Raw genomic sequence first — 66,705 nt, forward strand, 5'->3', positions numbered from 1 at the left:
TGACAGGCAGCACCAACAGCATAGCTGCAAGCATGCTAAAAGCAAAATACCAGTGTAACATCTCTATCCAGGTCACATGCCTCTCACGTGATCCTTACATGATCTCATTTGAGTTCCTATTTGAACAATATGTTGACATTATTTAACCTATCACTTGAAAACCTAGAAATCCAGAGCTATACAAGTGCAACCGCCATAGATCTGTTGATTCTTTCAAGAACAAAGCTAAGACAAATTCAAGGGCCAGGTCTCAACAACTAAAGATGTTTTGAGTCCTAGAGTTGTCTAGTCTTTGTCTTTGTGATCTCTACATTGTAAACCTACACTTCGTCAAGAAGGGCTTTGTAGGTGTTTTGTTTTTATTAAGCTTTTGTTGTAAACATTTGTCTAGAGTTAATCATAGTGGGTTAAGGTTCAGCTAGAGTTAGTTGAATCAGTTTGGTGCTTGATTAGAGTTAGTCAAGAGTGTGCTTGCAATAGAGTTATTGTAAGGGGAGGGAGAGAGTCACGACCAAACCGGAGGGATAGAGTGAGAGAAGGCAGTCAATAAGTCCAACAAGTGATCGTGTGTAAAGGCTGGAGTGAGAGAGTGCAGGCAACAGTGGTTGGTACATGCTGACTGCTTTGAGCGTACGCTTGAAAGAATGGACAACTCTATCTCACTCAAATCCTTAAAATGTGGGAGTATGTCAAGTAGTAACATGAAGAGATGATATACTCTTTGTGTGAGCAAAATTTTCAAAACACTCTCCCATGAATTTAAATGTGTGTACCAAGTTGAAGATTTGAACTACAAGTGCACTAAGTGGTATCTACTGCTATGTGCTAAGTGCTAAGTGCTAAGTGGATACTTGATCTCTTTCAGTGATGTGAATAAGAATGTTACCGGTACTGGAATCAATGTCACTAGAACTGAGATATGCAAGTCTTCCTTTGATGAAAGACCCGGTCTGTATGAAACTAAGAGCAAATGACACCATATTGTGTGCTGAAGATGAGATGAGACAAACCTGTTCTTCCGCTCTTAGAACACCTCATATTGTGTTTGGGAAAATAAAGACAGGACTCCTGAAGATATGGTTAAGTTAATGCTGATGAAAGATGGCATTTCCATTATGCTATGTGTCAAATGAGTGCTTGATCTGACTCTTGGTTTAGAAGACCTTCTGTGAGCTGCTTAATGGAAAAGAAGCCCAAGCTTATTTGACTAAAGATATTTGGGTGCAAATGCTTCAGTCTAATGATCGTGAGAAGGATTTGAAAACGGCTCGATACTAAGAGTATGAAGAATTCCTCTTTGGATTTTATTCTTATAACAAGGTCTTCCGCAATGGAAATATGATCAAAAAAATAGAGGGGCACAGAGTATGAAGATGAAATAATAACGCAAGTTGAGGCTAGCAAATAAAGAAGGTTCGACAAAGTGTCCAAAGAACTTGGTTCCTGTATTACTTCACCTAAGGCTAAAGATGGAGTTTCTGACGCTGTGTCAAACACAGCTGATGGTGAGCAAAGAAATTGTTATCAAGGCTTGTAGATGTTAATGATGGATCAAATGTAGAGGTACATAGTACCTCAAATGCTGAATTTCAGTATCCAACTAAAAGCTCAACAAATCTCATCCTCTTGATGCTGAAATCACTCCTCTAGACTCTGGGATCTAAACCAGGTCTAAGGAAGAGCTTCATCTCTTTACTAAGTACAAAGTGTGGAACTTGGTCCTGAAGTACTCAGACAACTGTTGTTAGGACTATGTTGGTGTTTTGCAATAAGCCTTGATGACTTGAAAAACCATAAGAGACAAAAAAGGACTTGTGACTCAAGGAGACAAACAAGAAGGGGGAAGTAACTATAATGAGATTGTTGTGCCAGTGGAAAAGTCAAAAGCAATCAGGGTCTAAATTGCCTCTGTATCCCATATGAAATCAAATGGTTCCAGATGGATGTCAAAGTGTTTCTCTTAAATGCATACTTGAAGAGTGAGGGTTGTGTCAAAGCAACCTTATAGTTGCTAAAGGTCTCGAGGCTTCTGAGTTATCACTCTAGCTTGATAAGGTTCCTCAGTTCTCAAAGCAATCACCTTGGGAATGTAATGGAAGATTCGTCAAAGTTTTCTCCTAAAATTGGCTTGACAGGAGGAAAAAGAGTGTGCCAAGCTCATGGACAATAACTATGAAGTGAGAATGGCAAATGAGGCCAATCTTTTCTTGGGATTGCAAATAGCAGCCATCAAAAGGTACTTTGATCAGTCAACTGAAGTGTGTCAAGGAATTGCTCAAAGGTTTTGGATGGGGGATGTTGAGACCACTGAGGTGTCAAGTGGATCTCTGTTGCACATAATTGCTTGAAAACACTACTTTGTGTTAAGTGTTGGGTCGTATGCTAAAATTCAACCAAGTTCAAAAGAGTCTATTTTGAAGATAGCAAAGAGGATACAAAAGTATCTTGTGAGGTGGAAGGACCTGGTCCTTACTCTTTCTCTGGCGATAAGTTCAGCTTGGTTGGATATGTTGAAGATACTTGAATTGGATTCGTTGTGAATATGAAGAGTACATATGGAATGGGATAATTTGAAGAAAGTGTCCTTTTACATGAAGGCTTGTAAGATATACCAATTTGCATGCATCTTCATCAAGGCATTAAGGATAGAGCATCTCGAGAGAAATCAGCTGGAGTTGGGTTGGTTCAAAATCATCCAATGGCTCCTCAATGACTGGCTATGTTAAGAGAAAAGGTAAAATGCGTGAAGTGTTTTTTTGGAGATCTCTAACTCACTCTTATATTGTTACAAGTATGCTCACATGGCAATCTCAAGACAACATAAACATTAGAGACATTGCACTCTTTAGAGTTTCTGCCTAAGCTTTTATCAAAATTTTCAAAGGACCTGGTCCCTCGACTCAGGTTAGTAGGCTTTTCAAGCACTTATATGCACTTACATACTTTTTAATTTTGCCTGAGTGCCATGTCATTATTAGTTCTCGCTTTTTCTTTTTAAAAAAAAGGTGCCCAATCGTTATAATTCCTCTGAACCGGCCCGTCTGAAAGTAAACGTTTTCTTACCCCCATTTAAACTAAAATTCATTCTTCTCTCTCTTCTTCACGTTACTCTTAAATATTTCCAAATCCATCAAGCCTTACTCCCTTCTTAATCTCCTTACCCAAAATCAGCCATGTCTAATAGTGAATCCTCATCCCCTGTTGCTACAGAAACAAACCCCACTCTTTCACCTTAAAAAATCCATACTTTAACAAACCCACAGTCACCCTCTTCTTCCCTAAAAGTTCACATCTCTACTACCTAAAATCCCACCATATTGTCACCTAAACCAACCGTTCCTAGTCCTTGTAGAACTCGAAAGGGACAAACACCACAAGTTCATCTCCGTATCTACAAAGACCACTTTATCTAAAAACCCTAACCCTAACACTAGTGCCAAGACCATAACGACCTCCCAACTTCACGATCATACAGAGGAAATAGTTGAAAATGATGATGGGATATAGGTGTCAAGTTAAGGTAGGGGTGCTGAAGTCTCAAGGATAGCAGAGGTGGTACATGCGACTGAAACAAGGGTTTCAAAAGAAAAGCACCAAAATTCAAGTAACTCTAACCCTTTAGTTAGTGTAAAAGAAGTAAATGGTACTTTAGTCGATGATACTGTGGTTTATAGTCATGAAAAACAACTGAGCTTGTCTGAAAATGTTATACATATAAATATTAGTGATGAAATGGGAAAGATTGTGTCATGTGGCGGTGATTGTGTAAGTGATAAAGTAGAAAGCTTAAGTGAAAACTTAAAAGATATTGTTAACAATGTGGTCAGTGAAGTTGCTAAATTGGGAAGTGAAAATGTGAAAGTTGGTTTGGACAATGCTGATAAGAACCTTGATGACATTGTAGGGAAGGTTGTAAATAATATTACTGAGAGAGAGTCTGAGGAAGATATAATTTTTGAAGGGGAGATTAATAAAGATACTATAGAAACACAGGAAAAGCAAGGAGAGACTGAGAGGGAGAACGTAGAGACTCAAGGGGAACAGGGGAGTCTCGGAGAAACTGAAGCTCTGAATAAAAGACCTGGTATCGAAGAAGAATGTTTGGTTGTTGGACGCCTATCCACTATTGTTGTCCTAGGGGAAGGATCCTCAGAAGGGGGACCTGGTTCCTCAAAACCATCTGAAAAGGGAAACACGGCCGAGGTCAAACATGTTGGTAAGAAGAAAATCTCTTCACAACAAAGTAAGAAACCATCCACTGATAGACCCAGAACCCGAGCTCAGCTTGACTCTACTCTTCAGTCAAGTAAAGAGAAGAGTACAGGAAGGAAGAGAAAATTGGTAAAAACTGACGATTTAAGCCGATTAAGAGATGGGGAAGAAGTGGCGATTGTGCTTGAGACATAGGAGGAAGAAGAGGAGCAAACTCCCTTGGAAAGGAAAATTTGTAAATGAAAAGGAAAATCTATAGTTGAAATGGAGAAAACTACAGTGAGTGAGGTGGAATTGAGATAGATGCTGCTGAAGTGAACAAGAGGAAGAGAGCTTCTAAGTCCCCAAAGAAAAGAAAGAGCAATGAGTCCGAAGAAGAAGGTTCACCCAAAAGGAGAAAGGTGAATGTAAGCAATGGACCTGGATCATCCAAACAAAGAAAACTGAGGAAGTGTAAAGAAAAATTGTGACAAGAAAATCTAAGAGGGCAAAAGGTGTTGCTTGGAAAAGTGTTTGATCCTGAGGTGGTTGGGCACCAAGGATTAGGCGATGGAGATTTTGAGAGCTCAACAATAGGACCATCTACTTGAAGGTCCTACGTTGGCCTATGAGAAGGAGGTAGCTGATTTTTTTGTGAATCTGCATTATACTGATGACCATACCTTGGTGTGTAAGGTGTTGGAAAGGTTGATTTTACAATGGATGAAACTCAGTTGGGAGAAATTCTGAATGTCCAACTGAGGGAGTGAAAAATATGGGGAATGACAAGGATATCAAGGCATCTGATGACTTCAAAAGCCTTATAGTCAGGATAGGAAAGCTAGTGACCACTGAGACACTCTAACAGAAGCAGATGAAGCATCAATATCAGCTTCTATTTGAGTTTGTCAACAAAGTGGTATTGCATAGGATTGAGAAGATGTGTATTGCATCCAATAAAAACCTGTTCCTGATAGAGATATTGGACGGTGGACATATGGTCAGCCTACCCTCCATTATGATCGAGCACATGATAAAGGTTGTGGACACAAGAGATGGCAAGCACGGTCTCCCCTATGGGTTTTTGCTGACAAAGGTGTTTGGGAACTTCAAGGTTGTCACGGGAAAAGTCACCAAGGGTGTTATATCCCGTATTTTACACGTTTGGATATTTCAAGGAAGTCGTGGTAATTGAAGGGCAAGACCATTGTCCAAAATTATTTTAATGTACAAGTTGGTTATGAATATTAATTATGAATATTAGTAGTATGGAAATATCGGGAAAGGTTAAGGGTAAAGAGAGAAATTCACAAAATGGCCCATGGTAATATTGCGGAAGTCTAGGGGCAAAATGGGAATTTCACAAAATTCAAGAAGGTTCTTGAAAAGGCCATGTTGGCCGTATGACATATGGGTATATGCATATATTCATATTTTATGGGGACTAAAGTGTATATAAGAAGACAACTAGTCTTCTTTGTCCATTTTAGAAAATTCAAGAAATTTCTTGAAGAGGGCATGTGCCCCTCACATGCTCATAAGAATTATATATATATGAGAGGGCTTACCATGCAAGACATAATTGTCATGAAAATTCAAGAAAAACTCCAAGCAACAAATAGGGGCCATTCGGCCATGGAGAACCAAACAAGGACCTTGGAGAGAAGTTGATCAAAATTATGTTCTCCTAACATTTCTACTAAGTGGAAGGCCCTCTTTATTGTGGAGTGGTTTTTGGAGCAATAAAAACATATATTCATACAAGTCGCAAATTCTAGCCAAGTGAAGAATCAAGGAAAAAGGTAAGAATTCATCCCCTTTTATATGTTATGGGTGGTTTATGCATGTTATAGTATTGAGAAATGGGTGAAGTTCATGAAATGTACGCATGTTGGTTGTAGCCGTGGATGGTTGTCTTGTGTAGAATGAATGGATTAACTTTATGTGGTATATTGGTTGTTGTTGTAATGTATAGAAATGGATGAGGAATTCATGAAAATATGCATGTAGTTGTGTTGGCCGAATATAGTTGCATTTGTGGAGAAATGATGAATTAATTTTACTAAGTATTTTAATTGTTGCGTTATGAATTCCATGATGTTAAATGGGGATTTAATGGTTAGAAATGAAGTTGTGATTGTTTGTGGATCATGGAAGGAGTTAGTGTGACATTAGTATGATTCTTGTATTTGTAGGAATAATGTTGCTAATGTGTAGGTTGCAAATGTAATTCATGAAATTGGAAGATTGTAAGTTGGGTTGTTGTGATTAAATTTGGGAGAAGGAAATGGGTTGTCATTGGTTTTGTTAAATTTGGAAGGTGTTGGATGGAGTAGTATGTTGATTAAATTGTTTTGAAAGTTATGTGAATTGAATTGAATTGAATATAAAAAGAATGTTGTTGAATTGTATGACAAAGGTTGTCATTGTTAGAATGTGTCTTGAATGGGTTGTTGACGTATTGGCAAGATTGTTGGTATTGTTGATTGATGATTTGAGCCCAGTTAGATTCTCGGGGGTGGTATGTTTACAGGGGAGATGCTGCCGAAATTTTGGCAGGTCATAAGTGAATTTAATTAAAGGACTAAGACAAGTGTATGTGACAATGATCTAATGATTGCGTCAACTTCCTTGAATGTAGACTAACAAGTGGGACGAATAAGCGTAGCTAGTAAGGCGCGACACAGGTATGTTAAGGCTCGTCCCTTTCTTTCAAGGCATGATCCCGATGTTATGAGTTCATAATTGTTTCCATATCTTACTTGTTTTTCAAAAGTTACATGTTTATGGTTCCAAGGCATAATTCTCTTTTCCGATAACCCGTCAATGTTTTTTTTTTAAATGTTCGAATTTCTCCAAAACAAAGGTTTGTGGTATTGTAAGCTTTTATGACAAAAACAATGGATATGTTTTACGACGATATTGATGATATTAAGGATGAGAATATTTTTAAGAAGACCATGACAAGAATGATTTTCCAAAAATGGCTTCTGAAATGATCGTAGAAAGTTCTGTACTTTAAACGCTCATAACTTTCTTATACTAAATCGGATTAACCCGAAACTTGTTTTTGAGTCTTCAGAGTCGGTTTACGTATGTTGTTATTCATTGCTCGTCTCATCTTATAAAAATTGTTCTTTCAAGGTGAGACAAAACGACCATGGTTATTCCATAATGTAATCGGAGGTTACCGACCTTACGTCACTCCGATAGAGTTGTAGCTTTCACTTGAGCTCTCATGCATGCTTTATAATTATGTATGTATTTTTAATAACACCGTGCCTACATGGCCGGGCAGTATAACAACGTGTCGTCCAATGGGCGGCCGGGCAGACACACCACTATAGTGGGCAGCTTATACCCCGGACGCGGGAGGCCCGGACGTGGGCTTACACACCGATCCTATATGGACGGGCAGTTTACACACCGTTCCTACTTGGACGGGCAGCATTACACCGTACCTATATGGTCGGGCAGTTTACTTACAGATATTTATATGTTTTTTTAAAAGAAAGCTAGCATGCATGGCATCCGCCCTAAGGGGCACTCAGATGTACAGATTACTCTTTTATCTCATAAATGCTCAGGCAGCGTCACACCGTACCTATATAGTCGGGCAGTTTACTTGTAAATACCTACATGTTGTTTCAAAAAGTAAAGTTAGCTTGTAAGATATCCGCCTAAGAGGCAAACAGAGGTACAGATTATTTCCTTACTCTATGTTGTACTTTACCTTTTTTACTATGATCTTATGTTATTATTCATGCCTTACATACTCAGTACATTGCTCGTACTGACCCCTTTTCTTCGAGGGCTGCGTTTCATGCCGCGCAGGTACACCTAGATGAGTTGAAGCTATTATAGAAGATGTTCCAGCGAAGTTGGCGAGCTCCAATTGGCTCTGGAGTGTAGCCGAGTTGGCGTACTATGCAATGATGTCTTGTTTGAAGTTAGAGACTTTGCAGACAGAGTCGTGGGTGTAGTATGTTAGTCTTAAAAGCGGCTTCACCAGCCTATGTGTCTTTATATATTATGTGTTATATCCCGTGCTTTCGCACAATTGGAAAATTGGAAAGTTGTTTCAATTTGTAAGAAATAAGTTCATATGTTGATTTGAATTTATATATGTGTGATTTTCATGAAAAATATTGGTGTGGAAATACGGAATGAGGCCAAGGGCAAAAATGGGAATTTTGGAAATTAGTTTCGGGAATTACAAAATAAGAATTTTGACCAATTGGGCTTGGAATTTTTTTTTTAACTAAATTGAGGCCCAATTGTAGAGGGGTGGCCGGCCCCTTAATGGTCCAAGGCCCATGTGTGGGTTTTAATTTGTGGACTTAAAAGATGACTAAGTCATCTTTAAGTCATAGAAGAATCAAGAAACCTTGGGCAAAAATAAGACCACTCCATTTTCGGCCATGGCCATGGAAAAATAGCTACTCTAAATCTTCCTCCAAAAATATTTTTCTTGTGGTATTCCTACTATATTAAGGGTCCTCTACAACATGGTGCAATTGTTTGGGAAGAAAGAGCCCTTGTTTCTTCAATATGACAACATGTTTGAGTGAAGGAGATTGGAGAAAAAGGTAAGAGTTCATCTCTTTTTATTGTGTTATGAAGTTTTGTTTGTGTTGTAGTAAGTGGGAATGAGTTGATTGTATGGAAAAATGGAAGATTTCAAAGTGGGTATGGAATAGAGTGTATGGTCGTGTGTATGCATGCATTGTATGCCAATGATGAATTGAGATTATGTTGTATTCTAGTTGTGAGTATGATGGAATTCATATTGAGAATGAAAGTTGAATAAATTTGGTTGAATTGATAAAAAGAGCATTTGGCCGTGTGGTATATTGGAGTTGGAATGGGAGTGAATTAATTTTGTTTAATGTGTTAGTTGTGTTGTTGTGATGCTTGCAATGTAAATGAAGATAAAATGATATAAGTTTGCATTGAAATGGAATGTAGAAGCTTATGTCGTTTTAGTACGATTTTATGACATTATGAAAATGAAGTTGTTAGGTTGCAAATTATGATGATCATTGATAGATTTGGAAGATGGAAACATGTTATGAATACGTATGCCAAAGATTAGGAGTTTTGGATGAATTATGACTTTGGCGGAAAGTTTGTATATTATGTATATCGTGTGTATAATTTGAGGAAACGATATGAAATGCTTCTAAATTATGTTGTGATGCTCTAGATTGATGATGAATGTGAAACCATTGAGATTAGTTTGGAATTTAAGGTTGAAGTGAAGGTTATGACATTGTGTTGGAAAGATAGCTAGTTGTGTTATATTGTGTTTAGTGTGATTGTTGTTGTTGTTGATGTTGTTGTTGGGTTGTTGTTGATTGTTTTGGCCGAGTTAAATTCTCGGGGGTGCTATATGTATAGGGGAGGTGCTGCCGAAATTTCGGTAGACAAATATGAGTTAAGTTGAATTCGTAGAATCTATAACTCACAATTGGTAAATATGACCATTTGCAGATTTTTGACGAAACGGGAAGTGAGCTTGGAAAGGCGTAAGGAGCTTGAAAGGTATGTAAAGCTACCCCGATTCTTCTTTTGGCATGTCCTAGGTGTACTAGGATTGGATTTGCACCTCGGAAGACATTCTGCCCATCTGAATCCGCATTTGAAAATACTCCTTTTTCGTTCAATAGAATTGAACCCCTTAAGCATGCTTTATTGAAAAATTAAGCAAGCCTCTCCAAACTGCCTAGAAAGCTAGGGAATACCCCTAAGTCCTCTGTAGGTGACCCCATAAGCTTAATATACGTAATTTGAGCCCGCCGCTTTGTTTGTCCCGAGGTGGGCCCACTATTTTTTATTTTACCCTTATGGTAATTTGTGACTTGATTTCAAGCGATTTTCAAGGAAACGTCCCGACTACTTTTCCAACTACTAATGATACTTATCTTAAATACTTTATTGAGTCTATGTAAAGGTACGATATGTTGGGTTGCATTTAGTCTCCCACTATTCCCGCTTTGCTCACTTATTGTACTATTGCCCTACTTTCGAATAATATAAAATGAAATGTTTTGATTATCCTTTCAACTACTAAGGAAAATCATTTGGTGACTCCCTCGAGTTTGGTAGGCTATTTTGAAATATGAAAACGATTTCAGGAGGATTACTCTTCTGTAACTCATTATGACATATGACATACACTTGCTAAGATTCCGTCCGACTTCATTGATTTGATTTGTCATTCGATATGCCTCATTGAGTCTCTGGAAATCCTTGATATTTTTATTGCATTTAGTCTCTCACTACTCCATTCGTGGATGCCTCAATGTTTCCCACACTGAGCTCGGGCCAGGATATGTTGTCAAGCGTATTCCACTGCATTGTTCGCCGTGCCTCGATGTGAGGGGGCAGGTATACATGTACATGGGTTTTGGAGTATGCTGTGCCATGTACACACATTCTGATATGGTATGATCTGATATGTCCATCTGATATGATATGTTATGTGACGGGGTTATCCCCTATTCTATTCCTTATGTATGGTGGCACCAGCGTCGAGGGGTGGCCACGTTCTGTTTGCTGAGCCCCTTGGCAGGGGCCGGATATGATGTGATATATGTTTCTGTACACACTCCTCATGTTTTGAAAATATGCATTTGATACTTCGGATGTCACATTCACTTCTTTGTAAGTTCTGTTTCGGTTAAAATCTTGTTCCGCAATGGGACCAGGTACGACATATGTTTTCAACAAATACTATTTATGCTTTATGATCAGTATTTTGCTAATCTGGATATTCTGTCCATTTTCTGTACCTTTTGCTTTGATGATGACTTTGTTTACTACGTTCTGTGCTTTACATACTCAGTACATATTTCGTACTGACCCCCTTTCTTCGGGGGCTGCGTTTCATGCCACGCAGGTACAGAAGACAGATTTGCTGACCGCCTACCTAGGACATCTATTCTGCTATATTGGGAGCGCTCTCTTGTTCAGAGCCGGTATATTGGTACAGTCTGCCGCTATTATATATATGTATACTATTCAGGGGTATGACGGGGCCCTGTCCCGTCTCATGAGTCTGTCATGTTCTGTAGAGGTCTGTAGACATACTTGTGTGGGTTCTGTATATGTTTGGGTATGATATGATTTGTGACAGCCTCACCGGCTTCCATGTACTGCGTCGGTTCATTTATGATCATTACTAACGCCAAGTGACTTTTATATTTGAAAATATTCTATCGTTTGCTAATTTAGGTTATTGGGTACGTTTGGGTGTCCAGCACGAACACTAGTCGCGGCCTACGGAGTTGGGTCGTGACATTATGTTACAGATTCCACATGACCACAGATTTTGTTTGATTTGAGAACAACGAAAGAAAGATTTTGAAAACTTAACTATGTTTTTCATTTCTTATTAATGTAAGAGTCTAAGGAAATTAAGTACGTAATAAGAGTCAGCGGGTTCGCTCGGCTCCGAGTATGGGGTCGGGTGCCCATCACACCCTAGTAAAGTCGGGGTGTGACAAAGGGAATTAAGAAACAAATGTTTTCTTTGAGCACACTAGAAGAGTCTGATATTGTGAAAAAAAAGGGAGATGGATCTACTTCTACTATCTTAAGTCTCATTGAGGAAAATGAGAAGACCTTGGCTGAGGTGGAGAGACTGCAGGTTGAAAATGGCTTGTTGAAAGTAGAAATTACTAAGTTGAAGATAGAGGGACTTGGTCCCAGTGGGGTGCAAACAACAGAGATTGCTGAGCTGAGAGAAGAAAATGCCAAGCTGAAGAAGAAGGTTGAAAAACTTCAGGAGGAGCTTTTGGCCACGCATAAAGCTACAGATGACAGGCTAGATAGGATGTTCAGTGCTTTCAACCCCACCAAACCTACAAATCCATGATTCCTTTCCTCAACCCTGTCTCTATTTTTGTTGATCATTTGTTTTGGTCTGTAATGATGATATTGGCACTTTGGTAACTTTATTTTGTATGTTTGTGCTAGAATTGACTACTAAGTTTTTTTCATTAACAACCATTTTCAATGGCAATCTTTGTGATTTGTGCATATGTTTCTCCTTAAGTATTGCTTTAGCTGCTTCTGTTATTGTTCATACTGAGTTGCCCATATGGCCTAAGCTAATATCTTTGAACTTCTTTAGGCTTTATCTTTGAACTTATTTTCAATGATGCCAAAAAGGGGAAGAATTAATGTTAATTGATGATCAATATGGTTAATTGATTGATTCTTGATCAATATGACTAACTGTTCTAAGAAAGTTGTTAGTTAATCATATGTTGTACAGTGGATACAAATGAAAAGTGAAAATGTCAACACGATGTTGAGGGCCACATCCACAATGGGAACCTGGTCCCAAATGAGCTTGATATAGTTGGTTGAATGTTGCACATGTATAAAAGGTGAAAATGTCAACATGTAGTTGAGGGCCTAATCCGTAGGAGGAACCTGGTCCTACAGGTACAAATGAAAAATTGCATACTCTTATGCTACTAAGGTTTACTATACAGAGGAAACCTGGTTCTCAGGGGGAATATCAATTACAAGTCTGTCATCATCAAAAAGAGGAAAATTGATGAGTCATGACATTTCATAGTTTTGATGATTTGACAACCATGCGAAGGATCAAGTCCTTGATCAGGTACCCTGGGCACTGTACGTTACATGACAGCTATAAAGCTGTGACACTGTTCCGACAGGCAGCACCACAACAGTACAGCTGCAAGCATATTAAAAGCAAAATACAGTGTAACGTCTCTATCCAGGTCACATGCCTCTCACATGATCCTCACATGCTCTCATTTGAGCTCTTATTTGAATAACATGTTGACATTTTTTAACCTATCACTTGAAAACCTAGAAATCCAGATCTATACAAGTGCAGCCGCCATAGTTCTCTTGGTGCTTTCAAGAACAAAGCTAAGACAAGTTCAAGGACCAGATCTCAACAACAGAAGATGTTTTGAGTCCTCGAATTGTCTAGTCTTTGTCTTTGTAATCTCTACATTGTAAACCTACACTTCGTCAAGAAGGGCTTTGTAGGCGTTTTGTTTTATGAAGCTTTTGTTGTAAACACTTAGCTAGAGTTAGTCATAGTGGTGTTAAGGTTCAGCTACAATTAGTTGAATCAGTTTGGTGCTTGACTAGAGTTAATCGAGAGTGTGCTAACAATAGAGTTATTGTAAGGGGAGGGATTAATGGTCTAATTCCTAGGTTGCAAAAGCTTGTAATCTGAAACATTGCTAAGTTTAGAGAAGTTAGAAATCCTATTGAGGTAGGTCGTGGTTTTTAATCCCTTGAGCAAAGAGTTTTTTACGTAAATATCATACCTTGTTTACTTTCTATCTTTATCTATGAAAACAGTTCAGGGACCAGGTCCCTTAGACTGTTTTGGTGTACTCATAGGTTCTATCAGAAAATTATGTAATCTAAAAATAAGTTAGCATCTTATGCGTTAATTTTTTATTTTTTTTTTATGACAAGGGAACCTGCAGTCGCTCACAACTCGATCCAAAAGGCAAAATCCCCTGCTGTCGTAGGCAGGGGGTTTCGAACCTGAGACCTCCATTATGAAGTTAAATTATATCCCCTGCATAAGTAATGATGACAAAAACAAAGTAAAAATAAAAATTGAAAAAGAAACAACTAAGACAAAATAAGGGTTAAATCCATTATATTGTATCCTGGAGCCGCCTCTTGATGCTAATATTCTTGCTGAGAGCGACAAAGTCATAATGTAATCTGGTTTAACTAGCCCTACGTAAGTAATGATGACAAAAACAAAGTAAAAATAAAACTAAAAAAGAAACAACCAAGACAAAGTAAGGGTTAAATCCATCAAATTGTATCCTGGAGCCGCCTCTTGATGCTAATATTCTTGCCAAGAGCGACAAAGTTATAATGTAATCTGGTTTAACTAACCCTAAAGTTAGCTCATCTCTATACAATCTCTTGTAGATCCCTATTCAATCTCTCTTCAATTGTCCCTGCAATGGTTTCGTGAAATGGAGTTCTAGGTTCTGTTGTAGAGAACCCTTCAGCAGCAGGGGATGCTCCTAGGTCATGGGAAATTCTGATTTCTTAGCATTGCAAAGGAAGGTCAAGCATTATTTCAAGGGAAGCTTCACTTGCTGCGAACAGTGTAACCATTTAGACTTCACTACCTTCAGATGGCTTTTCTGACTTAGCATTAGAGTCATCTTTCTCTTCATCAAAGACTTTTGCCATTGTAGAAAGCTTTTTCCCTATCGAATCATCAGTGGCTAAGATTTCTCTATTCTGATAAAGGAAGATAAGAAAGAATAGGAGAAGAGCGGAGCCTGCTGATACACCAGCTATGAGGAAAAGGCCCTTAAAACTATCTAGCGTGAGACTATCAGATGTTATAGCCATTCCATCTTTCTGTGGACAATCTGTTTCATTCCCGAAGTATTTCTGTATTACAATATTCATAAACTCTCCCTCCATCACCCTCAAGACTGCTCTTGAGATGTCAGGTACCAAAGGTGACCCTTTTGGAAATACCTGCAAGAAATTGTGGAGAAAAAATGAATTAGAATGAGTAAAATAGATTCAGATATGGAACCTTTCCAATTAAAAGATGCAGAAAATCTTACGAATCCAAAGCCACCAGTCTTGTAAGTCTGATCGACCATAATATATTTCCTGCAGTACTTGTTGAGAAAGAGTCTGAGATAAGGTAGTTCATCAATAATTGCACCAATACCTCCATTTTTGCTTCCTCTTGAGAGCGCATCATTATACTCTTCCAATGTGCTATAGCTTCTTAACTTAGAGCTATCAAATTTCATGCGCTTCAAGACGTCTTTGACAAAGGAACCTTCTTGATACCCAACATATTCTCCATTCTTAATGAGATCATTGAGGTCTGTTATAGTAGGTCGGAGCTGTCGCACCGCTAACATAGATGTTAAGCTGGCTGTATAACTTGATGTCAACACCAGAACCACAAAAACCCATACAATCATCACAAATCTTGTGAAGTTACTTCTTATCTTCTCTGCTGCAACAACCAGCCATATATATGATTTGAGAAACAAGGAGAAATCCTAAAGCTTTAAACCTAAGATATATTTCTATAGCTACCGCGTCTTTTAAATCTTTTCTTGTATTTAACAAGTGAAGACTATCCTGTTGTGGCTGATATACTATTGCAAAACTAATTTTTCCTTATAAAAAAGAAATCCTAAAGCTTTCATATATAATTTGCTTTTGAGTTAGAGACTTACTATGAGCAAAAACGAGAGTTGAGAAGGAAAACCAGAAAATTATCCCAACTTGCTTGTGTTTGGGTCCTCGAAACTCTTTGTTTACGCGATGTTCGAGTACCCAAACCACAAAACCAATGAAGACGAATAATGCTCCAGTTGTTATCCAAAGCTCGCTTTTTAGAGGTTTCAAGAAAATCCAAGTATTCTTCCTGTCATCATGCTTTACTGGCACAACTGCTGAAATACCCGACTCCGTAAAAGGTAATGTGAAATCCACATACTCGGATCGGTTAGCTAAAATGGTCACATCACCTACAACTGCATCATATTCCTGTTTCAAGCAAACATTGATTATTGCAGTATTTATGGTTGGTCTTCCTCAGCCAAAACAAAAAACATAAAGTAAATAAGAAAGTCCTAAAAGGAGCATGTAAGGTATTCAGTCAGAGAGGTCAATTTACACAAGGATTTGGTATTACCTTAGAAGAGACCTTGTGAACAAGATGATCATAATCCGGAGAAGTGGGGCTCTTTGGTATTTGAAATGGAATAAATTCGTAAGGGAGAGCATACGGCAAAGACAGGATGACTTCTTTGAAGACATCTGCACTTAAACCAGTTGCAGTGACTGCTTGTGTTTTCGAATTTATTTCCACTTTAATGAATTCATCCAGCCCTCTATCGACGGCAACTCCAACCCTTAACTTCTTCCCACTTGTGGGTATATCCCAGCCTCTCGGAACAATAGTAGATTCACCGGGCCAAATTATGGCTCCTAGTTGCTTATTATTACACTTAGCAGCTGTTTTACCAATCATCTTCAGTTTACATGAAATTCCATCTTTCTCTGTCCAGAATCCAATTGTTCTCTCTGCTTTCCCAATTATATTCACAATCTGATATGGGGAAGGTTGCAATTCGCCATCAACGATGCGGAAATCACCACTTAGACCTTTTTTTAGCATTATGTTTTGCATAGAGTGAATGAGCAGGGATCCCAACTCTGAGGTTCCGAGTGCATCCAAGTCCGTTAAGTTCTTTCTAGTGTCTGCTTTCTTGAATTTTGGGATGGAAGTGCCACCCACCTTTTCTACTGCTTTTGTTAATGCTTTGATTCCATCATATGCCCACAGCCCGAAAACATTGAGTTCTACTGTGTCCATGTCCGGATACTCTTGACGAAATCTCCTTCTCCACCTCTTGGTGAAATTAATAAGCTCATTGGTCCTTGGAACATAAGGCTTTATACCAAGAACACCTTGCATTGATGACTCAATCACTGAATGATCTATCGAGTCCAGAAGATTCGTTAGCAGATCTGTGATGATCCATGCATATCCATCGCTCATCATCCCGGCTTTTTTCGCCTCGAGAAAAAGGCGTCTGGCAAGTAATGGTCGCAAGTGCACAACGAAGACCCTGGTCTGCATTGTATTCAACTTGTATAGCTCGCTGAGGATTTGATCATCATTGGCTGAAGGAGAAATAACACTTTTATAGGAGACTAAAGTGTTGATTTCTAGTAAGGCATCAGTCAAATGTGGAACCCTCCCGGTTCCATAGGGGCTATCCTCGTAAATGACTACAACCTTCCTCCAATCAAAGTTCTTAACAATTGCTGCAATGGCCTTAGTCTGACTGGAAGAAGGAAGTGCTCCTCTGATGAAGTAGGGGTTTTCCTTGACTGTAATTGAAGGAATTGTTGCTGGAGAAATGATAGGGACTCTTACTCTTCTCCCTATGTCAATAACAAAATCAGTTTGTGTAGACATTTGTGGTCCAAAGATAGCTTGTACTTGGACATCCTTTAGCAAGGATATGGCTGACAATCAGAGTATAAGAAATTTTCTGAACATTCATTCCAAAATTGGAAATTTTCTGAACATTCGTTCCAAAATAGGAGAGGGAAAATTACAACCAAATACCATACGGCTATTTAGTTTACAAAATATGTACACAGTATATAGGTAGTGTATCATTTATACTTAATATAAATATACTATACATACCTATATTTATAATATACACACCTATACAAACCTATGCATACCTATACGAAGTGTATAGGTAGTGTATACTTTGGGCTTTTTGGTAAATTATATGGCCGAGGATATATTTATGCAAGTACCCCAATTGGAAACCAAAGGGAAACAAAAGAAAATTTTGGAAAAAGAGGACATCTTGTGCAAATAAGGCATGAATAACTAGCTACCAGAGTATATCTGTTACACTCCATAATAATCCGTGCTACTATATTAAAATAAGAAAGAATGAGTTAAGAAGGTTCAAGGAAAGTTAATCGAGTTAGTAAGAATATCGTTATATATATGGTTTTCTTAAGTATCCCAAGGTGACACGGTTACCTAAAGGATTTGAAATCACGCTATGAGTATGTATATGAGGTAATGCGAGTGACCTTTTAAAAGTATTTGATATTATTAGTAACGATATAGAGGATGGACAAAAGATATGAATATACTTTTGCGATTGGAGTTTCGTCGAAGCTTTGTGAGTTCTCTAGTTATGTTTAAGGTTATTGTGATTCTCCGGACCCTTCGAGATGCGTATATGGATTTTTATGGATGTATATAAGTGTGTATACATATGTATAAGAGGTTACATGAGGTTGGGAGAGGACTAGAAGTTAAACGAAATGAATCGGAACAACCTCAGAAAAATCTCGGACCCGATTTTAGCCTATATTGTAGGAGGCATATCTTCTAGTATATAATGAGTTTTAAGGTGTTTCAAAAGGCTAAAATTAAGTTCATCGAGTCTAGTTTACAACGCAACAAACCGCTCGTCCAAATAATATCGGGATAAGGAGATATGGACGATGCAAGTTGGATTATTAAGTGGGGATTAAGACTTAAATGTATACAAATTTTGCACTAGTGGCCGTGTGGGCCCCACTACCACATGACAAAATCAGATTTTTGCCATACTTTAATGGGGGAAACGTTCAAGACAATATTGGGCAGAAAAATGGTCTATTTTGTTTACCAAAGTTGCATGCCACAACTCACTTCCCAATCCCACAAAGTGAACAAAAATCTGCCCATTATTTTAAAGCCATGTTTGGCCGTGTAGAATAATGAAATGGTCAAAGATTCTTGACCCAAGTTAGTGTGGTACACATGGCCAAAACATGGGGGGAATACATAATGTGAAAAATCTGATTCACAATCAACTCACAAGTTCATTTCAACACTTACAAACTAAGAACACTTAGAGAGAGAAGGGAGCTCTCGGCCAAGAACTAGCCGAGAGTGAGGTCCAAAAATTTGCTCCAAAATTTCAGTCTTCTCCATCTAATTTACTCCTCATCTAGTGTATAAGAAGGTGTGTTAGTTGTTTAAGAGAAACAAGAAAGTGAAGCACCCAAATAGAGTTGAAAATTCGTTCAAGGGAAGCACAAGATTGAAAGGTAAGAATGTTTGTTGTTTCTTGTGTTGCATGATGATGTATAGTTCATACATGTTGTTGTTGGATGGTGGTTATAGTTGAAGTAGAGAGTGAGCCGTGTGAGAGGTGAGTTTATGACTGATTTAATTGTGCATGTATTGTTAGTGAATTGAATATGTATCAACATATGTAAATGAACAAAGATTGTGGGAGTTTGGTTGTGATGTTGCATGTTGGCTATTGGACTGTTTTTGCTCGAAATTAAAATGAATCATGTGTTGAAGATTCTGATGAAGTCATGCTTAATCTTGTTGAACATGTATTGGAAATGAATTGAATGCATTGTAGTTGGATAAACGAATGAAAATCATGAAGTTGGAGTAGTTGTGATGAAACCGGGTAGGGGGCTGTTTTGGACGAATTCATGGACTGTTTTGGGCTATAATTTGATTGTTGTTGTTGTGGACATTGTAGTGTATTGTATGCATGTTTAATATGTAAATTAAGGTGTTCAAGAAACGAATTATGTTGAGGGGTAAGGGCAGTCCAAAAACCGTGGACAGTTTTAGGGATTAGAAGTGAAATTGTGTGTGTTGAATGTTGGTTTTTGTTGCAAACGTGTAGTGAATGTAAAATGCCATGATTCAAGTTAAAACTGAACTGATTGTGGGCTGTTGTAAGAGTGAAGATGATGCTAAAACAGTTCCAAGATTTCATGAAGGTAAAGTCATGAAAAGTGTTGTGTTGTTGCAAGTTAAAAATTGGAAAATTGCTAAGTAAGAATGGAAATGATGTGTGTGTTGGGTTGCCCTGTGTATGAGACTGTTTTGGGTGGTGTAGGGACTGCCCAAGTTCCCTAAGTCATGCTTAAACAAGTTTTGATCAATATATGAAAGAACGACTAGCCATGTTAGCTTGTAACGCTAGTTGGGTTAAATGCGAACGAAACGTCGTTTAATTGTTAGAAAGGAGTTGTGAATGTCACAATACGTGTTGAATGCCCTTGTAGACTAATTGTAGTTCTTCACATCTTGATATAGGATAAGTGTTTTTGGGCAGCAAGTACAAGTTAGAATACAACTAAACGCAAAAGGTATGTAAAGCCTATTCCTTCTTTCTTTTGGCATGTCCTAGACGTAAGTATGAAACGATATGAACCTTGGGGTAAATTCTATTCTCTAGTTCCATGCATGACTTATGATTCTATATTTCCTTAATGCTATTGTCACAAGCCTACTATATGATTGACTAATGAATGATGTATAGAAGTTCCTACTCTTAAAGAATTGCACAACTAGAGACATACTTGACTTTCACAAGCTATACCATGTTGAAGCGATATACGTACATGAAATCTGAAACGTTTCTTGTAATAGTTTGTATGAGACTTAAGATGAACTGAATATGAATATTATTTTTACACTTTAGAGCTGGTTAGTTGCTTATCCACTGAGTCTCAAAAAGATGAATTGCATATATGTGGTTGCTATTTATTCTGCTCGTGCTTACCGCTATATCCTTCACTGAGTCCCGGGCCAGGACACGTTCTCGTGCGCATATTTACTATATTAATCACCGAGTCCCTCACTAAAGGGCCGGGACACGTTATATATCTATGTATATGATGATATGATGACATGATGATATGGAGATGGTGGCCAGGAGGGCATATTCCCTATTACCGAGTCCCTTATTAAAGGGCCGGGACACGTCTATGTTTATGTTTATGATGCTATGATTTTAATTACCGAGTCCCTCATTAAAGGGCCGGGACACGTTATATATGTTATATACAGAATGATTTTGCAACTTTGATTACAAAACTCTATAACGATATTGATATGAGAATGATACAGATGAAATATGTCCAAAGGCAAGTTTTATGAATTTCTGATTGCTGCATTGGGTCCTACATACTTTGTCTCCTTATGAGTCTATTACTACATTTCATGCTTTACATGCTCAGTACATATTCCGTACTGACCCCCTTTCTTCGGGGGGCTGCGTTCATGCCCGCAGGTACAGACGCTCGTTTCGGAGATCCGCCAGCTTAGGACACTATTTCGGCTATTTTGGACTGCTCCTTTGTTCCGGAGCTAGCTTGTGGTATAACTCCCTTATGTTGTATTCGTAGGTGTTTATTTGGGTATGGCGGGGCCCTGTCCCGCCACATAATACGGTCATTACTCTTAGAGGTCTGTGGACATCGGTGTGGGTCTGTTTGTAGTTGTTGATGCGTTTTATGTCTATGACTTATGTTTGGGGCGTACCCATTCGTAATGGCAGCCTTGTCGGCTCGCACATGTATATGTTGTTCTGTTGGCCCTGTGTGGCCTTTGTTGGAATTTGCTGTGTACAGGGTTATTTTGGATAGTCCGAAAAACAAAGGAAACTCTGCCGAAATTTTCTTTGAAAATCTTATAAATTTGAAACACCGCCTTGTCGGCTTCTGTTATATACCTGGATGTGTTTGATATAATCTAAGGCAGCGTTTGATATTTGTGTCAGTATAAGTCATCTGTTTGCCGCCCGGATTTGTGATTGTGTTCGGGTGCCCAATTCGGGCACTTGTCACGGCCCACGGGGTTGGGTCGTGACAGAAGTGGTATCAGAGCCAGGTTAAATCCTCGGAGTGTCCACAGACTGTGTCTAGTAGAATCTTGTTTATCGATGTGTTGTGCACCACGTTTATAAACAGGAAGCTACAGGACATTTAGGGTGTTTCCTTTCTTGAAATCTTAGATCGTGCGATAGAGCTGTGCTATTAGGATGACTCTGTTCTGATCAGTTGTTGTGTTTTTCTTTCAGTGATGCCTCCGAAAAAGGCAACGGCTGCCCAGAAGAAAAAGGCGGTGGTAGGAGAGACTAGCCGGGCTCGAAAGGGTACTCGGACCCTTGCTCAGATAATGCGTGATATTGCGCCCCGGCCAACAGACTCTGCTACGTCATCATCATCAGAGGAGTCTGGAGCACCAGCCGCTGCCATTAGGGATCAAGGGACGGCTTCACCATTGACTCCAGAAGCTCCAGCGCCCGAGCCTCCAGCTCCTCAGCCAGGGGCGGAGGATAGGACATTGAGGGAGGCTGTACAGTTATTGACTACTTTGGTAGCGGGACAGGTTCGCAGACGCGGGCAGAGAGATTATGATGATGATGACAGGCGTGATAGCCTGAGGGTTCGTGATTTTCTGACATGCCGTCCCCCAGAGTTTTTCGGGTCTAAGCCCGAGGAGGACCCCCACGACTTCATTCGGGGAGTGCGGCGCTCATTGGATTTGGTCAGGGCTTCAGAGACCGAGTCCGTTGAGTTAGCCTCGCACAGATTACGAGATGTTGCTGCCAATTGGTATGAGTCTTGGGAGCTGTCCAGAGGTGAGAGGGCTTCCCCAGCTACTTGGGATGAGTTTGTGACTGCTTTTCTCCGCCACTTTCTGCCCCCGGAGTTACGGCGGGCACGGGTTGATAAATTTTTACAGTTGCGGCAGAACGGCCGGAGTGTTCGCGAGTATAACCTGGAGTTTGATTCTTTGGCTCGATATGCCCCTGCTATAGTAGCGGATATGGCTGACCGTATGCACCGGTATGTGATAGGATTGGACCGCTACTTGATTGACGGTTGCATGGCGATGGCGTCACAGACAGATATGGATATCGCCCGGTTACAGGCCCATGCCCAGGGTATGGAGGACCGATACAGGGCCGATTATGCTGGTAGGGATCAGTCGGGCAGAGATCGTGATAGGAGACCGCCCAAGCGGGCCAGGTCAGCTGGGTATTTTGGTGAGTTTCGGGGCGGGCAACCCCAACAGCAGCATAATAGCTACCCTTCTCAGCCGGCACAGAGTGAACCTCCACGATTCACTGGTAGGAGGTTTGATAGCACAGGGTATTCGGAAGCTGGTCAAAGCTCCATGACTTCAGGTTTCCAGATGCACAGGGATTCAGGCCAGGCGAGGCCATCTATACCACAGTGCCCTCGATGTGGCAGGCGCCATCTGGGGGAATGCCGCCGCATTACTGGTGCTTGTTTCTCTTGCGGACGTCAAGGCCATACTATGAGGGAGTGTCGATTTGGGGGTGGTGCAGGTGGTGCAGCTCAGCCTACGGGATCAGTTGCTGGTTCTTCTTCTTCAGTTGCCATGCGTCCTATGGGACAAGGTATTCCGATACCAGCAGGCCGTGGCAGAGGCCGTGGAGGGGCTTCCAGTTCTGGCGGTCCTTCAAACCGCTTATATGCTTTAGCTAGCAGACAGGATCAGGAGGCGTCGCCAAATGTGGTCACAGGTATACTATCGATTTTCTCCCGAGATGTATATGCATTGATAGACCCAGGATCCACACTGTCATATATTCACCCTTTGTTGTAAAAAAAAAAAAAAAAAAAAAAAATATATATATATATATAGGGATAAATTATGACGAGCTTATAGTAAAAGGAGTAGTAGTATGATTAAGATGAGAGTACGGAGGAAAATGAATTGTGACGGATGTGAATGTATTGGTAAGACAGGCTGTGAGGTAGTGAAGGATAAGATTTACTAGGAAGGGTAAAAGGTTAAGTATGCTTATACAACACTAATGTAACATTCGAGGACGAATGTTCCTAAGGGGGGAAGAATGTTACACTCCATAATAATCCGTGCTACTATATTAAAATAAGAAAGAATGAGTTAAGAAGGTTCAAGGAAAGTTAATCGAGTTAGTAAGAATATCGTTATATATATGGTTTTCTTAAGTATCCCAAGGTGACACGGTTACCTAAAGGATTTGAAATCACGCTATGAGTATGTATATGAGGTAATGCGAGTGACCTTTTAAAAGTATTTGATATTATTAGTAACGATATAGAGGATGGACAAAAGATATGAATATACTTTTGCGATTGGAGTTTCGTCGAAGCTTTGTGAGTTCTCTAGTTATGTTTAAGGTTATTGTGATTCTCCGGACCCTTCGAGATGCGTATATGGATTTTTATGGATGTATATAAGTGTGTATACATATGTATAAGAGGTTACATGAGGTTGGGAGAGGACTAGAAGTTAAACGAAATGAATCGGAACAACCTCAGAAAAATCTCGGACCCGATTTTAGCCTATATTGTAGGAGGCATATCTTCTAGTATATAATGAGTTTTAAGGTGTTTCAAAAGGCTAAAATTAAGTTCATCGAGTCTAGTTTACAACGCAACAAACCGCTCGTCCAAATAATATCGGGATAAGGAGATATGGACGATGCAAGTTGGATTATTAAGTGGGGATTAAGACTTAAATGTATACAAATTTTGCACTAGTGGCCGTGTGGGCCCCACTACCACATGACAAAATCAGATTTTTGCCATACTTTAATGGGGGAAACGTTCAAGACAATATTGGGCAGAAAAATGGTCTATTTTGTTTACCAAAGTTGCATGCCACAACTCACTTCCCAATCCCACAAAGTGAACAAAAATCTGCCCATTATTTTAAAGCCATGTTTGGCCGTGTAGAATAATGAAATGGTCAAAGATTCTTGACCCAAGTTAGTGTGGTACACATGGCCAAAACATGGGGGGAATACATAATGTGAAAAATCTGATTCACAATCAACTCACAAGTTCATTTCAACACTTACAAACTAAGAACACTTAGAGAGAGAAGGGAGCTCTCGGCCAAGAACTAGCCGAGAGTGAGGTCCAAAAATTTGCTCCAAAATTTCAGTCTTCTCCATCTAATTTACTCCTCATCTAGTGTATAAGAAGGTGTGTTAGTTGTTTAAGAGAAACAAGAAAGTGAAGCACCCAAATAGAGTTGAAAATTCGTTCAAGGGAAGCACAAGATTGAAAGGTAAGAATGTTTGTTGTTTCTTGTGTTGCATGATGATGTATAGTTCATACATGTTGTTGTTGGATGGTGGTTATAGTTGAAGTAGAGAGTGAGCCGTGTGAGAGGTGAGTTTATGACTGATTTAATTGTGCATGTATTGTTAGTGAATTGAATATGTATCAACATATGTAAATGAACAAAGATTGTGGGAGTTTGGTTGTGATGTTGCATGTTGGCTATTGGACTGTTTTTGCTCGAAATTAAAATGAATCATGTGTTGAAGATTCTGATGAAGTCATGCTTAATCTTGTTGAACATGTATTGGAAATGAATTGAATGCATTGTAGTTGGATAAACGAATGAAAATCATGAAGTTGGAGTAGTTGTGATGAAACCGGGTAGGGGGCTGTTTTGGACGAATTCATGGACTGTTTTGGGCTATAATTTGATTGTTGTTGTTGTGGACATTGTAGTGTATTGTATGCATGTTTAATATGTAAATTAAGGTGTTCAAGAAACGAATTATGTTGAGGGGTAAGGGCAGTCCAAAAACCGTGGACAGTTTTAGGGATTAGAAGTGAAATTGTGTGTGTTGAATGTTGGTTTTTGTTGCAAACGTGTAGTGAATGTAAAATGCCATGATTCAAGTTAAAACTGAACTGATTGTGGGCTGTTGTAAGAGTGAAGATGATGCTAAAACAGTTCCAAGATTTCATGAAGGTAAAGTCATGAAAAGTGTTGTGTTGTTGCAAGTTAAAAATTGGAAAATTGCTAAGTAAGAATGGAAATGATGTGTGTGTTGGGTTGCCCTGTGTATGAGACTGTTTTGGGTGGTGTAGGGACTGCCCAAGTTCCCTAAGTCATGCTTAAACAAGTTTTGATCAATATATGAAAGAACGACTAGCCATGTTAGCTTGTAACGCTAGTTGGGTTAAATGCGAACGAAACGTCGTTTAATTGTTAGAAAGGAGTTGTGAATGTCACAATACGTGTTGAATGCCCTTGTAGACTAATTGTAGTTCTTCACATCTTGATATAGGATAAGTGTTTTTGGGCAGCAAGTACAAGTTAGAATACAACTAAACGCAAAAGGTATGTAAAGCCTATTCCTTCTTTCTTTTGGCATGTCCTAGACGTAAGTATGAAACGATATGAACCTTGGGGTAAATTCTATTCTCTAGTTCCATGCATGACTTATGATTCTATATTTCCTTAATGCTATTGTCACAAGCCTACTATATGATTGACTAATGAATGATGTATAGAAGTTCCTACTCTTAAAGAATTGCACAACTAGAGACATACTTGACTTTCACAAGCTATACCATGTTGAAGCGATATACGTACATGAAATCTGAAACGTTTCTTGTAATAGTTTGTATGAGACTTAAGATGAACTGAATATGAATATTATTTTTACACTTTAGAGCTGGTTAGTTGCTTATCCACTGAGTCTCAAAAAGATGAATTGCATATATGTGGTTGCTATTTATTCTGCTCGTGCTTACCGCTATATCCTTCACTGAGTCCCGGGCCAGGACACGTTCTCGTGCGCATATTTACTATATTAATCACCGAGTCCCTCACTAAAGGGCCGGGACACGTTATATATCTATGTATATGATGATATGATGACATGATGATATGGAGATGGTGGCCAGGAGGGCATATTCCCTATTACCGAGTCCCTTATTAAAGGGCCGGGACACGTCTATGTTTATGTTTATGATGCTATGATTTTAATTACCGAGTCCCTCATTAAAGGGCCGGGACACGTTATATATGTTATATACAGAATGATTTTGCAACTTTGATTACAAAACTCTATAACGATATTGATATGAGAATGATACAGATGAAATATGTCCAAAGGCAAGTTTTATGAATTTCTGATTGCTGCATTGGGTCCTACATACTTTGTCTCCTTATGAGTCTATTACTACATTTCATGCTTTACATGCTCAGTACATATTCCGTACTGACCCCCTTTCTTCGGGGGGCTGCGTTCATGCCCGCAGGTACAGACGCTCGTTTCGGAGATCCGCCAGCTTAGGACACTATTTCGGCTATTTTGGACTGCTCCTTTGTTCCGGAGCTAGCTTGTGGTATAACTCCCTTATGTTGTATTCGTAGGTGTTTATTTGGGTATGGCGGGGCCCTGTCCCGCCACATAATACGGTCATTACTCTTAGAGGTCTGTGGACATCGGTGTGGGTCTGTTTGTAGTTGTTGATGCGTTTTATGTCTATGACTTATGTTTGGGGCGTACCCATTCGTAATGGCAGCCTTGTCGGCTCGCACATGTATATGTTGTTCTGTTGGCCCTGTGTGGCCTTTGTTGGAATTTGCTGTGTACAGGGTTATTTTGGATAGTCCGAAAAACAAAGGAAACTCTGCCGAAATTTTCTTTGAAAATCTTATAAATTTGAAACACCGCCTTGTCGGCTTCTGTTATATACCTGGATGTGTTTGATATAATCTAAGGCAGCGTTTGATATTTGTGTCAGTATAAGTCATCTGTTTGCCGCCCGGATTTGTGATTGTGTTCGGGTGCCCAATTCGGGCACTTGTCACGGCCCACGGGGTTGGGTCGTGACAATATCTGACTCGTGAAGCAAAGAGAGTAAGATATTCTATTTTAGCAGAAGTAAATCAATAAGCTAATATATATGCAGTTGAATTTACCAGCGGATGCTGCTTCAACATCATCTTTCTTGGAATCCCTCAAATGGTGGACTATCCTAACGGCACTGCGACTAGCGGCTTCATGGTAATCTTCAAGTGCTAGTAAGATACATGTGTGCATTACTTTTCCCACATCTGTTTCCATATCAAGAATTATGCCCACATCCATTTTTACTACACCAGTTTCATCTTCACCTCTTATTGGTATTATGTAGTGGTAAAAGCTAATGATGGAGACTAATTGAATCAAGAATATAAGCAAGTGACATTTTGGAGACTGCATTTGAAAAACTCTGGGCAAGTAGTTTTAGAGTTGGGCAATGAGTTGTGCTTGTGCAAGTAATCACCTTGCAAAGATATTCTCTACAGCTCTCTCAAAAGGGTGGGATATATAGCCTCCAAATGAGGGAATTCTATAGACTTCGATCAATAAAGACCTTGACTAATATAAGTCCAAACCATAATTAATATATAAAGAAAGGAAAAGTTGAAGTTTTCAAAGAAAGTCGAAGTTAAGTTTCTGTTCTCCAGTTGCTAAACGTTTGGTTGGGTGTTAGAACAATGTATTGGGAAAGTCTTTAGAGATATTTTTTAGGAATAGTTCATGCAAAATAATGTGTTTTACTAGTTGTAAAAAAAGAATCAATTTTTTTGTGAATGTGCAACTTTTTTGGCAAGGAACTCCTAAAAGATATTAACTCGACAAGTTTTACATAAGAAGTCGATAACTTTCCCGAACAAATTTTGGTGGAGGAGTGATATTGCAAGGCAGTACAGGAAAAGGCATCCATGGTCTCATGTTTTCATATCAATGGGCAAGTCTAGCTTGCTGGGCAAAGCAATTATTTGGTTATATTCGAATATAACACACACGCATCCCATGATCAATTTACGTGCATTCTTACTTCATTGAATTACTTAACTATAGTTAGTTTATATGATTTGGTGTTTAAAACGTGGTGCGGGTAAATATTTACGGAGTAGTAGAAGCCATTGTCTCTCACTTATCTTCTAATTGCACCATATATATGTTTTTGGGTGTGTTTGGTTTTGAAGGAAAATGTTCTTGTTTTCTTGTTTATTTTCTGGTGTTTGATAAGTATACAAAATATATTATTTCAAAAGCATTTTTATATGTAATCCAGAAAAACACTATGGAGTACTGGAGTGGGGAGCGGGAGTGGCGAGGGTGGGGTGGTAAAGAGGTCAGAGTTGGGGGTGGAAGGAGATAATGAGATGGAGTGTCATTTGTGAAACTTATTTTCTCTATTTCTACGAGGAAAATCGTTTCCCTTATTTTAAGGAACTCATTCTCTTTAAAAAATATTCTCTAGAATATTTTAGCCAACCTGATATAAAACAATTGGAAAATATTTTCGCACGTACCAAACTGAGTCTTATCATACCCGTTTTAGTAAAATTGTATGCAAATCAAAGAGAGGAAAAGACCCAGCAACCGTCTCTTAGTTATGCATGGAATGATTAATGCAATTAGCTCTTTTTTTAATGCAATTAGCAGTCGAAGTCAAGAAGTAAACGGTAAGCATTGTGTCAGCTGGGTCTTGGAGATGGTTAAAGCTCATTGGCTCATTTGTACTAATTGGAAGCTGCTTAGGAAGTTACCTATATATATTGACTGATGACCTTTCATTATTTATGTTTCATAAATGTATATGGTGGAGTCAGGAGTGGTTATGATCTGCTCTTGTTCTTTTCTTCCTAGCACCTCCATTATAAATTCAGTAAAACATTAAATAGATTAAGTATTAATTAAGTTAGCAACGGATGCATGCATTGAATTCTTTCATGCCGCATAGCTTCTTCAATTATATTTTCCCCACAAAAATAGCGATCACAAAAACAAAAACAATATTAAATTGAAAAGAAAAAACAAATAGTAAGAAAATTAATTCTACTATCTTTTGAACTTGTCTTTCTTTATTATCAGTTTGCAATATTTTTAGTTCACAAACAAATTTTGCAGAAAGGGCTGTACGTGTGATCCAATAAAATATGATAATATAGTTTTGCAATAATAGCATAATAATAGTATTAACGCAAACGTAGGACATAATCTGAAAATAAAGTTATAAAAAATTACAAAATCAGTGACAAATTATAACGTCGAACAGAAATGATTTGTTGAGATCTTCACCTTGACATTCACGATTTTTTTTTAATGGTAGCCATGAATCTCCTTAAAATTATTTGGTGAAAAAAATATAATTACATTTGAAAAATAAGAAATAACAATATTTTGAGGCTGAGGTGCAGTATCCCACTCTCTTTAAAGCAATTCAAGCGCATTATTTGTAATAGGATCTTAACGAGAAAAGGACAAGAACATAAATGATCCTTTAACTATGAGAGTTTGTTCAAGATAGTCCCTTAACTATGCACTTAACAGTTTTGTTCCTTTAAGTTTGCCACAAGTTAATAAAAATGGTCCCTTAAATGTGAGGGTTGGTTAAAAATAGACCCTTAAGTATGCACTTAACAGTTTTGGTCTTTTAAGTTCGCCAAAAGTTCACACTTTTAGTGTCCGACAAAATATTCATCGAACTCTGCTTGTTAGATTTGATGAGAACTATGAAAAAAAAGGAAAGACATTGGCTTGAATTCACATTTAGAGGTACACATTACTAAAGAAAAGGTCAAATACATCAGGACAAAACCGACGTAAGTAAATTAGAAATAATAGAAACTAAAAAAATTGTCACTACTAAAAACAAGCGAAAAAACCATGGACGGAAACCGATGGATAAAATCGAGGGACACTATTTTTTAAATTTTTATTGTTTTTTACGAAAGTCAACGGACGTCCGTCGGTTATTTTCGAGGAAAAATGCGGGGAAACTATTTTTTAAAAAAAAAAGAATCACTACAATGGAAGTATTTATTTTTATACCGAATTTTCAGTAAAAAAGAGTCTAGTGTATTTTACTTAGCGGATGGACTCCCTCGGTTTTAATCGACAGAGTCCGTCGGTATTTGTGTTTCAAGACACTGTTTTCTGACATTATTCAAGTCTGTAGGTTTTTCCTCGGTTTTCCCTATATTCGACTAACGTCCGTCAGTTTGTCCCAAGATATTTGGTATTTTCTTTAGTAATGTTTACATGTAAATGTGTGTTCTCGCTAATTTTTTTTTTCATAGTTCTCGTCAAATCTAACAAATAAAATTCAATGAATATTTTGTTGGAGACTAAAAGTGTTAATTTTTGGCGAACTTGAAGGACAAAACTGTTAAGTGCATACTTAAAGGACTATTTTTAACCAACCCTCTTAGTTAAGAGATCATTTTTGTTAACTTATGGTAAACCTAAAGGACCAAAACTGTTAAGGGCATAGTTAAAGGACTATTTTGAACCACCTCTCATAGTTAAGGGACCATTTATGTCCTTTTGATCCAACACTAATACTCTTAATTGGGAGAATGAATTAAAAGGGACAAACAAGTTTACAACTGAGTGAGAGGCCTTCAAGTTTTAAATATTAGGTAGGAGTGACAAATAAGTGCTTAGTGTTAATGAGGTCAAACCTCATTAAAAAGACTTTTCCCAGCAGCCCCAAACTTTACTTGTTTACACTTTAACCCCATAAAAATAAAAAATTACCCAAAAAAGATTTTCTTCCATTGTTGAGTTGTGAAGCTTTTGGCTTATAAATTTGTGATTGAAATTTGAAAATTATTGGTGAGTTGTTGTAACAAGTTGATACAATTCGAATGGCATCAAGACCTTTTACAAGGAGCCAAGCGAGGGAACTTCAAGCTATGCAAGCATTATTCATGAGGAGGGACATACTTGAATACAATCTAACACCTTTCCGGGGATTTTAAGTGTTCATGATAGCATGGGAGGATGGTTTGGAGAAGAGGGTTGAAGATGGTCATACTTGCAATGTGGCTATTACTTGAAGATTTGCAAATTCAAGCTTTATTCCCAAAAGAAGACACCCAAACAAGGCCCTTACTTCATTAAGGGTAAAAGTGTAATAGTGTAGTTGTCTTCTTTTGAGCCTTAGTATAAGTAGTAGTTTCTTTCATTTTAGAAGACTTAGATTATTTTGATTATTATTACTTGATATTTGGATATTGTAACTCTTGAGAGTTGAGTGATTGTTAGCCTTGGATTGGGTGTTTGTTGAGAGGATATGTTATTAGGGATTTTAATCCCTCTTGGTCATCCTAAGAATTTGGTTGCTTCTTGTTCTTCAATTTAGAGGTCTTAGCTTTCTATAACTTGGGTTGCTAAATTAAGTCTAAGTTGTGTCAAATTATCTATCTCTTTTATTTCTTGCATTTTCCTTGTTGTTTCGTTTCCAATATTGTATCAATTGGTATCAGAGCTTAGTTTAGGTTTGTTCCGCCAAATCTAATCTTGAGTTTTGATTCAACAAAAAAAAATCAAATTTTCTTGTTGATTTTGTTGAATCTAGTGTTAGATTAGAGTTTCCTAGTGTTTCTAGAGTCTAAATCTTCAATTTCGAGTCAATTTGGAGTTACGGTTTGTGTTCCACTATTGTTGAGCTTCAAAGCTTCAAGAACTTAAAAGTGGGTCTTGTGGAAGAAGGTGAAATTGAAGGTTGGAACCTATTGGGCTTTGTTCTCTACATTAAAGAGAACTTAAATCCGAAATTTGAGCCAATTTGGAGTTGATTTGAGGGTAGTTGAATTTTTAAATTGTGCTTGTGTTCTTGAAGCCTTCAAATCTTCATGAGGAAGAAGACTCTCCAAAGGGTCATTTGATCCAAAAGTTGTCAAATAAAATTGTGAAAAAGTGTTTGTGGGCCCAACAAAAACAAAAAAAAAACAGAAATACTTAGTCTAAATTTCTGATTTTGCAAAAAAAAAAAAAAAAAAAGCATCGAATTGGCCCATATGCGACACTACATGCAACACATGCGAGGTCGCAGGTAGAACCTGCTAGTCGCGGGTGGTGTCGCACCTTGTGACAGAGAGTTGAACACTTTGGGAGCATCATCCGCGAGACGCAGATCACCATCGCAGGTAGAACCTGCTAGTCGCGGGTGGTGTCGCACCTTGTGACAGAGAGTTGAACATTTTGGGGTGCATCATCTGCGAGACGCAGATCACCATCACAGGCAGAACCTGCTAGTCGCAGGTGGTGTCGCACCCTGTGACAGAGAGTTGACATTTTGGCTGCATCATCCGCGATCCGCGGATCACCTTCGCAGGTTGCACCCGCGAGTAGCATGTGCTGCACAGGCATAGCATGTTGCGCAGTTCAGGTTTTTCAACTCTACTTCTCTTTGATTCCATTCCTAATTCTTTTCTTTGATTCTTACAACTAATTAACAACTAGTAATCAACCTTATTAGTTGATAATTAGTTCTTGTGTCTGCATTTCTTTCGTGCCAATTCTTTCGTGCTTTTCGTCGTTTTGCTTCGTTGTTAATTTCTTGGTTCAAGTCCGTTAGATTGAATTGAGTCGTCCGTCTTTCTTAGTCTAACAAGAATATATTCCGACCAAGAGTAGAATTTGAACCCTTGTGACTAGTCGACATTAACAAGTACACAATCTTTGGCGGAAGCAATTTGTGAGGCAATCAAAGGTGCGCATACTTGAGCGATTGTGAGTTGATTTTACTAATCTAACGTGTTTGCTTGTTTTGTTGAGTATCTTAATAGGTACCATGGCTACGGAGGATGAAACTCGAGTTCCCACCGGGGAACTCACACTAGCTAATGTAATGAGGGCCTTACAAGCCTTGAACGATAAGGTGGATAGTATGGGTGGTCGAATGGAAAACATGGATGGTCGAATGGAAAACATGGGTGGTCGAATGGAAAACTTGGGAAGTAGGGTGGAAGCAATTGAGGGAGGTAGTAGGGAGGTCTCATATTCGCCCCGAGTGCAATACCAAGGTGGCACAAGTGGAGCTACTCGAAGCACTTCACTTACATTTTCACCCGGCACCTTCCATCATCTATATAACCCCACTCCCCAAAACACTCCTCAAAACACGACTCTCACCCCACCAAACAACATTCCCATAGGCCAACGGAACAACCCACCCCCGCAAGATCAAACTCCAAATGACCCACATCCAAATGACCCACCCCTAAATGCACCAATGCCACCCCAAAACCGTCCAAACATTCAACAACCAAATGAGGATGAGATAGAGGAAGCTATACTTGAGCACGAACATTATGGTGACCAAGGTTGGAGGCCACGAGGGCAAGCACAAGGAGGTTATCGAGGGAGGGGTGGAAGGCATGGTCCTAACCCTCACATGGGTAGGCAAAGAGGGTACCAAGCTCGTGAAGGGTACCAAGGTCGTGACCATCAAGGTTATGATGACGATGGAGATTTCAATGGGAATCACGGTTATGGAGGAGGGCGAGACACGAGTCTCAATTCCATCAAGGTTACTCTCCCAACCTTCAAAGGAAGTAGTGATCCCGATACATTTCGTGATTGGGTGATGCATTGTGATAGAATCTTCTTGACGAATGACATGTCCGAGGTGAAAAAAATGTCTTACGCCATTGCTCAATTCGAAGGATATGCCTCCACATGGTGGGAAACTCAAGTGAAAGCAAGATTAATTATTGGACTCCTGCCCACACCTACTTGGGATGAATTGAAGGAGGCCATGCGGCGAAAGTATGTCACCGAACGCTACAAACAAGAACAACTCAAGAAGGTGTATACCCTAAGGCAAAACAAAAAGAGTGTGGAAGAATACTATGATGAGTTCCAAATTGTCAAGATGAGAATCGACTTTGACGAGGATGAGTTAAATGCTATGACTCGGTTCCGAGTCGGGTTAAGTGGTGACATTGTCTCCCAAATGAGACTCCACAACTATGAGAGCATTGAAGAAACCCTTCAAGCGGCTATTGAAATAGAGGAGGGTCTCAAGGAAGACAAAATCAATAAGTCAAGGGGCTATGTGAGTTCATGGAACAATAACAAAGAACGAGGAGCCTTCTCCTCCAATTGGCAAAATAATAAGGGCCCCATGCAAGAAGCCAAGAAACCATTTGTGAAGAATGCTCAAGTTGAGAAGCAAGTTGACAAACAACCTCCGAAATTTGCTCCAAAAGAAGGAGGTACGAAAACTCCTATTCAATGTTTTAAATGTCATGGATTCGGTCATAGAGCAAGCGAGTGCCCTAATCGTAGAGCGTTTATTTTGAGAGACACTTATAGTGAGGATGAGGAAGAATGTGAGGAAGGGGGTGATGAGGGCAATCATGAGAATGAACTTCATGATAGTGAAGGGGATGGAGTTGAAGGTGATGATGAGCCTATTGTACCTCTCTATGTGGTGCGACGGACCATGATAAGCAAAGCAATGGATGACCCAAGTCAACGGGAAAATCTCTTCCATTCCAAGTGCATCATTAACCAAAACACTAGCATCATGATCATTGATAGTGGGAGTTGTGTCAATGTTGCTAGTACCACCCTTGTTGATTTATTGAAACTTCCCACCACCCGCCATGAAAACCCGTACAAACTTCAATGGCTCAATGAATGTGGTGAGTTGAAGGTGACTAGGCAAGCTATCATCAAATTCGCGGTTGGGAAGTATCACGATGAGGTGTTATGTGATGTTGTTCCCATGCAAACGTGTCATCTTCTACTTGGCCGACCATGGAAATATGATAGGTCCGTCAACCATAATGGGAGAACTAACCAATACACCCTTGTCCACAATGCTGTCAAACATGTCTTGAATCCCATGACCCCCTCCCAAGTGGGTGAGATCTATAACAAAATGAGGGAGTTAAAGGAGAAAGGACATGGTGCATTGCAAAAGAAGAATGTGGGGGACAAGGGAGTAGAGGAGAGTAGTTCTCAAGAGTTGAGTGGAAAGAAAGGAGAGCTTAGAGAAAAAACCAAGGTGTCACTTTTGGCGAATTGTGGGGAAATTAGGGAGGAATTAGGAGAGCGTCAACCGGTGATTCTCCTCATGCATAGGGACTATGCATTGCACACTAATGAGCTAATCCCTTCTTTTCCTAGTTCTATTTCTTCTCTTTTGCAGGAATTTGATGACGTGTTCCCAACGGAACTCCCAAAGGGGTTACCACCCTTGAGGGGAATTGAACACCAAATTGACTTTGTTCCGGGGTCTCAATTGCTAAACAAACCGGCTTATAGAGCTAACCCGGATGACACTAAGGAGCTTCAAAGGCAAGTGGATGAGCTCCTTGAAAAGGGAGTCGTGCGAGAAAGCATGAGTCCGTGTGCCGTGCCCGTGATCTTGGTGCCAAAGAAAGATGGATCATGGCGCATGTGTGTTGATTGTCGGGCCATCAACAAGATAACGGTAAAGTATCTCCATCCCATACCTCGTCTTGACGACATGCTTGATGATTTGAATGGTTCATGCATATTCTCTAAGGTAGATCTTAGGAGTGGGTATCATCAAATCCGGATGAAACCCGGAGATGAGTGGAAAACCGCATTCAAGACCAAGTTTGGTCTATATGAATGGTTGGTGATGCCTTTTGGTCTCACTAACGCTCCTAGTACTTTCATGCGTTTGATGAATCATGTCATGAAACCTTTTATTGGCAAATTCGTGGTTGTGTACTTTGATGATATTTTGGTGTATAGTAAAACCATGGATGAGCATGTTTTTCACTTGAAATGTGTGTTTGAAGTGCTTAGACAAGAACAACTTTATGCTAATGTTGCTAAATGCTCTTTTTGTGTTGATGAAGTTGTTTTCTTGGGTTTTGTTGTGAGTTCAAGGGGCGTTGAGGTTGATGAATCCAAAATAGATGCTATTAAGAATTGGCCAACTCCTAAGTCCATTGGTGATATTAGAAGTTTTCATGGATTGGCTAGTTTTTATAGGCGGTTTGTTAAGGGGTTTAGTACCATAGCCGCTCCTTTGACCGAGGTAATCCGAAAGGATAAACCTTTTTCTTGGGGTGTGGAGCAAGCCAAGGCTTTTGAAACTCTAAAACAAATGCTTAGCTCCGCCCCGTTGTTGCAATTACCCGATTTTGACAAAATCTTTGAAATGGAATGTGATGCTAGCAAAGTAGGTATTGGTGCCGTTTTGATGCAAGACCAAAAACACATTGCCTATTTTAGTGAAAAGCTTAAGGGTGCGACGTTGAACTACTCCACCCATGATCTTGAATTGTATGCTTTGATTAGAGCTTTGGGTAATTGGCAACACTACTTGTGGCCTAAAGAGTTTGTGATTAGGACCGATCATGAGTCCTTAAAGCATCTTAAGGCCCAAGGAAAGTTGAACAAAAGGCATGCTAAATGGGTTGAATTCCTTGAAACCTTCCCTTATGTAATCCAATACAAAAAGGGAAAGGAGAATGTAGTGGCGGATGCCCTATCAAAGAAACATGTTTTGATTAATACCTTGTCTTCCAAATTGATGGGTTTTGAAAGCTTGAAGACATTGTATCCCGAGGACCCCGTCTTTGCAAAAATCTTTCTAGATTGCGAAGAGTGGGAAATGGAGAGGTGTATTAGGGATAGGTCTTCTACTCTCTATTCTAGGTTTGATGGTTTCTTGTTCAAAAACAAGCGTTTGTGTGTGCCCATGAGCTCTTGGAGAGAATTATTTGTGAGGGAGGCACACAATGGGGGATTGATGGGACATTTTGGGATTGATAAAACTTTGGGAATTCTTGAGGAACAATTTTATTGGCCTCATATGCGGAGGGATGTGGCTAAGATTTGTGGCCAATGCATTGAATGTCGCGGCGCCAAGTCTAGACTCCTTCCCCATGGTTTGTATACCCCTCTCCCCACCCCTCAACAACCTTGGGTTGATATTTCGATAGATTTTGTGTTGGGTTTGCCTAGAACCAAAAGGGGTAAAGATAGCATCTTTGTTGTGGTTGATCGATTTTCTAAAATGGCTCATTTCATTGTTTGTCATAAAGTTGATGCTGCTCCTCATGTTGCCTCTTTGTTTGTTGAACATGTGGTAAAGTTGCATGGTATTCCCAAAACCATTGTGAGCGACAGGGATCCAAAATTTCTTAGCCACTTTTGGAAAGAATTGTGGGGACGACTTGGTACTAAATTGTTATTTTCTACCTCTTGTCACCCACAAACCGATGGCCAAACCGAAGTTGTCAATAGGACCTTGGGTTCTATGCTTAGGGTCATGGTTAAAGGAAAATTAGCATCTTGGGAAGATCAATTGCCTTTGGTTGAATTTGCTTACAATAGAGTCATTCATAGCACTATTGGCATGTCACCTTTTGAAGTGGTTTATGGTTTTAACCCCCTAACCCCTTTAGATCTAACCCCTTTATCTCAAGATGTTGTGTTGAGTTTAGATGGCAACAAACGAGCCGAGGCAATGAAGAAGTTGCATGAGAAAGTGAGGCTTCACCTTGAGAAAAAGAATCAAGAAACGGCCAAGAGAGCAAACAAGGGTCGCAAACGAGTTGTGCTTGAACCGGGTGATTGGGTTTGGGTACATTTACGAAAAGAGAGGTTTTCCAACAAAAGAAAGACCAAGTTGATGCCTAGAGGAGATGGTCCATTTGAAGTACTTGAACGACTCAATGATAATGCATACAAAATTGATCTCCCACCCGAATACCAAGTTCATAACACTTTCAATGTGTGTGATCTCTCTCCTATGGTGGTGCAAGATGATGACCCCTTAAATTTGAGGACAAATTCTTTTCAAGAAGGGGAGAATGATACAATTCGAGTGGCATCAAGACCTTTTACAAGGAGCCAAGCGAGGGAACTTCAAGCTATGCAAGCATTGTTCATGAGGAGGGACATGCTTGAATACACTCTAGCACCTTTCCGAGGATTTCAAGTGTTCATGATAGCATGGGAGGATGGTTTGGAGAAGAGGGTTGAAGATGGTCATACTTGCAATGTGGCTATTACTTGAAGATTTGCAAATTCAAGCTTTATTCCCAAAAGAAGACACCCAAACAAGGCCCTTATTTCATTAAGGGTAAAAGTGTAATAGTGTAGTTGTCTTCTTTTGAGCCTTAGTATAAGTAGTAGTTTCTTTCATTTTAGAAGACTTAGATTATTTTGATTATTATTACTTGATATTTGGATATTGTAACTCTTGAGAGTTGAGTGATTGTTAGCCTTGGATTGGGTGTTTGTTGAGAGGATAGGTTATTAGGGATTTTAATCCCTCTTGGTCATCCTACGAATTTGGTTGCTTCTTGTTCTTCAATTTAGAGGTCTTAGTTTTTTATAACTTGGGTTGCTAAATTAAGTCTAAGTTATGTCAAATTATCTATCTCTTTTATTTCTTGCATTTTCCTTGTTGTTTCGTTTCCAATATTGTATCACAAGTGATATGAAAGTTCTTGAAACAACAATTCCCGTAGTTGTTGGTTCAAGAACTTTAGTACTATTTGTTACAACAAATTGGGAGTTGTTGTTTCAAGAACTTTAGTACTACTTGTTACAACAAATTTAATAGTTGTCGAGCAACTAATGTAGTTGCCCAACAACTAATGTACGTAGTAGTCCAACAACTCCCGTAGTTGTTCGCGACTGCAAAAGTTTATTTATGGGTTCTAAAATTTATTTTCAGAAATCACTCAAATCACCATTGAATAATCTCAAATTTGATATTTAGCTTCTCTCAGGTGTTTACAATGATTTTCAAGAACACCCACTCAAAATAATAACCAATTTTTAGATCCGAATTTTCAACTTCAACAAACCGAACAATGGAGTTTTAATTTTTTCTAACACCAACTCTCCTTTCAAATAGTGTTTTAACAATCTATTTAAGCACAAATAAATAATATTTACTTAATTGTGCAAAAATTCACCAACTATTTTCAAATTTCAATCACAAAATTATAACCCAAAAGTTTCACAACTCAAGAATGAAAGAAAATTTAGGCCATGTATTGCCTTCGGATTTTTGAAAAGAAAGAGATTTTTTTGTATCTCTAAGTTCTGAATATTACAAGTTAGTGAAGAGGTTCTCTAAGTTTTAAATATTACAAGTTAGCTCCCTTTTCCTTAATTAGTGAAGAGGCTCCCATATTTCTTAATTAGTGTTTAAGTGAGTTAAAAAAAATAAAAATAAGACCCACTTGTCCTTTTTTTTTTAAAATGAAGTCTGTCCTCTTAACTTGTCCCTTCAAGATATAACCAAATCGTTCACTGTGATTTAACTGAAGAAATATAAACTCTCTCTCATTCTTCCACTGTGATTTGGACTTCAATAACCAAATCATTCTTTCCAATCGGAAATTCTCTGTCTTCGTTTAATGAAGATCTTTTATGTATTTGCTTATTTTGTGCTTTGTAAAGGAATGCTTGCTAGGCTCCCTTCTTAATTTTGTGGAGAAGATAATTTAGTCTTTATTTGCTGAAATAATTGATAGTTCACTGTTTTGGTGAGTGCTCTCTTGGATTCTCTGTGAAGATTATCATGCCTTTGAGTTGTTCGATGAAATTCCTCTGTGGAATGTTTGAATGTGACACTTCTGACATCATAATCACTACTGCATTAGTACTATTTATTTACCTCTAAGAGCATCTAAAAAAATGATATATTAGAGATTAACAGTGCTTAGAATTATTACCTAATTAGAAGAAATCATATGTCACAGCACATGCTAATCTTTTTTGATTTATGATGAGATATGCCATAGTCGAATGAGCAGTTTGAATGTATAATTTGTGGTTATCTAAAAGAAGCTAAAAGGAGGATTTGTAGAATTCAATGTGAGATGTCACAATTGGATAAAGCTTGTTCAGTTTTGTTGGCTTGAATTGCTGGAAGCTAGGCATAAACTCAGTTAGAGAGCTCTTAGTTGCGGTTTCCAATGCCAATTGTTGCTGTCCAGTGTGTATTTCAAGCACAAACTCAGTTGCATTAGGACTTAAACTTCGATTATTATTGATTTTGGAAGAGGAATTGGTCACCTGTACTTCTTTACTTACACAATGCTACTTCTTTAAGATATTTTGTTTGGCCCCAGTATGGTGATTTCATTTAGTGAAGTGTCATAACATGTTTCTTTTTTTTTTTTTTACAAAGTGAAAATAATCCTATCAAGTCAGCTCCATGAAATGTGTTCTACTTCTATTCATCATCTCACTATTTGTTAATGTTTTGTTCGTCTTTGTCGGCTTAGATATTGGAATTCAATCAAATGGTCTTCTGATAGTAGGTTATTTTTTTCTTTCTTTCTTTCTTTTAAGACAAAGGAAGAAAAGGGATATAGTAAACTGGTTTTGCTTATGGCATCTGAAAACCTTCTTCATTAGTCCGTGAGCATTGATAAATGATGTTCTGTTCCTATTCCTCTGAAATCTTTCATTTGCCCACCTGAAAACCTGGATGAAAACAGAGGCAAATACTTCTTTATTTACTTGGTTAAACTTCTGAACCAGCAATTTCAACATGGAACATAAATATAAGTGGAAAATTAGTAAAATTTCAATAAGTAGTAAATTCTGAACCCATATTACAGTAGTGCATTGAATTCAATCGTGAGAACTTAAAGGTTAAACCCATCAATCTAAATTCTGGAGCTGCCTCTTGATGCAAATATTATGGCCAAGAGCGACAACATTATAAAAAAAGCTATAACTAACCCTAAAGCAGCTTATATCTGTACAATCTCTTGTATGGCCCTATTCAGGTGTGTCACAATTATAGTAGCAAGCTATATGTATCACCTTTCTTCAATTGTCCCTGTAATGGTTTCATGAACTGGAGTTCCAGGGAGCGACAAAGTTATATTGTAATCTGGTTTAACTAACCCTAAAGTTAGCTCATCTCTGTACAGTCCCTTGTAGGGCCCTATTCAGTCTCTCTTCAACTGTCCCTGTAATGGTTTCATGAAGTGGAGTTCCAGGTTCTGTTGTAGAGAACCCTTCAGCAGCAGGGGATGCTCCTATGGCGTCAGAAATTCTGATTTCTGGTCTTTGCAAAGGAAGGTCAGGTAATATTTCAGGGGAAGCTTCACTTGCTGTGAACAGCGTAGCCGTTTGGCCTTCACTGCCTTCAGATGGCTTTTCTGATTTAGAATTAGAGTTGTCTTTCTCTTCATCAAAGACTTTTGCTAGTGCAGAGAGCTTTTGCCCTATAGAATCATCAGTGGCTAAGATTTCTCTATTCTGATAAAGGAAACTGAGGAAGAATACGAGAAGAGCGGAGCCTGCTGATACACCAGCTATGAGGAAAAGGCCTTTAAAACTATCTAGCGTGAGACTATCAGATGTTATAGCCATTTCATTTTGCTCTGGACAATCTGTTTCATTCCCAAACCATTTCTGAATTATTTCAGTCATAAACTCTCCCTCCACCACCTTCAAGACTGCTCTTGAGACGTCAGGTACCAAAGGAGATCCTTTTGGAAATGCCTGTAAGAAGTTGCGGGAAAATAAAAGATTAGATCATTGAGTAAACCACAGACCATTCTAAATAAATGTACTTTCTGAAACATCACTGGAGTGCGACAATCTTACGAATCCAAAGCCGGCGGCCTTGTATGTCGGACCGACCATAATATACTTCCTGCAGTACTTGTTGAGGAAGAGTCTGATGTAAGGCAGTTCATCAACAATTGCACTAACACCTCCATTTTTACTTCCTCTTGAGAGGGCATCATTATACTCTTCCAATGTGCTATAACTTCTGAACTTGGAGCTGTCAAATTTCATGCGCTTCAAGACGTCTTTGACAAAGGAACCTTTTTGGTACCCAACATATTCTCCATTCCTGATGAGATCATTGATGTCTGTTATAGTAGGTTGGAGCTGTTACACTGTTAACATAGATGTTAAGTTGGCTGAATAACTTGATGTCAGCACCAGAACCACGAAAACCCACACAATCAGCACAAATCTTGTCAAGTTACTTGTTACCCTCTCTTCTGCAACAACCAACCATATATATGATATTGTTGAGAAACAAGGAGAAATCCTAAAGCTTTCGTATATAATTTGCATTGAGCCAAAGACTTACTATGAGCAAAAACGAGAGTTGAGAAGGAAAACCAGAATATCACCCCAACTTGCTTGTGTTTGGGTCCTCGAAACTCTTTGTTAACACGATGTTCGAGTACCCAAACCACAAAACCAGTGAAGACGAAGAATGCTCCGGTTGTTATCCAAAGCTCACTCTTTAGAGGTTTCAAGAAAATCCAAGCATTCTTCCTATCATCATCCCTTACTGGCACAACTGCAGAAATACCCGACTTTGAAAAAGGTAATGAGAAATCCACATGCTCGGATCGGCTAGCTAAAATGGTCACATTACCTACAACTGCATCATATTCCTGGTCAAGCAAACATTGATTATTGCAGTATTTATGGTTGGTCGCAAAAGCAGAAAGTAGATAATAAAGTCCCGAAAAGGAGCGTGTAAGTAAGGTATTCAGCCATAGAGATTAATTCAAACAAGGACTGGGTACTACCTTGGAAGTGATCTTGTAAACAAGATCATCATAGTCTGGAAGATTGAGGCTATCTGGTATTGCAAAATGGAATAAATTCTTAAGGGGCAGCATATGGCAGAGATTGGATGACTTCTTTGAAGACATCTGCACAGAAACCAGTTGCAGTTACTGCTTGTGTTTTTGAATCTCTTTCCACTTTAATGAATTGCTCCAGCCCTCCCTTGACAGGAACTCCAACCCTTAACCTCTTCCCACTTGTGGGTATATCCCAGCCTCTCGGAACAATAGTAGATTCACCAGGCCAAATGATGGGCCGTAGTTGCTTATTATTACTTTTAACTGTTTTACTATTCATCTTCAGTTTATACGAAATGCCATCCTTCTCAGTCCAGAATCCAATGCTTCTCTCTCCTTTCCCAATTATATTCACAATCTGATATGGGTATGGCTGCAGTTCTCCATCAACGACACAGAAATCACCACTTAGTCCTGTTTTTAGCTCTGTGTTTTGCATAGAGTCAATGAGAAGAGATCCCACTTCTGAGGTTCCAAGTGCATCTAAGTCTGTTAAGTTCTCTCTAGTGTCAGGTTTCTTTGATTTTGGGATAGCAGTAGTGCCCACTTTCTCTACTGCTTCTGCTAATGAGGTGATGCTATCATATGCCCATAGCCCGAATATATTGAGTTCTACTTGGTCCGTGTCTGGATACTCTTGACGAAATCTCTTTCTCCATCTCTTGGTGAAATTGTTAAGTTCATTTGATCTTGGAACATAAGGTTTTACACCCAGAACACCTTGCATTGATGATTCAATTACTGAAGGATCTACCAGGTCCAGAAGACTAGTTAGCACATCTGTGATTATCCATGCATATCCACTGCTCATCATCCCAGCTTCTTTGGCCTTGAGGAAAAGTCGCGAGGCAAGAGATGGTTGCAAGTGCATGATGAACACCCTGGTTTGCATTGTATTCAACTTGTATAGCTCCCTGAGGATTTGATCGTCATTGGCTGAAGGAGAAATAACACTTCTATAGGAGACTAAAGTGTTGATTTCCTGTAAGGTTTCAGTCAAATGTGGAACTATCCCTGTTCCATAGGAGCTATCCTCGTAGATGACTACAATCTCCCTCCAATTAAAGTTCTTAACAATTGCTGCAATGGCTTTAGTCTGGCTGGAAGAAGGAAGTGCTCCTCTGATGAAATAGGGATTTTCTTTGACCGAAAGTGAAGGACTTGTTGCTGGAGAAATGATCGGGACTTTCACTCTGTTCCCTAAGTCGATTACAAAATCAGTCTGTGTAGACATTTGTGGCCCAAAGATAGCTTTTACTCGGACATCCTTTAGCAAGTATATGGCTGCACACACACAATCAGACTATAATAAATTGTCTGAACATCTCTTTCAAAATAGGAAAACCAAAGGGAAAAGTAATATTTTAGAGAAAAAGAAGTGCTAATAGGGCATGCATGAATAAACTAACTATCAGTGTTTTTTTGAAAACCAACTATCTATCAGAGTGTTGAAGCAACGAGAAAAAGATATGCTAGTTTAACAAACGTAAATCATGGAGCTGAATTTACCAGCAGATGCTGCTTCAACAGCATCTTTCTTCGAATCCGTCAAGTGAGGGACTATCCTAATGGCACTGCGATTAGCGGCATGGTAATCTGCAAGAGCTAGTAAGATAGATGTGTGCATTACTTTTCCCACATCTGTCTCCAGATCAAGAATTATGCCGACATCCACCTTTACAGCACTAGTGTTATTATCTTCACCTCTTATTTGACTTGCGTAATGGCAAAAGCTAATGATGGAGACAAGTTGAATGAAAAGAATTAGGAATTGGCATCTTGGATTGTGCATTTGAAAAACTCTGGTAGCAAATCGTCTTGGGAGTTGGGCAAGAAGCAGTTGTTCATGTGCAAGTAACCACCTTTCAGAGATGTGTCTAAAGCTCTCTCTTAACTGTGTGGCTCTAGATATATAGGTTCAGAATCATGTAACTTCATTAACTTCTTCTATAATTAATAAGACTAGACCCCATAAACTGTAGAAAGAAAAGCCAAAGTTTTCAAGGAACAAATGGTTGAAAATATTCGTTTGGTTATTGAGAGAGAGGACTTTTCAGACATGCTACACCGCAAGCTAGTAAGATATCTCCTCAGTTTGACCTAATCAAAAACTGACTAAAGGAACACAGTGACAAAATTGTTTTGGTTGAACGTACTCATTCCCCCAATGCCCAATGACTTTTGTATTCATTTGATGCCGACTATCTAGAGCATATTGAATAGACTTTCCATATTTTGGCAATGGCAGGGGGAGTAAGACAAATTTAGTTGGGTGAAAGTTTAGTTACAAATCCTAAGAAAATTATACCTGTAAAAGAACCATTGTGTCTCTGACTTAGATAAGGCTACTATTAGTAATCTTAGTTTACGCGTTTTCAGTCTAGAATTGGTCGGTAGTAATTTGCTTGCACACCAAACAAGCAAACACATCCACCAATCCGATTGACCAATATTACTAGACTAGATAGGGTCATTGTATGGGAATGGATTATTGCAAGTTAAATGTCAGAAGAAATTAACTAGGACGAGGTTGGCTCTTAGTGATGATTATGTAGGTGTCAATGTCATTGGTTCAATTTATATATAATTGTTAATGTAAGAGGAAGCTGCTTGGGAAATTACGTATTTGATGTTGAAATGAACATATTACTGCTTTTCTTCCATGCAGTGGTGATTCTAAAATATTTCCTTATTTATGTTATCCATTACTATAGTCGTTATCTGCTATGATCACATATAACCCCGTCTTTTCATATTTTATGAACAAAATAATGCAATCTAAAAGTAAGTTAGCATCTTATGTGTTAATTTTATTTTATAGTTTTTGTTCTATCTGGGTAACAAAACTGCCTCATTTGATGCGTTGAATTCTTTCATGACATAACTTCGTTAAATTATATCCCCTACTAAATAGTGATGACAAAAACAAATATAAAAATAAATTAAACGTGCTTTCACAAATTGCCTTGCACTTTTATTCTTTAGATCGCATTTGATTTTGTGTCCTTTTCTCATTTGTTGTTTTTTTCCTTTTTTCTCTTAATAGTAGACTAACGGTTGAAGGCCACAAAATCAATACTGCTCTGATGTACTAAATTGATCTTTTGTTTTTTTATTTTCTTTCCTGTCTGGTGATTGAAAGTAATAGGAATCTAACAAACTTAAACTTTAAGAAAGTAAAGAATGCAAGTCGAAAGAGGCAAAACCAAAGAAGAAAACCATGGCAGAGAACTAGTGTTTTATTTTGAAAGCAAAAACACCACAATACCTCGTCGAACAAAAACTGTAGGATATCTCAAACATGAACAAATCACAAAAACTGATATCTACTAACCCATTCATACATTTTGTACCGTTTCTATCAAAATGACAGTCAAAGTAGAATTAGCAAAATAATGTGTACTTATAACCAGCTACACAAATATTCATTTGACCGGGTGATGCAAGTATTAGGATATCAAAGAGGCTCGGTAAGACCACACAACCATGGGGTATAACTTGATGTCAGAACCTGAACCACAAAAACTCACACAATCATCACAAATCTTGTTAAGTTACTTGTTATCTTCTCTCCTGCAACAACCAGCCATATATATGATTTGAGAAACAAGGAGAAATCCTAAAGCTTTAAACCTAAGCTATATTTGTATAGCCACCATGTCTTTCAAGCCTTTTCCTGTATTTAACAAGTGAAGACTATCCTGTTGTGGCTGATACACTATTACAAAACTAATTTTTCCTTATCAAAAAGAAATCCTAAAGCTTTCGTATATAATCTGCTTTTGAGTTAGCGATTTACTATGTGCAAAAACGAGAGTTGAGAAGGAAAACCAGAATATCATCCCAACCTGCTTGCATTTGGGTCCTTGAAACTCTTTGTTTACATGATGTTCGAGTACCCAAACCACAAAACCAATGAAGACGAAGAATGCTCCAGTTGTTATCCAAAGCTCACTTTTTAGAGGTTTCAAGAAAATTCAAGTATTCTTCCTGTCATCATCCTTTACTGGCACAACTGCTGAAAATACCCAACTCCGTAAAAGGTAATGTGAAATCCACATACTCGGATCGGCACGTTAAAATGGTCACATTACCTACAACTGCATCATATTCCTGTTCAAGGCAAACAGTGATTATTGCAATATTTATGGTTGGTCCTCCTCAGCCAAAACAAAAAACAGAAAGTAGATAAGAAAGTCCTGAAAGGAGCATGTAAGCAGGGGTGGACCCACGTTCATCTAAGGGGTGTCGGGGCGACAACCCTTCGTCAATTTTTTTTATTAAATACATATATAAATAATTTTCGAAAACGTACATGTTGTATTAGATGACACCAGGATAAAATGAAACACCTGGGCTGATGGTTAGGAGTGCTGATTTTGAGCTTGGAATCAAGGGTTCGAATCTCCTTGTGTGCATTTTGTGCAACTATTTAAGCTTTTAAAATGGATTGAGTCACTGTTAACTTGATATGTTAAGGTTCAGAACCTAATATTTGCTGTAATTCTATTTATTTTTTACATAAATATATCTTTGTTTGGTATCAAAAATAGCGGATACAGTTGAACCTGTGGCACTAAGACTACATCCATTATTGATTATGGTAGTCCTTTGGCCACTTCTTTAAATGTCGACACCGCTGGTTGAAAATCATGCATACGCCATTGCATGTAAGGTATTCAGTCAAAGAGGTCAATTTACACAAGGATTTGGTATTACCTTAGAAGAGACCTTGTGAACAAGATGATCATAGTCCGGAGAAGTGGGGATATTTGGTATTTGAAATGGAATAAATTCGTAAGGGAGAGCATACGGCAAAGACAGGATGACTTCTTTGAAGACATCTGCACTTAAACCAGTTGCAGTGACTGCTTGTGTTTTCGAATTTATTTCCACTTTAATGAATTCATCCAGCCCTCTATCGACGGCAACTCCAACCCTTAACTTCTTCCCACTTGTGGGTATATCCCAGCCTCTCGGAACAATAGTAGATTCACCGGGCCAAATTATGGCTCCTAGTTGCTTATTATTACACTTAGCAGCTGTTTTACCAATCATCTTCAGTTTACATGAAATTTCATCTTTCTCTGTCCAGAATCCAATTGTTCTCTCTGCTTTCCCAATTATATTCACAATCTGATATGGGGAAGGTTGCAATTCGCCATCAACGATGCGGAAATCACCACTTAGACCTTTTTTTAGCATTATGTTTTGCATAGAGTGAATGAGCAGGGATCCCAACTCTGAGGTTCCGAGTGCATCCAAGTCCGTTAAGTTCTTTCTAGTGTCTGCTTTCTTGAATTTTGGGATGGAAGTGCCACCCACCTTTTCTACTGCTTTTGTTAATGCTTTGATTCCATCATACGGCCCCCAAAAACATTGAGTTCTACTGTGTCCATGTCCGGATACTCTTGACGGAATCTCCTTCTCCATCTCTTGGTGAAATTGATAAGCTCATTGGTTCTTGGAACATAAGGCTTTATACCAAGAACACTTTGCATTGATGACTCAATCACTGAATGATCTATCGAGTAGGACTCGTTAGCAGATCTGTGATGATTTATGCATATCCATCGCTCATCATCCTGGCTTTTTTCGCCTCGAGAAAAAGGCTTCTGGCAAGTAATGGTCGCAAGTGCACAATGAAGACCCTGGTCTGCGTTGTATTCAACTTGTATAGCTTGCTGAGGATTTGATCATCATTGGCTGAAGGAGAAATAACACTTCTATAGGAGACAAAAGTGCTGATTTCCAGTAAGGCATCAGTCAAATGTGGAACTATCCCGGTTCCATAGGGGCTATCCTCGTAAATGACTACAACCTTCCTCAAATCAAAGTTCTTAACAATTGCTGCAATGGCCTTAGTCTGGCTGGAAGAAGGAAGTGCTCCTCTGATGAAGTAGGGATTTTCCTTGACTGTAAGTGAAGGACTTGTTGCTAGAGAAATGATGGGGGCTCTTACTCTTCTCCCTATGTCAATCACAGAATCAGTTTGTGTAGACATTTGTGGTGCAAAGATAGCTTGTACTTGGACTTCCTTTAGCAAGGGTATGGCTGCAGATGCACAATCAGAGTATAAGAAATTTTCTGAACATTCGTTCCAAAATAGGAAAGGGCAAATTACAACCAAATAGCATTCGGCCATCTAGTTTACAAAATATGTACACATTGTATAGGTAGTTTATCGTTTATATTAAATATACATATAATATACATACCTATATTTATAATATACACGCCTATACATATACAAGCATACCTATTCGAAGTGTATAGGTAGTGTATACTTCGGCCTTGTTTGGTAAACTATATGGCCAAGGGTATATTTATGCAAGTATCCCAATAGGAAAACCAAAGGGAAACAAAAGAAAATTTTGGAAAAAGAGGACAACTTGTGCAAATAAGGCATGAATAACTAGCTACCAGAGTATATCTGACTCGTGAAGCAAAGAGAGTAAGATATTCTAGTTTAACAGAAGTAAATCAATAAGCTAATATATATGCTGCTGAATTTACCTGCGGATGCTGCTTCAACATCATCTTTCTTGGAATCCCTCAAATGGTGGACTATCCTAACGGCACTGCGACTAGCGGTGGCATGGTAATCTTCAAGTGCTATTAAGATACATGTGTGCATATATTACTTTTCCCACATCTGTTTCCATATCAAGAATTATGCCCACATCCATTTTTACTACACCCGTTTCATCTTCACCTCATATTGGGATTATGTAGTGGTAAAAGCTAATGATGGAGACTAATTGAATCAAGAATATAAGCAAGTGGCATTTTGGAGACTGCATTTGAAAAACTCTGGGCAAGTAGTTTTAGAGTTGGGCAATGAGTTGTGCTTGTGCTAGTAACCACCTTGCAAAGATATTCTGCAGCTCTCTCAAAAGGGTGTCTCTGGATATATAGCCTCCGAATGAGGGAATTCTATAGACTTCGATCAATAAAGACCTTGACTACTATAAGTCCAAACCATAATTAATGTAGAAAGAAAGGACAAAGTTGAAGTTTTCAAAGAAAGCCGAAGTCAAGTTTCTGTTCTCCAGTTGCTAAACGTTTGGTTGGGTGTTAGAACAATGTATTGGGGAAGTCTTTAGGGATATTTTTGAAGAACAGTTCTTGCAAAATAATGTGTTTTACTAGTTGTAAAAAAATCAATTTTTTTGTGAATGTGCAACTTTTTTGACAAGGAACTCCTAAAAGATATTAACTCGACAAGTTTTACATAAGAAGTCGATAAATTTCCCGGAACAAAGTTTGGTGAAGAAGGGAGTGATATTGCAAGGCAGTACAGGAAAAGGGATCCATGGTCTCATGTTTTCATACCAATGGGCAAGTCTAGCTTGCTGGGCAACGCAATTATTTGGTTGTATTCGAATATATATATATATATATATATATACACACACACCCCATGATCAATTTACGTGCATTTTAGTCAGTTTATATGATTTGGTATCTAACACCTGGTGCGGGTAAATATTTACCAAGTAGTAGAAGTCATTGTCTCTCAACTTATCTTCTAACTATATGTTTTTGGGTGTGTTTGGTATTGAAGGAAAATATTTTCTTGAAAAGTAAGTAATTTTCTTGTTTATTTTCTGGTGTTTGATAAGTATACAAAATATATTATTTCAAGAGCATTTATATGTAAATCCAGGAAAACACTATGGAGTATGTTACGTCCCGTATTTTTTATACATTGGGACAACCCGGATTAACTATGATAATTTAAGGCCAAGACTATTCCGGGATTTGAAGTCGGGACTTTTGACCATTTGATTTTATTTTGAGACATAAGTTATATATGAAATTGTTGGCATTGAACACTTAGGAAATATTGGGACCACAATTTATAAAATTGGAATTAAAAATCTTGCCCAAAAAATGGCCTTGTAGCCGTGTGGTCCACAAAAAGGTCCCACACATTGTGTGGCCAATTTTAATTGGTCCAACACATTGTGTGGGCCAAGGACATAGAGATATTTTGTGGAGCCTTAAAAGAAGACTTCTAATTCATCTTTCCTCACTTAACACTTAGAAAGAAATAAAGCCAAGTTGAAGAGCTTCACCATGAAGCTCACGGCCAAGGGTGGAGAAAAACCAACTCCACTTCAAGCCTTCCAAAAATTAATTATTTGGTTCAAACCCACTATATTGAGGTCCCTAAGTGGCGTGGAAGTATCGTTTGGGTCATCCAACCACTTATTTTGCCCATTTGCAAACCCTAGCCTATTGGGGGATTGAAGAAGAAAGGTGAGTTCTAATCTTGTTTTTGTGTTATAAAGGTTGTATGCATATTGTAGTATGTTAATATGGGTGAAAATCATGAAATATGGAATGTTGGAGTTGGGTTGTGTGATGGGTGTGTTAGCCGTGTAATGTGGGTGTGATTGTGTAAATGGGTGTTGTGATTGAATTGATGAATTAATTGTTTGTAGCGTATTTGATTGTTGTAGAGTGAAGAAATAAATTAGAACCATCTATATGTACAAAGGTGGGTGTGGCCGTATATATGGTCCCAAATGTTTGTCAAAGAATGAATTAATATCGCTTAGCGTCGTAATGGTTATTGTGGTGACTTTTATGTTGGAAATGAGAGTTTAATGCCCGAAATTGATATGGTAAATGTGCGGACTGATTTGGAGAGCTTTGTGCATTGAATGCAATCCTTATATATGAGAACCATTCACATATGTATATGTGTAGTGTGGACGAATGTGAGTCATATAATATGCCGAAGATCGCATTATTATCGTTTAAGCGCTTTAGTGTCGTCGTTATGAATTCTAGTGGAAATAAGTGTTTAATGACTTAAGATTGATGTTGTGATTATGCGGGCTGTTTTGAGGCTTGTTGTGCGTTTGACATAATTCGTATATTTTATGAGAAAGCATATCGTTATATTGTGAATTGTTGATACAAAACATGACTTGAAAATGAGGAAAAATGAAAAAAAAAAAAAAAAAAAAAAAAAAAGGGGCTGCTCGGTTAGGGACTGGTTTCGGCCAGCTTGGAGAAAAACAAAATTGGGATCGTTGGAAAAATTATGTGAATGGTTTAGAAGTCCTCTAATATTGTGGGAAAGGATTCGGGTTAATAATCGAATGTACGAACGATATCGTGGCTTGAAAGTAAGCCGTTGAATCGAATGTTTGGAAGGTTGTTGAAAGATGTAAAAGAGAGCTATTAATGTTGTTTTGCCTTTCGAATTGATTATCAATGTTACTAGGTTGGTTATTGTGGTTGTTGTTGTTGATTTTGAGCGAGATAAATTCTCGGGATGGCCTATTTACAGGGGAAGTGCTGCCGAATTTTCTGTAGAATTTAATGATTAGTTGGAAAGAATGGCTTAAGTGCCCTTAGCTAATGTTTGGTATTCGTTGGCGTATTTGTAGACCTTGGGGAGCCCGAGGCGTAGATTGGATATTTACTTTAGATTGGCCATCTTGGAGTGCGTACGAAGTATGTAAGGCAACTTCCTTTCTTTTTGGCATGTCTTAGTTTTTCTTAGGCTAAATTAGAGCCTTAAGGAAATTCCAAATCCGACATCCGAGCATGTTATGATCCGTATATGTTCTTTGGCATTCTTATGCATGATTTGATGAAATATGAATCTTTATGTATTCGAAATAATTGTTCTCCGAACTTTGCACCCAAAGGGTTTCACTTTAAAGAATTCGTAAATTTGGAATGTCATATCTTTCGTATAAATGCTCGGATTGCTCCAATATTTTTATAAGAGTTTGCATTATGTATAATGAGTATGTTTTCCATAAGCGGGCCTGACTTGGGTAAATTCCCGTCCGTGGGTCCCGCGACTTCCCTTTATGTAATTCGGGAACTTTTGAAAGATTAGTATAACCATTATTTCGATTTTCAAATATGACCATTTTGCTTATGTTTGAATTTATGAAAATGATTTTATGCATATGACTACTCACGATTCTATTCGTGCATTCTGTTATTCCTTTCGCCGAGTCCCGGGCCGGTTCTGTTGTCGTGCGCACTTTGTTATACTCCGGAGTTATGCTGTGTTTATGGTTCACCGAGCTACTCGCAAAAGAGGGTCGGGTTCCACTTATATTTGGTGCCATGCTGTGTATGGCGTTATGCGGTGATGTGATACGTGACGGGGTTACGGAGATTTGAAACTTTCTGGTGTTATGCTGTGTTATGGCGCCATCGACGGACGGGCGACCATATTCTGTACCCTATGCATGACTTACATGTTTGAAACTAAACATTTTGATATGATTGGATTTGCACTTATGTTCGGCACTTCTGTTTCGTTTATGTCTCAGGTTTGTTTTCTGTATATTCTGCTTTGCATACTCAGTACATATTTCGTACTGACCCCCCTTTCTTCGGGGGGCTGCGTTTCATGCCCGCAGGTACAGATGCACAGTTTGGTGATTCACCAGTTTAGGACATCCCCTTCTGCTGTTTGGAGTGCTCTTCTCATTTCAGAGCATATATGTTGGTATATATATTTGTTCGCCGAGTATGTATATATATTTGTTCAGGGGTACGGCGGGGCCCTGTCCCGCCATATGATTCGGTTTGTCTGTTTAGAGGTCTGTAGACGTAGTTGTGGGTGTGTGTGCCTACTTCTGTTCCGATGTGTTTGTATGATGCTATTCGTTATGGCAGCCTTGTCGGCGTGCATTGATATCTGTGTTTTGGGCCGTTGTGCCAATTGACAGCCTTGTCGGTTTTTGACATATTTGATAGCCTTGTCGGCTTTTTGAGATATGTGCATATGTTCGGCGATGTACATTCTGCCGCCTCTTTTGATTCTGATATGATGTTTTGTACGCGCAAGATAATATTTGTTCCCAACTCTGTTTAAAAATGATGGATATGAAATCCGTGTTAAGCTTTGCTATGATGATTTAGTTTGTATGTCCGTTTGGGTGCCCAAGTAGGGCACCAGTCGCGGCCCACGGGGCTGGGTCGTGACAGAGTACTGGAGTGGGGAGCGGGAGTGGCGAGGGTGGGGTGGCAAAGAGGTGAGAGTTGGGGGTGGAAGGAGATAATGAGATGGAGTGTCATTTTTTAAATTTATTTTTCCTATTTCTACAAGGAAAGTCGTTTCCTTGATTTTTAAGGAACTCGTTCTCTTAAATAGCGAACCTGACATAAAACAATTGAAATATATTTCCCTCGTACCAAACAGAGTCTTTATAATACGCGTTTTAGTAAATTGTATGCAAATCAAACAGTGAAAAAGACCCAGCAACCGTCTCTTAGTTATGCATGGAATGATTAATGCAATTAGCAGTCGAAGTCAACAAGTAAACGGCAAACACTGTGTCAGTTGGGTCTTGGAGATGGTTAAAGCTCATTGGCTCATTTGTACTAATAGGAAGCTGCTTAGTAAGTTACCTATGATGAAATGAACATATATATATTGACTGGTGACCTTTCATTATTTATGTTTCATAAATATGGTGGAGTCACTACTAAAAAAAAGGACATTTTCGACCAAAAAATTTCGACCACATTTTTGGTCGGAAAAAAATCGACCACGCGCGGTCAAAAAATTAAGAATTTTAATTTTTTTTTTCAGTAGTATTTCGACCACACGGGGTCGATTTTTTAAAATGAAAATACAATTTCGACCACGTGTGGTCGAAATTAATTTTTGTATAAATAATAAATGAAAAACGTTATGATCTGCTCTTGTTGTTCTTTTCTTCCTAGCACCTCTATTATAAATTCATTAAATAGATACTATTATTTTTTGGATAGATTTAAAAAAAAAATGATATAAATTGAGACGAGGAGAAAGTATAAATTAAGTTAACAATGGATGCATGTAGGGGTGTTCATGGATCGGTTTGGATCGGTTTTGGGTTAAAACCAAAACCAAACCAGTATAGTCGGTTTTTAAAATTATTAAATCCAAACCAAACCAAATATAATACATATCCATCGGTTTGTTCGGTTTGGGTTGGTTTTTTGGTTTTTAAGAAAACTAACGGTATTTCTCTCTTTCACGTTTTTTCCCCCTACAATTAGGAAATAATTTTCTATCATTTTTCAACTTATAATTCATTATTGCCCTTTTATTGTGGCAGCTATAGTTTTCTTGCATTATGGAAAAAATGTCTTAGGATTTATGATTTAATTAAGTGAGAAAACGTTTATAAGAAATACAAAAAATAAATCTGGATAAATCTCATAATTATTTCTTTGAATAAATGAGTATGACTTCATGGGTTTCTTTTTAAAATAGGCTTAAGGTATAAAGTTCATTAGTCTATTAGAGATAAACAAAATTTTGCTAAAACGTATATAAATTATTTAAAAGTATTTATAAAAATTAATATCTTGCATATGTATAATTATAAAAAGTATTTATAAATTTTGTCGTTTCGGTTCGATTTTTTCTTCTGTTTGATTTTAGTAAAACCATAACCAAACTAAATACTATCGGTTTTCAAAAATTTAAAACCAAACCAAACTCAACTCAAGTAAATATCAGTTTATTTAATCGATTTGGTTTCATTTTTGGGTTGGATCGACTTTCAACCAAATCGTCAAACACCCCTAGATGCGTGCATTGAATTCTTTCATGCCACATAGCTTCTTAAATTATATTTTCCCTACATAAATAGCGATGACAAAAACAAAAACAATATTAAATTGAAAAAGAAAAAACAAATAGTAAGAAAATTAATTCTACTATCGTTTGAACTTGTCTTTCTTTTTAATTAAAATTAGTTTGCAATATTTTTGGTTCATAAACATATTTTGCAGAAATCGAATGCAATGATAGGGCTGTACATATGATCCAATAAAACATGATAATATAGTTTTGCAATAAAAGCATAATAGTATTACCGCAAACGCAGGACATAAATCTAAAAATAAATTTGTAAAGAAAATGAATATCGTCGAGCCAAAATGATTTTATTGAGATCTTCCACCTTAGCATTTAGGGATTTTCAAACTGTAGCCATGAGTATCCTTAAAATTATTGGTTAAAAAAAAAAAAAAGGAAAAGGGCCTGATTTACCCCTCTACTATTGGAAATAGTCCACATTTACCCCCGTATACCTTCGGTACAAATTTGCCCCTACCGTTACCTAAGTAGCAATATTTGCCCCTATTTTTAACTGTGCTCCATGCTGGCCATTAAAATTTCACGTGGCCTGACATTTGGATGAGGTGGCATGCCACGTGACATGCCACCTCACCACCCTCTCCCCTCTCCATTTCTTTCTTCTACCTCCAACCAAAGCCACCTCCAACCATCATTGAAGCCACACAATTTCTGCAAATTAGATTCAAGCAACTTAAAAATAGATCTGCAAACCCTAAACCTAAAATAGAATTTCTTCTTCCCATTGTTGGGAGCAGCCGCTAACTACCCTCAAACACCGGAAAACCGCAGCAACCACAGCACCGCCGGCGATCACACCACCAAAACAACCTTAACTCCAGCGAACCCATCTCCACAACCACCACACGCCACTGCCCCATCCTCCCCCCCTCTCTCTCTCTCTCTCTCTCACCTTTTCGATACACCGCACCACTGCCTCGTGACACCACCATCCCCAAGACAACCAAACAACATTTTTCCTCTCTCTCTCTCTCTCTCTCTTCCATCTCAACCCAACGCCAAACACCACCCATCTCCACCACCGTCCTCTTTCTCCTCCCCATTATCACTGTCACGAGCTTCCACTCCGGCGAACTCGCAACGCAGGAGAACACCACACCCGATCTGCCACCCAACAGCCTCCACCACACCATCACTTCGCCACCAAACTCCCTCACTGTTACTACCACTGCTACGCAACACTGTTTTCCGACGGTGAGAAATTGGGTGTTTTGCAAAATGGGTTTGCATTTTGGAGAAATTGCGTGGCTTCAATGGTGGTTGGAGGTGGCTTTGGTTGTAGGTAAAAGAAAGAAATGGAGAGGTGATATGGGTCTGGTTAGAAGAAAGGGTGTGGGACTTTATTTTCCACCGTGGCTTTTTAAAAATATTACAATTGCCACGGTGGACTGGCGTTAAAAATAGGGGCAAATATTGCTACTTAGGTAAGGGTAGGGGCAAATTTGTGCCGAAAGTATAACGGGGAGTAAATGTGGACTATTTCCAATAGTAGAGGGGTAAATCAGGACCTTTTCCCAAAAAAAAAAAATACCATTATGTTATATCCCGTAATTTTATACGTCGAGTTATTCGCAAAAGAATCGATTCAAGTTAAAGACGGGATCATTTTCGGGCACGAAGTAGAAATCTTTAATTTCCGGTTTCTATTAGAACATAAATTGTTTGTAAATTTATTTAGAGTAGAAATATTATTGGAAAGTAGGAGCTAGTTAATTGTGATTAGATTATTAAGTAATTATTATTGGTGTATAAAAAACGAAAAAGACAAGAGAGGAAACTTACTTTAATTAGGTGTATTCCACGTGTAGGATTGATGTAAAACATCAAAGTGACTCATATTAATATAACTTGATGATCTGCTGCTACCTTAAGGCTTGTGCAATTCATTTATACTATATAGGGGAAGTGGACCCCACGATTCAAATGCTTTGGAATTAATTAGGCATAGTGCTTGAGTCAAAGTCATTTTTTTGATAAGTGAACTGAATGTAAGCAGCTAATTCCATGTATGGAAAAGATCAACTGTGCTCCCAAACACCTATAAATATTTTAAAAAAAATTCCATGGTCATAAAAAAAAAATATAGATGCCACATAGGAGGGCACGTGTAAACAGCAAGGGCAGCACCTGAATACACATTTGATGACTAAGTGGATCCATTATTTCATTCACAAAAATTGAAATTTGAGAGAGAAGTAATTTGTTTCACAAAGTGAGCTAGAGAGAAGGACTCTCGGCCATGGTTGCTCTTAGTTGAGCTCAAAACTTTGATTACAAATAAAATGGTTTCTAAGGTGCTACATACATTCAAAGGGGGTGGCAGCATGAATTTAATTCTTGGAGCAACAAGAATACTTGCAATCTTAATCTACAAAATGCAATAACGTTAGGTGTTCTCAATTTGCTAAGGTAAGATTCAATCATTTCTACACATTTCTGTGGATGTTTAGACTTGTATAATTGATAGATGTGTGTTGAATATGAAGTGTTATATATGTTGATATTGGAATTCAAGTTGAGCCGTGTAGTAAGATTATGTGGAGTAAGGATGGTGAATAAATTTTAAGTTGTATCATGGTTGTCGTTATCATAGATTATATAGTAAAAGAATGAAAGAATTAGATAGTTAAGATTTAATTATCCCTAACATGTTTTAGAAATGGTTAGTCTTTGTATGAGTTGGTGGATGTGGAATTAATTGCTTGAACCGTGTATGGACTGTTTTAAGCTAGCAAGGATGGGTTAATTTTAATTGATATTTTGGTTGTTGCAATCATGGACTATGTAATGAGAATGAAGGAATTTAATGGTTAGAGTTGGAGTTAAAATTGTTGTGAGTTGTTGTAAGGATTATAAAGATAATAATGTGGTTTACTTGCATATGAATAGATGATGTGGTGTCGTGTGGCTGCTGTGGTATTTCCCTGAAATTTGCTGAAAAGATTGCATGAAATAAAGTATAAGAAGTGTATATGGGCTGCTTGGTGTATTGTAAGCGTTAGTTAGAATTTCGGGCATCGTTATATTATAGTTGGGGGCTGTTTTGATATGTTGTTGTTCTTGTTGAAATAAAAGAATTGTATTGTGACGTTATAATGGATGGGGCTGTTTTAGAACTTGTTGTAATGTTACGATAGTTTTCTTGCATATAGAGGTTGATGTTGTTGTTGTGTTGTTGTACTCTATGGATGTGAAGAGAAAGAATGATTAGCAATGTTAGCTTGTAGCACTAGTTGGTTTGAATGCGAACGAAACGTCGTCTAAATGTTAGAAAGGAATTGTTAACGTTAAAATACATATGGAATTCCCTCGTAGACTAATCATAGCTCTTGATATCTTGATATAGGATAAGTATCATTGGGCAGCAAGTACAAGTTATAATACGACTAAACGCTAAAGGTATGTAAAGCGCAACCCTTCTTTCTTTTGGCATGCCTTAGTTTTCAATAGGCTACATTACGAGCCTCGAGGAAATTCTAAATTCGAAATCCGAGTACGTTATGATCCTTATATATATTCCTTGGCACTCTTATGTATGATTTGATGAAATATGAACCATTATGTCTTTGAAATAATCTCTTTCCGAACTTTGCATAAAAAAGTTTCACTTTAAAGAATTTCGTAATTTGTGAACGCCATATCTTTCACAGAAAGGCTCGGATTGCTTCAGTATTTTTGTAGAAGTTTATATGGCATATAATGAGTATATTTTCCATAGGCGGGCCCGACTCAGGTCAATACCCGTCCGTGGGTCCCGCGATTTTCCTTTATGTAATTCGGACGACTTTTGAAAGAATTTGGTATGATTATCATTTCGAATTTCAAGTATGGTCATTTACTTATATTTGAGTCTATGATAATGATTTTATGCATATGGTTACTCATGACTCTGCTCGTGCGTTCTGTTATATCTTTCGCCGGTTCTGTTATCGTGCGCGCTTTGATATACTCCGGAGTTATGCTGTGTTTATGGTTCACCGAGCTACTCGCAAAAGAGGGTCGGGTTTCACATATATTTGGTGTTATGCTGTGTATGGCGTTATGTTGTGATGTGATATGTGACGGGGATACGGAGATTTGAAACATTCTGGTGTTATGCTGTATTATGGCGCTATCGACGGGCGGGCGACCATATTCTTCTGTACCCTACGCATGACTTACATATTTTTGAAAGTAAACAAATTTTGATATGTTGGATTTATACTTATGTTCTGTACTACTATTTCGTTTATGCCTCAGATTTGTTTCTGTATTTTCTGCTTTGCATACTCAGTACATATTTCGTACTGACCCCCTTTCTTCGGGGGGCTGCGTTTCATGCCCGCAGGTACAGACGCACAGTTTGGTGATCCACCAGTTTAGGACACCCTCTTCTGCTGTTTGGAGTGCTCCTCTTATTCCGGAGCCTACATTTTGGTATATATACTTGTTTGATGCATATGTATATATTTGTTCAGGGGTACGGTGGGGCCTTGTTCCGCCATATGATCCGTTTGGTCTGTTTAGAGGTCTGTAGACGTATTTGTGGGTGTTTGTGCCTACTTCTGTTCAGATGTGTTTGTATGATTCTATTCGCTATGGCAGCCTTGTCGGCGTGCATTCGTATATGTTTTGGGGCCATTGTGCCATTTGATAGTCTTGTCGGCTTTTGGTATATATATGCATATGTATATGGTTGTGTTGAAATGCGTTTGAGACAGTTTGTTATAATTTAAGGCGCAGTGTGACAATTGTTTCAGTATATGCTATATGTATGTGATTCGATTTGAATAAGTGTGTTACAAATTGATATGTTTGTCTGTCTGGGTGTCCAAGTAGGGCACCAGTCGCGGCCCACAGGGTTGGGTCGTGACACATTACCTTCGAAAAATAAGAGATACAACAATATTTTGAGGCTGAGATGCACTATCCCGGAAGAATTAACTATAGGTGACCTTTTAGTTGTGAAATTAGTATAGGTGACTCATGGGGATCACTTGAAAGCAAAACCCAATTAAATTTGGGATTAAGAAAATTGGGGTCCTAAATGTATTTTTTCAAAATTTTTAATCTTTAACAAAATATAAAAAGACCCAAACTTAATCCAAAAAACCCACCAACCCCCTTCTCCTCCTCCCACCCCTCTCCCGCCCCACCACCCCCCGCCCCCTCCTCCACTAAATTTTTTTTTTTAAAAAAAAGTTTTGATTTTATATTTGCTTTTTCACCAGCCACCCCCCTCCCCCATCCCCCACCAAAAAAAATTGAATTTTTATTTATTTTCTTTTTCACCACCCGCCCCCTTCTCCTCCTCCCACCCTCCTCCCGCCCCCGCCCCTCCCCCCTAATTTTTTTTAAGGTTTTGATTTTCTTTATTTTTTTTTCCAACCACCTCCTCCTCCTCCCAACCCTCCCCCTCCCCCCAAAAAAAATTAAAAAATTTGATTTTTTTTACCAGCCCCCACTTCTCCTCCTCCCACCCCTTTCCCCCTATTTTTTTTTTTTTTAAATTTTGATTTTCTTTATTTGTTTTTTCAGCCCACCTCCTCCTCCCAACCCTCCCCCCGCCTCCCTCCCCCTGATTTTGTTTTTTTAATTTTGATTTTTTTCCTGTCAGCCCCCCTTCCTCCGCCCCCCCCCCCCCCCCCCCATTTGTTTTTAAATATTTTTTTTTAAAATTTTGATTCTTTGTTTGTTTTTTCACTCCCCCTCCTCCTCCCCCCCCCCCCCCAACTCCCTCCCCCATTTTTTTTTTTAATTTTGAAAAGTTTTTCTTTTTATTTTTTTGCACCCCCTCACCTTCTGGGAAAACAAATTGTTTTGAAAAAAAAAGTATTGAAATTTTTTATTTTATTGCACCCCTCCCCCCCCCCCCCCCCCCAAACACACACACAAACTGATTTTTCTTGAAAAGAAATTTTGATTTTTTTTATTGGTTCTTACTTCCCCTACCCACCCAAAAAAAAATTAATTTTGTTTTAAAAAAAAGTTTTGAAATTTTTTTATTTTTGGTTTTTTGCCACCACCCTCCCCCCCCCCCCCCCCCAATTCCCCAAAAGAAGTTCTTGAAAGGAAGTTTTGTTTTTGTGGGGGGGGGGGGGGGGGGGTTTAGGAAAAGTTTGGATAAAATTCAGGTTGTTATTGTTATGTGTTTGTAGTGAAATAGATGATTTTTTCTATTGTTGTCCTGGTATGGTTCAGGGTTTAGAAAAATATATCCAACAGATAGTTTTTTTGTTCTTGTCCTGGTATTTATCTGGTTCTATTTGTGGAAGATAACCAACAGATTTGTAGTTATTGCAATAAATTCTACACTTTTTGCAACAAGTAGACAATCTGTTGCAACGACTCACTAATCTGTTGGACATAACTTCAATTATTTGTTTCTGTTTGTAGAAGATATCCAACAGATTTTTAATTGTTGTAACAAGTTCTACACTTGTTATAACAAATAGACAATCTATTGCAACAACTACAAATCTGTTGGACACTGCTTCAGTTATTTACTTCTGTTTGTAGAAGATATCCAACAGATTTTTAGTTGTTGCAACAAGTTCTACACTTGTTGTAACAAGTAGACAATCTGTTGCAATAACTACAAATATGTTGGACATAGCTTCAATTTTTTGGTTCTGTTTGTAGAAGTTATCCAACAAATTTTTAGTTGTTGCAACAAGTTCTACACTTGTTGTAACAAGTTGACAATCTATTGCAACAACTACAAATCTGTTGAACATAGCTTCAGTTATTTGGTTCTGTTTGTAGAGGATATCCTACAGATTTGTAATTGTTGTAACAAGTTCTACACTTGTTGCAACAAGTAGACAATTTATTTATGAATCAGCAAATGTTGAGGAAAGATATTGTCAAATTGGCAGCCAAACTGACAATCAATCCTCAAAAAGAGATGAAGAACAGAGCCAAGAAGCAGTATATACAAATGAAGAAAGTGAAGAAGAACTAGAAGATGAAGAAACTGATGATGGAATTGAAGGAGATGAAGTAGATCAAGAAAATCTGCTACACCCAGAAGGTAGTTGCTGAACAAATTATTACTTAAGTTATGGTATTTGGAGGCTGTTGAACAATTTCTATTTTTTTTTTTTTTGTCCTTTATGTCATTTGTGAATGATGTTTATGAACTTATTTATTTGGATTAGTTGTGGTATTTGGAGCCAAGGTGGTTGTTGAATAATTTCTATTCATGAACTTATTTATTTTGCTTACTAATTGTTGCAATAGATGCATACAGTAGAATTGCTTAGTTGCTTAGTTGTTGCAACAAATTACTCGCCTTGTTGGAAAAAATCAAACAATTGCTTAAATTATTGTAAAAACTAAAAAATATGTCGCAACAGATGAGTTAATTGTTGCAACAGATCATACACTTGTTGAAGAAGTTGCAACAAGTTACTAATCTGTTTCAACAGATGGATCAGTTTAAACAAGTCGCTAATCTGTTTAGACAAGTTGCCTAAATGATTGCAACAGATCATACAGTTGTTGAAGAAGTTGCAACAAGTTACTAATTCGTTCCAACAAGTAACTAATCTGTTTAAACAAGTTACTAATCTATTTAGACAAGTTGCCTAAATGATTGCAACAGACAATACAGTTGTTGAATAAGTTGCAACAAGTTACTAATCTATTCCAACAAGTAACTAATCTGTTTAAACAAGTTACTAATTTGTTTAGATAAGTTGCCTAAATGATTGCAACAGATCATACAGTTGTTGAAGAAGTTGCAACAAATTACTAATATGTTTCAACAAGTTACTAATTCGTTCCAATAAAGTAACTAATCTGTTTAAACAAGTTACTAATCTATTGCAACAGATAGTACAGTGGTGGAAGAAGTTGCAGCAAATTACTAATCTGTTTCAACAAGTTACTAATCCGTTCCAACAAATAACTAATCTGTTGCAACAGATCATACAGTTGTGGAAGAAGTTGCAACAAATTACTAATGATTCTAGTAGATATATATATATATATATATATATATATATATTGATCACTAAATATGGTTGATTTCCACTGTTTATCACTAAATATGGGTGAATCAAGTAGTTCACATCAATTCACTCCAATGATCACTCTGTTTAGTGCGTATTGGACTTAGTTGATCATCTATCCTGGCCCAAAACACCATCAAATTGCTTAAGTATAGATATTGATCAATAAATATGGTTGATTTCCATCGTTTATCACTAAATATGATTGATTTCCATTATTTATCACTAAACATGGTTGATTCCCTTAATTGATCACTAAATATGGGTGAACCAAGTAGTATCTCTTGCAGCAAGTGTAGTATCTGTTGCAGCAAGTGTAGTATCTGTTAGAAAAACTGTAGTATCTGTTGCAATAACTGTAGTATCCTTTGTAACAACTGTAGTATCTGTTGTAGCAGGTGTAGTACCTGTTGCAACTCAAATTACCATCAAATTGATTAAGTATTATATATTGATCACTACTTATTATTGATTTCCGTTGTTTATCACTAAATATCATTGATTCTCTTTGTTGATCACTAAATATGGGTGAATCAAGTAGCATCCGTTGCAATAACTGTAGTATCTGTTGCAACAACTGTAGTATCTGTTGCAGCAAATGACATAGTTGTTAAACAAGTCCTTACTCTTGTTGGATAAAACACAACAGGTTACCCACTTTCTGCAACAAGTCACTTCACTTGTTGGAAAACCCCAACATGTAACTTAGTTGTTGCAACAAGGCCCGTCAGTTGTTGCAACAAATTGCTTATTTGCTGGAAATCTTTTAGTAGTTGGATAAAATACAAGTTACTAGTTGTTGCAACAAGTCCTGTTACTTGTTTGATAAAACCCAACAAGTTACAGAGTTGTTGCTACAGATTCATTACTTGTTGAAAATTGTTCAGCAATTTATTAACAACAATATACACATTTGTGATTTGAACACGATCAACATATCATATAAACCAAGTTCAAAAGCACCAAGAACAGAAATTGCCATTCTAAAAAAGAATAACATTAAAATGTCATAAAGTTCCAACAAATAACTATTATTACAACACAATGCAGTTAACAACTATGAAGCATTTTGGCTTGGACAACAACTACAAATCTGTTGGATATTTTCTACAAACAGAACCAAATAACTGAAGCTATGTCCAAAGATTTGTAGTTGTTGGAACAGATTGTCTACTTGTTGCCACAAGTGCAGAACTTGTTGCAACAACTATAAATCCGTTGGATATCTTCTATAAACAGAACCAGATAAATACCAGGACAAGAACAAAAAAAACATTCATTGGATATCTTCTATAAACAGAACCAGATAAATACCAGGACAAGAACAAAAAAAACATTCATTGGATGTCTTTTCCTAAATCCTGAACCATACTAGGACAACAGTAGAAAAACCATCTATTTCACTACAAACACACTACAACAACAACCTGAATTTTATCCAAACTTTTCCTAAACCCCCCCAAAAAAATCAAAACTTCTTTTCAATATTCTTTTTGAGTGCGGAAGGGGGGTGGTGCCAAAAAAAAAAAACTTTTCAAAACTTTTTTTTTAAAACAAACATTTTGTTTTTGAAGGGTGGGGGCTGGTGGATGCAAAAAAACAAAAAGAAAAACTTTTCAAAACTTTAAAAAAAAAGCAATTTTGAGGGGAGGAGGGCGGTAGTGAGGGAGGGGGGGAGGAGGGATGGGAAGAGGAGTGGAGGCTGGTCAGAAAAAAAATCAAAACGTTTTTTAGATTTTTTTGGAGGGGGGAGGGGGGGTTAGTGAGGGGTAGGGGGAGGGTTGCGAGGAGGAGGAGGATGAGGGGTGTGAAAAAATAAATAAAAAATTAATTTGTTTTTTTTTTTTTTGGGTGGGGGTAGTGAGGGGTGGTAGGATGAGCGGGGGCTGGTGAAAAAGCAAAAAAAAATCAAAACTTCTTAATTTTTTTTATTTTGTGTGTGTGTGTGTGGAGGGGGGGGGGGGGGGGGAGGGGGAGGAGGAGTGGAGGCTGGTAAGAAAAAATTAAAACTTTTTTTTTAAAAAAAAATTGGGGGGTGGTGGGGGGAGGGTTGCGAGGAGGAGGAGGAGGGGCGGAGGGTGAAAAAACAAATAAAGAAAATAAAAAATTTGTAAATGTTTTTCTGGAGGGTGGGGGTGGGGGGAGGGTTGTGAGGGGGAGTGAAAAATAAATAAAGAAAATAAAAAAAAAATTGTTTGGGTGGGTGGGGGGTTAGGGGGTTGGAGGAGGAGGGAGGTGAAAAAAAATAAAGAAAATTAAAAAACAATTATCGGGGGGGGGGGGGGGGTGAGGTAAGAGGCAGAGGGGGGCGGGGAGGAGGGTGGGGGGCATGGGGTCGGGGGCTGGGCGGAGGTGGATCAAAGTGTTAAAAATAAAACTTGAGTGCAAAGTGTTAAAAATAAAGTTGAGGGTCAAAGTGTCAAAATGAAAACTTTTTAGTAACTTCAAAACCCCTTAATGACTACTCCCTCCATTCCAAAATAAGTGTCCTTTTAGGTATTTTATTTTGTTCCAAAATAAGTGACATTAGGATTTCAAGAAGTAATTAATTATATTCTTCCAAACATACTCTTATTTAATATCAAGAATCATTAAATAACTTTTCTTTTCTAAACATTAATTAGGGGTAAATTGGTAAAAACATTTCTAATTTTTTAAGAGTAAGCAATTTCTTAAAGGGTATACATGAGCTAAAAGTGACTTATTTTGGAACGGAGGGAACCTAATAATTAAAACTTGACTTACCTCTCCTAAAATAAAAATAAAAACTAAAGAGTCGCCACTAATTAAATGGCCCAGTATCCCGGAAGATTTAACTAAAGGTGACCTTTTAGTTGTGAAATTAATATAGGTGACTTGTGGGGACCACATCAAATCAAAACCCAATTAAATTTGGGATTAAGAAGATTGGGTCCAAAATGTATTTTTTTCAAACTTCTTAATCTTTTATAAAATACAAAAAGATCCCAACTTAATCCAAAAAAAAACCCACCAGCCCCCCTTCTCCTCCTCCCACCCCTCCCCAACCCCACCCTCGCCCCTCCCCCCACCAATTGTTTTTTTTTAAAGAAAAGTTTGGATATTTTTTATTTGCTTTTTCACCAGCACACCCTCCTCCTCCTCCACCGCCACACACCCCTCTCCCCAACCCCGGCCCAATTTTTTTTTTTTAAAAAATTGTTTTAAAAAAAATATATATATTTGTATTTTCACTCCCACCTCCTCCTCCCAACCCTCCCCCTGCGCAATCACCCCCTCCCCTCCCCTCCCCACCCCCAAAATTTTTTTTAAGAAAAATGATTTGTTATTTT

At 38.2% G+C, this 66,705-nt stretch overlaps 2 protein-coding genes, 2 long non-coding RNA genes and 2 pseudogenes across 12 annotated transcripts; 3 read left to right on the forward strand and 3 right to left on the reverse strand.

Annotated features, from left to right (window-relative positions):
* Nucleotides 1-13,672: 13,672 nt before the first annotated feature.
* LOC132645081 (glutamate receptor 2.8-like) lies at nucleotides 13,673-27,681 on the reverse strand. Its single transcript, XM_060361860.1, has 5 exons — nucleotides 27,308-27,681; nucleotides 15,896-17,238; nucleotides 15,435-15,747; nucleotides 14,802-15,208; nucleotides 13,673-14,709 (listed from the first exon to the last, which is right to left on the reverse strand). Exons 1-5 carry the CDS (start codon nucleotides 27,588-27,590, stop codon nucleotides 14,335-14,337), a joined length of 2,721 nt encoding a protein of 906 aa, XP_060217843.1. The 5' UTR covers nucleotides 27,591-27,681; the 3' UTR covers nucleotides 13,673-14,334.
* LOC132645035 (uncharacterized) lies at nucleotides 17,647-27,055 on the forward strand. Of its 9 annotated transcripts, none has more exons than XR_009583983.1 (3): nucleotides 17,647-24,643; nucleotides 25,662-25,714; nucleotides 26,641-27,055. XR_009583983.1 is itself a non-coding variant. In XM_060361828.1 (3 exons), exon 3 carries the CDS (start codon nucleotides 21,632-21,634, stop codon nucleotides 23,186-23,188), a length of 1,557 nt encoding a protein of 518 aa, XP_060217811.1. In that variant the 5' UTR covers nucleotides 17,647-19,914; nucleotides 20,841-20,927; nucleotides 21,630-21,631; the 3' UTR covers nucleotides 23,189-27,055. The 9 variants fall into 9 exon arrangements, 6 of the variants coding, with proteins under 6 accessions (XP_060217811.1, XP_060217797.1, XP_060217820.1 ...); XM_060361828.1 differs by having other exon boundaries at nucleotides 17,647-19,914; nucleotides 20,841-20,927; nucleotides 21,630-27,055; XM_060361814.1 differs by having other exon boundaries at nucleotides 17,647-18,843; nucleotides 19,862-19,914; nucleotides 20,841-27,055.
* An 11,675-nt stretch (nucleotides 27,682-39,356) lies between the features above and the next one.
* Nucleotides 39,357-42,568, forward strand: LOC132645105 (uncharacterized). Its single transcript, XR_009584002.1, has 2 exons — nucleotides 39,357-39,670; nucleotides 41,072-42,568. It is a non-coding gene; the product is annotated as an uncharacterized LOC132645105 (long non-coding RNA).
* On the reverse strand, nucleotides 40,035-45,172 carry LOC132645096 (glutamate receptor 2.8-like; annotated as a pseudogene).
* An 818-nt stretch (nucleotides 45,173-45,990) lies between these two features.
* LOC132616597 (glutamate receptor 2.7-like) lies at nucleotides 45,991-49,885 on the reverse strand (annotated as a pseudogene).
* A 787-nt stretch (nucleotides 49,886-50,672) lies between these two features.
* Nucleotides 50,673-53,441, forward strand: LOC132617783 (uncharacterized). The gene is made up of 3 exons (XR_009573841.1): nucleotides 50,673-51,025; nucleotides 52,168-52,234; nucleotides 53,164-53,441. It is a non-coding gene; the product is annotated as an uncharacterized LOC132617783 (long non-coding RNA).
* Nucleotides 53,442-66,705: the final 13,264 nt, after the last annotated feature.

Source organism: Lycium barbarum, chromosome 1, assembly GCF_019175385.1.
Source record: "Lycium barbarum isolate Lr01 chromosome 1, ASM1917538v2, whole genome shotgun sequence".
In the NCBI taxonomy this organism is placed as follows: Eukaryota; Viridiplantae; Streptophyta; class Magnoliopsida; order Solanales; family Solanaceae; genus Lycium; species Lycium barbarum.

Bases quoted from the DNA above. Each gene is read 5' to 3' on its own strand.
- LOC132645081 (XM_060361860.1), bottom strand. From the start codon at position 27,590: ATGCAGTCTCCAAAATGTCACTTGCTTATATTCTTGATTCAATTAGTC. The intron at 17,239-27,307 runs GTAAATTCAACT...TCTGATTGTCAG, and splicing joins TGTTGAAGCAGCATCCGCTG to CCATATCCTTGCTAAAGGAT. The intron at 15,209-15,434 runs GTAAGTCTCTAA...TGGTTGTTGCAG, and splicing joins AACTCTCGTTTTTGCTCATA to CAGAGAAGATAAGAAGTAAC.
- LOC132645035 (XM_060361781.1), top strand. From the start codon at position 21,632: ATGCCTCCGAAAAAGGCAACGGCTGCCCAGAAGAAAAAGGCGGTGGTA.